The sequence below is a fragment of the Ruditapes philippinarum genome, unplaced genomic scaffold (genome assembly GCF_026571515.1).
Source record: "Ruditapes philippinarum isolate M1 unplaced genomic scaffold, ASM2657151v2 ctg4873_1_1_1_1, whole genome shotgun sequence".
NCBI classification, from domain to species: domain Eukaryota; kingdom Metazoa; phylum Mollusca; class Bivalvia; order Venerida; family Veneridae; genus Ruditapes; species Ruditapes philippinarum.
In genome coordinates, this window is record NW_026858676.1 from 7,621 (window position 1) to 73,145 (window position 65,525).

At 31.3% G+C, this 65,525-nt stretch overlaps 4 protein-coding genes across 5 annotated transcripts; all 4 read left to right on the forward strand.

Moving 5' to 3' along the window:
• The first annotated feature begins 4,893 nt into the window (after positions 1-4,893).
• Positions 4,894-27,162, forward strand: LOC132753918 (atrial natriuretic peptide receptor 1-like). Of its 2 annotated transcripts, XM_060744469.1 has the most exons (21): positions 4,894-5,002; positions 5,567-5,731; positions 6,244-6,344; positions 7,123-7,258; positions 10,950-11,058; positions 12,831-12,952; positions 13,644-13,725; positions 15,311-15,416; positions 16,751-16,825; positions 18,372-18,572; positions 19,035-19,211; positions 19,788-19,953; positions 21,197-21,346; positions 22,313-22,487; positions 22,838-22,978; positions 23,503-23,626; positions 24,088-24,156; positions 24,899-25,073; positions 25,682-25,780; positions 26,153-26,244; positions 26,583-27,162. In XM_060744469.1, exons 1-21 carry the CDS (start codon positions 4,897-4,899, stop codon positions 26,745-26,747), a joined length of 2,736 nt encoding a protein of 911 aa, XP_060600452.1. In that variant the 5' UTR covers positions 4,894-4,896; the 3' UTR covers positions 26,748-27,162. The 2 variants fall into 2 exon arrangements, with proteins under 2 accessions (XP_060600452.1, XP_060600453.1); XM_060744470.1 differs by lacking the exon at positions 16,751-16,825.
• Positions 27,163-32,757: 5,595 nt separating this feature from the next.
• On the forward strand, positions 32,758-39,282 carry LOC132753919 (uncharacterized). Its single transcript, XM_060744472.1, has 7 exons — positions 32,758-33,226; positions 33,546-33,660; positions 34,475-34,596; positions 34,985-35,068; positions 36,427-36,681; positions 37,664-37,745; positions 38,339-39,282. The coding sequence occupies exons 1-7, from the start codon at positions 33,148-33,150 to the stop codon at positions 39,099-39,101; spliced, it is 1,500 nt and encodes a 499-aa protein (XP_060600455.1). The 5' UTR covers positions 32,758-33,147; the 3' UTR covers positions 39,102-39,282.
• A 1,405-nt stretch (positions 39,283-40,687) lies between these two features.
• LOC132753920 (procathepsin L-like) lies at positions 40,688-48,150 on the forward strand. The gene is made up of 8 exons (XM_060744473.1): positions 40,688-40,854; positions 41,126-41,231; positions 41,553-41,717; positions 42,138-42,261; positions 43,036-43,136; positions 43,464-43,624; positions 46,011-46,118; positions 47,248-48,150. The coding sequence occupies exons 1-8, from the start codon at positions 40,718-40,720 to the stop codon at positions 47,345-47,347; spliced, it is 1,002 nt and encodes a 333-aa protein (XP_060600456.1). The 5' UTR covers positions 40,688-40,717; the 3' UTR covers positions 47,348-48,150.
• Positions 48,151-49,435: 1,285 nt separating this feature from the next.
• LOC132753921 (uncharacterized) lies at positions 49,436-54,338 on the forward strand. Its single transcript, XM_060744474.1, has 5 exons — positions 49,436-49,711; positions 50,383-50,598; positions 51,302-51,400; positions 51,646-51,724; positions 52,972-54,338. Exons 1-5 carry the CDS (start codon positions 49,633-49,635, stop codon positions 54,329-54,331), a joined length of 1,833 nt encoding a protein of 610 aa, XP_060600457.1. The 5' UTR covers positions 49,436-49,632; the 3' UTR covers positions 54,332-54,338.
• Positions 54,339-65,525: the final 11,187 nt, after the last annotated feature.

Consider the following 65,525-nt stretch of genomic DNA (forward strand, 5'->3'; position numbering starts at 1 on the left):
AACCAGAACACGAAAGATAAAACAAAAATTTGTACTAAGAACTGAATAAAAAAATCGATTTCAATACCAATTTGAGCCAAAATCCGTTGCAAAAACTGTCAATTTAGGGCCATATTGCACAATGAAAATGATACCAAATGTATTCTGGACATGATTGGGTATGGAATTATCTAAAAATAATGCACACACTGTTATTAATCCAGACCTGCTTCAAATGGTACTCAAATCTCGGAAATGAATATCTCCGGTCCCTTCATGTTAAACAAACCCTCTGTGGGAGTTTCTTTCGAGACAAAAGGATTAGTCTATAAAGGATACCTTACATATATTAGTGGAAAATCAAATTTATGGAAAATAAAAAGAAATAGTAACAGCACTATTTCTATAGAATAAATTGTGTTGTGTGACTACATTAATTTTCCATTGTTTTACATTTCAGGGTCAAGTTAAGTTTCGGACCTTGCCAATTTACGGAAAGAAAATATCACATTTGATTTTTGCAGTAGCCCGACACACAAATGTCGATATTGGTACTAGGCCTGTTTTGAACTGGTTCTTTGAGATTAGCAGTAAATCCGACGCTTTTCATAGGTAGGTCAATTTTATTATCCTAAACTGTACAAGTTTAGTTTTATCTAATTTCAAAGTCATCACACGCGCGCTTTAATAAAAAAGATACCTTTTATATTGAATTAAAAGAACAAGGAAGGTAAGCCGAAATATAAGTGGCTAGCCTTTGCCAGCCATAATAGAGCAAAGGACATCTGCATATCCATGTAGCCTTACCAGGCTTTATGATGGTTGTAGCTTTTTTTTCATTTTTGATACTGAAATCCCTTGAACTTTGAATGGATTGTACTCAGTTTAAAGCTGGAAAAATCCCCCATTAAACAAAAACCAAAATCAGCAGGTTAAGGGCTAAACTGGTTGAGTTTTGTCTTTAATATTTTTATTCAATTTGAACGTCTATTAATAGTACTTTGGTACCTTCACCGTGAAACGTTTTCCTTCCTTTTTCTCTACCATTGGACATAAGACTTCTTTCACTCAAATAAATGGTATAGACATAAGACTACATATTTTTAACCCACTGGTTTAGACATAAGACTACTTTTACTCAACCATTGGTTTGGACATAAGACTACTTTCACTTCAACCATTGGTTTGGACATAAGACTACATTTACTTAACCATTGTTTAGACATAAGACTACATTTACTTAACCACTTGGTTTTAGACAAAATACTTTTTTTTCAACCACTTGTTTGGACATGAGACAAATTTTCGCAACCATTGGTTCAGACATAAGAACTAACTTTAATAGTAATGATTATGTATCTTGGAGATAAAAGGTTATATAAGGTTATATTTAATATGCACCCAATTTTCCAAGATGTGCATAGCGCCTAAATAATTACAGGGATGATACAAAAGGTTAAAGAGGGATTGCCAACGGGCGAAATACATCAAAGGAAAATTAGTTTGTTTTTGCCATCTTTCTTAAACATTTTTTGTTTTGATCCCTTGCACATTCGTTTAATTTTGGTGTTGATTAATGTTATCATCAAGATGAAGGAAAAGGTCAGAGTGATTTACAAGCCGATTACAAAAAAAATTAGTAAATGTCTTGAGTATATCCCTCTTTAAAAGATCTTAAAAGTTTAAAAGAAGAAAAAAATTACCCTTTTTAAAGGATTTACTGTTCAAAAAACCTATGTTTAAAATGAAAGTCCCGGGGGAAAGAAAGAAAAGGATTTACTTTGGAAATTTAAAAACCCTTTTATGTTTAATCGGCCCCAAAATTGCCCAAAGCAAAATCAGGGGAGGTTAAAAAAATTTCTTTTTTTTTCATCATTTTAAAACCCCGTGGTTTTGAAAAAAAAATTTCATTTTTGATTTAAAAATAAAAAACCAATTAATTTTTTGAGACCTAAAATTTTTGCAATTTCTTTCCCATTTTAAAGAAAAGGTTTTTTTAAATATATCTTTCAAATTTACTAAAAATTTATATAAAAAACATTTTGACCGGGAAAAATTTTTGATTAATTCGCTGTAAAACCCCCTATTGATTCAAGTAAAAGCTTTTTCACACACTTTTTTACCGTATGGTATTTTTGTCAAATATCACTCACCATCATAATCAGTTAAACTCTTTGATAAAATATATTTTCTAGGAGGTCTGGTTAATAGCAAAAAAATCAGGTTTCATGTTGAAGTACGATAACGCATAAAAATAGGAGAAAAAAACAAGCATATTACTTGTTTCATTGTTCTTTTGAATAAAACATCTTTTGAATGACTTTAAAGTGATAACTGAAGATAAGGATTAACTTGACACTTAAAATCATCGTGATAATCATGAAGAAGTCACGTTTAGTTATGATAAAAAAGTAATAGGCTTTCATCTTTCATCCTTAACCCTTTTGGGTGCAAATCGTTTATTTCTGTTAACGCTGTACGATAAAAAAATGAAATAATATAAATAGGTCATACAACAACAAGCATTATAAATGAATATATAAAAATGCATGTTAGAAAGTCGGTGAGGAAAAAATTAGTTATCTGATATAATTGTTCCTGTTCAAGTTATTCTAGGGCAGTTTTTAGAGTTTTTTATGATTTATAATCTTTGATGATAGACATGTAAAAAGTGACATTGTTTTTTTAATGGCTCATTGTAAAAAATATCTTATTTATATTTTTGACATTGATTCTGATTTTCAAATATATGTAAGGCGGTAAAGTTTTCATTACGTTCTATTTTTAATTCCCTTAACATAATAAAACATAATTATATATGATTGTATTTTTTTTCTCCTTTCATTAGGCTTTTTTACGTTAAATTGTCATCTTTATAGTCCATATTTATTCTCGTATAAGTTATAGGTACTTAAATTATCATGTGTATATGATTAAATTCAATATTGTGATAAAGAGATATTTGATCTGTGTATTAATTTTAGGAAAGCACAACTTAAGATTTAATACAAAATAAAAAAAATCATACTTTCTTTTACCATATGTTAGATTCTTAAAACAAAATAATGGTTACATTACAACGTGTAGTTTTTCTTTAAGTAAAATGATTTTTTATTTCCACATATTGTTTACGTAAATCAAATTTACATTAACATTAACTCGGATTATTAACCTAAATAACGACCTCTTGTTAATTCTAAATATAAATCACCCTTGTATTTACATATTGCTGCTAACGATAGTTTTGTTTTGTTTACATAAACAACTAAACTTTACCATATTACAATGCGTATAACATACTTGGAAATAAATCGTATGAAATAAATATACATGATTATACTGCTTAGGTAGGTCAAAATCTTATCTATCTTAACATGCATATAAACATATGTATAAATTGTTTATTAAGGACCCGGATGTGATTCATTATGTAGCCCAGCAGGACTTCTTGCCGGAAAGTGGAACAAGCCAATGATTAGCTACAGTCTGCTCGTCACGTGGTTTTAATGACAGGGGAAAAATACCCAAAACCTTTTTCAAGGAACAGGGCCCTTTTTGTGGAAATTTGGGCCCAAATTCAATCGATATTATAAAAAATTAACCCTTTGGGATAGAAATAGTCCTTGTAGAAGGCCCCCGGAGGAAGAATTTGGGGGGAAACTTGGGTTTTGGGGAATTTTTAGGGTAAAAAAATTATTTATAAGCCGAAAATAAATCAATTTATTTACTTGCATTTCTCGCAAATTCAGCAATCAATTATTTCCTCATTGCATGTTTAACATTCTGATAAATTGAAATAAAAAAAAACGTTAAAATTTCCTCAAGATTTTTAAATACACTACATGCACGTATATCAATTTATAAAACCTGTAGGCACTGATTACATTTAAGCCACTATGCGCTGTGTAGGTGTAACACACTTTAGAATGACCTTTTGCTGATTCAAGCACATTATTCTTTGTGACTGCTGCTTGAAATTTCCATTCTTGTTTAATGCCGGATTAATTTTCTTTCAGCAATATGTTACACATATCGAGTTAAAATATCTTTCTATTTTTGTCCTCTGTAAATATAACTGTCGACTAAATGATATATATGCTTCATTAAATATAAGATCTGACATATTTTGAAATACTAACAGAAATATATGTTCTTATCTCTTTTTTAAAAGCAATTACTGCATCGCAATGAAAAGTAAGGTACCTTTTGTACTCTAATGAATTTTTTTTTCTCGTAGGCACCAAGATTATAAATATTACTGAATTGCTTTTTTTTCTTATTTCTATTCGCAGACATCGAGACCACAGTGCTAAAATAGCATTGTCTTATATTCGTTCCATAAAACTCTATTTTGAGATAAGATAGACGAAACGGTTTCCTTTTCTCAAATTTAAAGTTGTGCTTGGTTATCACTTTTTTCTGGTCAATGGTTGAAATTTTTCCATTAATAAAAATAAAACCAGTAATTCTCATATTTTTGAATTGTTGCACATTTGGTTCACTCTAGCGAAACCTTCCTTGTTAATTATATAAAGTTGAGCTTACGAACTGATTACGAACTTTTTTTATAGATTTTTTGTTTAAGTATAGAATTGCCTCTGCTGGATTTGAAAACTTAGCTGCGTTTGATTGATTTTTTAAAAATGATTTTTAAAATATTGTTTAGGAATTAATTTAAAAAAAACAACGTTTTTGAATCTTTGCCATTATAAGTGTGATTTATGTTTCATTTAATTTTAATATTAGCGTGCAAGTATCAATATAATTTATATATTAAATTTAATTTCAGTTATTCGTGAAATAATACTATGTCGTGCTGATATTAGTAAATATTATGCAATAGATGCTAGTTTAAATTGGAGTTGTTTCAATATATTTAATGTGTTTTAATTAGAATTCAATTTTATCTTCCAGGTAATGTTTGAGATGAATAAAATTCGGACTGAAATCATGAGTATACCTTCTGATGCAACTCACAGTATACTTGAAAAACATTTACTACACGCGGCAACTGAGGCTAGAAGTAAGTATGTGAACCGTTAGGAAATATGTGCTACACAACAAAATACGGACATGATGTCCTGCACAGACTCAGTCAAACCGAGTCTGCAATTTAAAAGTAGTTTTGTTGTGATAAATGCTTCCGAGGGATCACCTTTCTATTTTTATTCTATTTGTGAATCAAAAAATTATTGCACGTACATAGCATATTTTATATGCTAAACATAGATTTAATTTCAACAGGGTGAAATTCAATATTAACCATTTCCATCCTTTAAAAAAGTTTCTCATAGGCCAGTTACAGGACTATCATTTACTTCTGTTGCTTTTATGCAAATTAGTATAGTTATACTGATTTAGTATTTTGTATACAGTCGGTATATAGTCAAAATACTAAATGTAATTTGTTAACGTTTTACTACATGTATGACAAATTATGTCACCTTTTCCTTTAGCACTTCTGTCTCCGGAAAAATAACATCTTACAATTTCTAAAACCGTTATTTAAACGTTATAAAATACATGTTTGCCCTTTCTAATGCTTTTTTAATGAAATAACGTATATTTGTTGGGTTTTTTTTTTCAGTTTTCATAATATGTGCTTACGGACTAGATGTACTGTACATTCTTTGCGCAGCCGACTCGGCAAATATGTTGAAAGGCGACCATGCATTTATAACTGTTGACTTTGCATATATGACTCAAACTAAACCTGAAGGGCGGCCGTGTAACCTGGACCACCTGTTAGAAGGTTTAATTATGTGAAATTTTTCTTTAAATCGTCCTATTTTTTTCTATCAGGCCGTAAGCAGATGGCAAAATAGCAGTAACAATTTCTTGTGACATCGTCTATACATGTCTGTAAATTCAATTTTTATGACGAATGTGCATGTTTTTTTTTAGAGCAAACAACCTTATTCAATTAATCAAAATACGCTACAGTGAATATTATTGGCAAACTGAGTCAAATTATCAAAATTAACGGCATATATTCTACGCGGCTCCTAATTTTTCATTTGTAGAATCATGATATTAGCATAAGTATATTTAAAATGTTTTGAAATTATTGTATAAAACATAAAGAAAATGAAATAATGTCTTTATATTCATTTAAAATAGAACATTTTTGTCGATAAACGTTGATAAAAAATAATTAGCAAGTTCAGATTTTATAGTATTATATACAAACATATCAATAATGGAGACTATTTCATCAACACAGAAACTGCTATTTCTGGAGTTTTAATATCGTGTTACTTTTAGGCATACTTGATGTGACTGTGCAACTTGATGAGGCATACAAAGGATATCAAGATTTTGTTCGGGAACTTATTGAGCGGATGGACGGGCAACGTGGAGCTGAGGTAAAAATGTTTCATACGTAAACGCTTTAAACGTCTAAAATGTACTTTATGTAGATTCTACCGTACCGGAGAAAGGTACAGTCTGCGTCCGTTGAACTTTGTCAAGAACTAGACTGTATCTTTCTAATTGTTATAAGTAAGCTGATCAGAAATGATTTACATGTGTATGCTTGCTTACTCAACGTCATCTCATGAATTATTGTTAATATGATTGCGATACTATGACGTCAAATTGACTTTAATTAGAAGTAACCTTGACCGTGCTCAGCTTAATAACTCGCAAAGTCCCCATTACTTTGATTATAAGAATTTATCAATCCATCTTAAAATGTTCTTTCTTGCCCATTAGGAATATCATTACCGTTAATTGTTTCTCCTCAAACAAATCGTTTTAGTCATTAAATCATTTGACATATCCTCGTGATAATGAGCAGTCATTGTACAAAGTTGTTCTTGGAGTAAAACATCTAGTGTTTAAGCTTTAATTATGGGCTGAGCTGTTTAGACATGATCAACTCCATGGTTGTAAGGCACAAAATACGACGATATAAATAAAAGCCTTCCACAAAATGTGAAAGTAGTCAATAAAGACTTGAAAACAATCACAGGTCTGACAAAGCTTTTTAGATGGACTGCACAACTACGCGCTACTCCTTAACTCTTCAAGTCTTTGTCGAAGTCCAGATAAACAGTTAAGATATCTTATTTTTTATCTTTAATGCAGACAGGTAAGCATTAACATTTTAGGGATTTTAAAAACTCTCAAAACATATTTCAGATTGGTATTCATTACGGAATGATATACGATGCAGTATACCTGTATGCTCTGGGTATGGACGCTGTTATAGGCCAGGGAGGAGATCCATCAGATGGCAAACTTGTCATAAGTCAACTTCTTCATCATTCATTCCAAGGTATAAAACTTCAAAATTAATTATTCAAATTTATAACAAAGTATTATTAATAACATATATAATTTGTTAAATGAAAAATGACATTTTTACTTATTTAAGTCACATTCTTTACCCGGAGTTTTCGACAATGTGAAGTTTTGAGCAGCAGGAACAGCCGATGGACAAAATTCAATTTATGCATTAGTAAATACATAATACAAGAGAACCATTTTCTAAATATCGACAAGCAAATAATAACATTAGGATGAATAACATTACAGGTCAATATGCCATTGAGAGATACAAAGATATTCTAAAGCCAGATGTACTTTTTCCAGCCGATCATTTTATTTTGCCTGTATGATTTAAATTTTGTCAAATGAATTTTCCAAACTAGCTCTGATAGGATCATTCGTCTTCTTGTGAAACTGTATAAATTAAGCAATCTGAAAGGTACTTTCAGAAGGAACTTCCTGTCATGACTCACTATAAAAACCGAAAGTAGTTTGTTGTTCCTTATTTATGTAGTTGAATGTTTTCGTGCCAATGTATCGTTTTTTTGCATTCAAATTTAGCCAGTTGCATTCCCACTATACCGATTCTAATTTGAGCCGCGTCAAGACAAAACCAACATAATGGGTTTGTGACCAGCATGGATCCAGACCATCCTGCGCATCCGCGCAGTCTGATCAGGATCCATGCTGTTCGCTATCAGTTTCTCTACTTGTTATAGGGTTTGTAAGCGAACAGCATGGATCATGATCAGACTGCGCGGATGCGCAGGCTGGTCTGGATCCATGCTGGTCGCAAACGCACCATGTTGGTTTTGTCATGACGAGGTTCGTTTCTATTTGCGGCGTAAATATTTTGTTCGTTTCGTTAACTGCAACTTTAACGATTCAATGTAGTGGGAATTGCAATAGCAGATGAATTATATTTTGTTGGCATGTTTGCAAATCAATTATTTGAATCATATTTGATCATAATAATATGTAGAGAAGCAAGGATTATTGCTAAGATTTGTGTTAATTTCAATCATTTATTGTTACGACAAATATATTACACTAGAAAATGGCTTGCACAAATTACAAACTTGTAAAAAATGGTTATTAAAGAGCCAGGTAGGCGTCAAAAATTTGCAATCACATCTGCTGCACATACCCTTGAGTATATCTGAAATGTTTCATTAGAAAATCAAACAGTTTCACATTACACTCAAAATGAAAGTTAATGCAACTGATATTTTCAAAATGATGCATTAAAAGATGTGAAATACGTGATCGCAAAACTTTACTAAAACTGCATGATTAAATGCAAATCATTCTGCAGAATCCCTTTGAAATAGATTGTAGACATTTTTTGTGTTTTTTTTCATAATAATTATATTATTTCTTTTGATGAAATTAAATGTCATGTCTTGGTATAAACATGCAAGTGATTTACAACTTTTTCACCATATAATCAGAGGTTCAACAATATTCAAATTCAAAAGGGCGTCGTAAAATTTTATCACATCATTAGTATTGGCTTTCGCCTTAAAAACAAACAGAATGAACTCAATCTTATTTTCATTTATGTGTATAAAATTTACTGGTCTAATCTCCAAATTCCTACTCTGTTTAAATAAAGGATGAGAATAGTTATATATAATTTAAATGGAGAGTAAATGCCTCAGGTTATGATAAATGTCATTACCTGTAAACTTAACAATTTATTTCTCCTCATTTGAACAATTTTCAAATTTCCATTAAAGTAACATTATGTCCATCCAAATATAAATAATATAAATAGTGACAGCACGGGTAAAAGTATAAATGAGTTTACATTTTGCAATAATTGTGTTAAATTTTATATTTTACTATACAGAAAATATCAACATTTCGTGTTGCCCACGTACATTAAAATATGGTTCAGGTTGTATAGGTATAACGTTCAATTTTTAAAAAGAGTGGGGCAGTTTTTTTATATTTTAGGCAGATTTATATTTTATCCTAAACATTTTCTAATACAAACTATTGGTCAGTCACAATTATAACAGGCAATCTTTTGAAAAATACAGTCGATTCAGCCCAATTTTACAATAACAAAATGAGCATAATGTCACTTTAAGAAAATATCTGGCAGTGTTGCTAATGATCGGCAATAACACTTGCGCAAAATGCATTGCAAAGCAATTAAAATATTTTTAAAAATCACTGCTAACAGTAGTGTCGATCTTAATGTGCTAAATAAATCCATGGGGAAATTTATTCCTGGAACAGCGCAGTCATAAAATGAAATTTAATGTGTCCTAAAATGATTAAATTTATATTAGAATATTGCACGTGTATTTATGTTCTATGTTTGGAAATATTTTTAAAAACTATTGTGGCACGATATGACGTGCAATAATATTTTATTGTTTCTGCATCAAACGAATGTTACCATGGTTATACTTTATGTCTATAATTATGAAGGTGATTATAGATAGAATAGTAATCTTTATTTACATCTCATCACTGCACAAACATTAAATACACAGCGTTTATACCATAGAGTAACAAAATTAACCAAACAGAAATTAATGACAATAAGCATACAACATTAAAACTGGGAAATCAAATTAAAAATAACTATAATGATGATTTTTTTCGGTTAAAAATAAAACTAATGTAAAGAATAAGCAGTAGTATTTCATACAGATTTAAAAGATATAAATGTATACAACAATAAGAAGTTATTTACACAATAAAAACCGGCGTATTTGTAAGATATTAAAACAGCTTTTGGTACACATACGAATCATGTCTTGGTTTGAAAAAGAAACAAATATTATTTAAAAAATATATGGTGAAGAAATACCGCCTTCTGTCATTGTAAAGAGAACAATATAGGATAACATGTAATTCATCTTCTATAACATTAGTATTACAAAAAGGACAAGTCCTGGCTTGCTCTGGTAAACCTGCAAATCTCAAAGTTTCAATCCGTATGGAAACAATGCCAATACGAAATTTACAAAAGGCAGATCTATGACTTGGTGGTAACACAAGTTTACAATATTTTTCTAATTCATACTCAGTTTTAAATTTACTATACACTCACTATAGATCACATCTTTGGAGATGAAAAATAAAAAAATACTGTAAAATAGTGGCGTTTTGTATTAATGACTGTAAGAATTAAATACAACAAACGTCATGAAACTGACTGTACATCAATATTAAAGGGACCTTATGCCCATACAAGGGCACATAGTGAGTGAACAGATGAAAGTCAAAATAATCTTACATTTTGCCATAATTCCTTTCTATAAACTTTAAATGAATTAAATATAACGTTTTTGGTAAAACGAAATTTCTGTAAAAATCCATGAGAATTTACCAAAATGTTCAATTCATAAAAAGAGTTGGACAGTCTGTTTATATATTATATATTTTATCCTTAATATTTTCCAAAATGACCTGTTGGTCAATCACCATTACAACAATCAATTATTTGAAATATATAGTCAATTCATTTCAACTTGACAATGAAAAAAAATGAACATTATGTCACTTTAAACATTTATAGCATTAAGTGTATCAATGTCTTCTGTGAAATACTGGACCTTTTTATGGTGTTGACTTGGAAATAAGCTGATAAGGCTTTCGAAATTTAAATCTGACAAGACCATGACATTGTCTATAGAAGACAAGATTGATTTCAAACATGTTCACTATTGTTTTATCAGGTATCACTGGGAAAATTCAGATTGATTCCAATGGAACTAGACGGACAAACTTCACATTACATAATATATTTTATGACACATATACAACCGTTGCCGAGGGCAATACAAGGTATGTTAAAACGTGTGATATTACATTTAATTAATGAAAGGTGTTTTGAATACACATTTTCAATTTGTTTGCGAATGTTTATAAAATCAAAATTTTACCATTTTTGTATTTAAATGTCGAATTCTTTAGCCGGTGCTAGGGAGCGTGGACAGTAACTTGCAATTTCCAGCATCGTCCATGAACAGGCTAAAAAACCGAGCCTGCAACATTTACAGTTTTGTCATTTTGATGTTTATTAAAGGGATTCCGTTTTTCTTTATTTTTATAATTAATGTACCATAAATATAAAATATTGAAAATAGTATGCAAAAAAATATTTTAATATTGTTTACATCTGACAAGATCAAAATAATCATTGTATTTTTCTATATAATATCATTTGCTTTATTTGCTTTATTTTATATAAACCAGACTGAATACACGTAATCATTTCCCAGAGATGTGTATATATCTTAATTATTTTTGACAAATAATAAATAAATAATCCTGGAATAATATCTATGTCTTTTCCCTCAGACCTCTTTAGTTGAAATCTATCCAACGTATTTCCAGACGGCTATTCGTCACAAAATGCCTGCCGTATGCAAATATGTTTGAATGACAACAACAATTTTCATGATAAATATAAAGTTGTATATTTTTTCAGTCTGGGGCTGTAATTTGAATTTTGCGTGAGTGACGCAAATAGATGTATCTTTATTAGCATTTTACAGAAGTTCTTTAAGTTAATTGGTGTCTGAAAAGTATTACACTTTAATCAATCACTTGATGTTTATATTCATAAAAGTTAAGGCCTTTGAATAGTCTTTATGATGGAATTTTCTTGTTTTGTTCCTATGAGGCCTGTATTCTAAAAAATACTTTCTTTTATCATGGTACTGTATTGGACATAGAAATGTTAATAGACAATAAAAGAATGAGATAATTGAATTGAAAATCAATCATCCTTTGCTTCGGATAATACATTTAATTCTTGATATAACGGTTGAATAAATTACACACGGGGCTTCCGTGGCCGATTAGTTAAGGTCGTTGACTTCAAACCTCTTGCCTCTCATCGCTGTGGATTCAGATCCCGACAGGGACTTTGGATTTTTTCATGTGAGGAAGCTATCCAGCTAGCTTACGGAACGTCGGTGGTTCTACTCTGGTGCCCGTTTGTGCCTGAAATAAGGCACGGAAGGGCATCTGAGGTCTTCCTCCACCAGTTAGGCTGGAACGTCGTCACATCACCTAGAATGTGTCGATGTGACGTAAAACCCAATCAAAGGGACTCCACTGAAGTTTAAAAGCCTAAAAACATAACATTTGAATTTTTTACATAAATGAGCTGCTGCACTTTTAACAGAATATATATATATATGTAGTTAAGAAATATACTTTGAAATAAATAGTAAATTGTATTTTTATGCTGTTCTTAGCCAAATTTGAGTGAAAAGCGTTTAAACGCTTTTCATTTTGGGTCATTTTTTACAATTTGAATAATAATTCTGGAAAAACGAAATGCGCGAATGATCTGCAATTTTGCACAAAGATTAGAGATCTAAACCTACATCAAATGGAACATTTATCTGCACAAAATATTTTCAGTCCCATCATGTCAAGACACCTCTGTGGAGTCCCTTTAAACTAACAAACAAACAAATGACACACACAAATAATGTTAATGGCATTGTTACCGTAGTTGTCGTTTCATAAAAACAAAACTAACCTATGAAGTTTTTTTCTGGGTTATGAATTATATAATTCAAATGCTGAATATTATTTTATAGCCTTGGTGGCCTGGAGTTTTTACAAGACGCCATTATACATTGGCCAGGCGGCGCAACAACTGCTCCTCTTGGCAGACCTGCGTGTGGATGGAACAGTGAATATTGTAACAAGACAGACGATTGTAAGATGATATTACGCTTCAATCTTGTAATATAAAAAAAATACATTTATATTTAAATGAATGTATTTGCCATATATGAATGCGGCCAAAGGCATTTCTCAAGCCGACTGCCAATAAATTATAGAACTAACAGTCATTTTAGAGGAAATTCTGGATAAAAATAACTAGGCATTGCGTCATTAAAATGAATTATGTCATATAATATAGTTCTAATAAGGAAAATTTACTATCCCTTATGATGTTACATTAAATAATTTATACCACGCATTCGTTTATGTTTATCATAATTACAGAAAAAACATGTTTGTAAAACAATAGTAAAACCACATACAAAAGGTTTAAGGCTATGAATTGCAAAATATACTATAAAATAATCATTATTTACTATAAAAATTCTTTAGCTGTATAGTTACTTTTTCATATTTTTGATATCATTTTTGAGCACTCCATATGACTAGAAAAAGAAATCAGAAGAAAGTTTCGTAACAAAATTAAAGTACTACTTTAGCAGTTTTAGCTGGTAAAGTGATGAGGCACGAGCCATCTGTTAGATACAAAAAAATGGCAAGCAGCCAAAAGCCATATTCCTTTAAAATTATTGCTGAGCATACCATTTATTACAAGAATGTCATATTTATCTTATATTTGTCTGTGCTCGATTATAATTAACTTAGGATCATATTTTTTGCAGACATTCCAGTGTTTGCTGCCGTTGGCATGCTTGTTTTGATCATTGTTTCAATAACCTCTGGTATGGCAATATTTCTGTATAGGTAAGTATTTACTGCGACTAGTTATATGGTTTAAAAAGACATGGGTATCTTTCATATAATCAAACGTTATTTGAAAGTAACAAGGGAATATTTAAAGCAGCACGCCCCAAGATTTATGATATTTTTTGGACAATGTTTACCAATTTATTTAGGGGAAACCTTTGTTATGTGTATAAACATTATGATTTCAGACAGCAAAACAAAACATAACATATAATTAACCGAAAAGGGCAATACAAGCCTATACTCCATCAGTAGATGTATGCTATCTTTTGTTTAAATCCAGTCATATATTCTAGTAAATATGTTAATTGCATCGTTAATTATGATTTTCATACATTTGTTAAACGACATATAAAAATATATTAATTTGAAGATCTTGTTTTAAGGAATGCGTTCACCCATTTTACGACGGGCAGCATTAAGTTAAACCAAGTTCCAGTTAAAAATTTGCTATTTCAATATTTCGACACAGAATAATTCAAAGTCTTTGCCGTATACGTAGACGAATCTTTTGTTTTTTATTTGTCTCTGCTGATATATATACAAATGTATATACTTAAACCACGATTTTAAGTACATGTAGATATATCACCACATAAAGTGTTTCTTTAGATATTGTAATCATGTTGAAATCAGTGTATTAGAATGGTTTATACTTAAACAGTTAGACAGAGAAAGTTCTATTAGAACATAAGAAAAGAACGGTTATTCTCGTATGTAATGCAAAATGAAGATAAATTTTGATAAAATGTAACTGTTCAAGTAATAGAATTTATAATAGAAAACAAAAACAATGTAATTAGAAAAGAGCAAGTCTAGACTACATTTCCGATGCATCATGACTAGAGCATTCTGAGTTGGTGTATTTTGATATACGTTATTCTTAAAGGCACATTATGTTATTTGCTATTCTTTTTAATTCTTTAATAATGTCAAACATGTGTTTAATAGTGTTATTAGAGTGTTAGAGTAATTATATTCAGGACACGTTCGATGTTTAACAACTGCAGAAAGTAGCACTGAACGTGCTATGATGTGTCGTAAAGTAAGCTAATGGTAAACAAAGTAGTATTTTGACTTCCATACAGAATACTAATTCACTAAAATCATACCGATTACTAACAGAGCTAAAGTTACAAAGATAGTCATTGTATATGGCAGATGACAAGTCCTTTGAAAACACTTACAAGATGCAAATAAAAATGTTTTGAGAAATAAAATTTGTATCATTTCTGAGGCATAATTGGGCTTTAAAATACAACATGGACTGTTCATTATTCAAAAATTGATCGGGATGTAAATGTTACCAAAAATAAAATCAATTGTAACCGATGTACAAAGTTGTGACGTAAAATTCAAACATATATAAAGTACAAGGCAACAAATTAGTTACATACCTTTTACGTGGGAGAGTACATTTTTAAAAACATCAAAAGCCAAGTACATTTGTTCCTTGCATAATTTACGATGTCTGTTACGTCAGTATATTGCCCGCGTTTTAGGACTTGTACGGAAATTCTTTGATTGTACGGAAATTCTTTGATCAAATGAATGTAAATTTTCATTAAGTATATAATGACAGGAAAAGAAAGTACCAAGAAAGGATGGAAAGCATGTCTTGGAAGATCTCATATGATGACATTGACTTTAAAATTGGTTCGTATGGAGGAAGCATTTACGGAAGTAGGGTAAGGGCACTCTTGTAACCTTTCATGTCTGTTGTCAAACAAATATCGTGATTTTTGTTAATAGTTTTGCTTTTTATATCTTTATTTTAAGTGAAATTTGTTAGCTCTTTGATCTTATTAGTATCGTACTTAGTTACTTATCTGTGTAGTAATCATATATTTAAGCAGGTTGACAATTTACAGACTTTTTTGATCATAGCGGGAAAAACCACTAATGCTCCCAATCAATGTTTAAGCAAATCCAATGTTTCTATGATACATTTGCTATATATAGTGCTTTTTAATTAGTATATGTGATGCTTAAAACAGATGTCTGCATTTTTGCTAATATAATTATGTTTGTTTTGACGGTTACTTTCAAAAGAACAATTAAATGTATGATTAAGGTGATGCTTTATCATACTTTATACTATTAACTATATTTATCACACACCCGTGCCGATTTTGCGACTCCGTAAATATGATATTGCACGGCCGTGCATATATTTTGACGTGACGTCATTATCGTTATACAAACGTAGTGTAAAGACGCGCTAAATGTTAGCGTTATACTATAGGCGCGTCAATGAAAAAAATGACTCTTATTTCACTTTAAACGGTCTTTATTTTGGGTATGTGATAAATAGAATATTAAATTTGTGTAAGTTCATTACTGAATTTATTGAACTCGTTGAATAAAATAATATTATGCTCGCCAGAGGCTCGCATAATATAATTTTATTCAACTCGTGCAATAAATTCATTATTGAACTTACATTCATTCAATATCCTCTATGAACAACATTGTTAAAATTGTTAAAAATTTTCTAACTCTCAAAACCCCTCCGTTTTCCTACCATTTTTATTTAAGCTGAATTAAAAAAATATCAAGTTTGTGTTTTCAATATATCCAGCTTTCTATGATATTGCTCTTCGTAGCACAATTGTTGCATGATAAAATACGGTTGTATGCCATTTTTATCGGGATGTAAGTCAAACCAACCTGCAATGGTCATATGACGTCTTTCAGCGTTACTAGTGGAGGGCGACTGCATGTCATTTGCATTATTTCATTATTTTAGCTACATGAGTATTACCACTGACTTTCTATGAGCTCGCTGGGTATGAAAGAACCTAAAGTTCTTGGCCGGGGAAAAACTCTTACATACATCCATTGCTTGCCATCGTGACAGCCATTACAAAACTGATAAATCTTTTGTATATATAAAGTCAACTGTTACTCTTTAATTTTTATGTTGTATCTACATTGTATTATGTGGCATGCAAATTTGGCTTTGAATTATAAAAAAATGATATATGTTTTAATTATTTTATATTTTTTATTTATTTCTCAGTTACATATAGGTGGAGCAGTATCAAAATTTCGGGAAAGCTCGCCTCCATGTATTACTCAGCGATTTGAATATCCTGTAAGAATTATTAATAACACTAGCACGAGAAATGAAATAAAAGATTCACATGTTTAGTTTGTTAAATAATTTATCAAAATGTATGTCATATATTTGACAATTTGTTCAACAAACACACTCTCTTTACTTTTTTGTTTTGCAGTTTCATTTATAATCTAGTATTATTTTAACGAAATGCAAATGTCCAAAATTTCAAACAAGCAAATCATTTGTTTTCTTTATTTTGTTGATTTTTTTTTAAATGTATTGTACAAGTATGTAATTGTCATTGTTTTAGTTAAATATATTAGTTTAATATTGTTTGTCATGTGCTGATGAAGTCATGTTACATCTCTGAATAAACTCTCAATGGAACTCCAGTAAAGCACGGAAAGTAAATACCTGCAAAGGATAATTAAGGTGTACATTCAGAATTATACTGAATATCGGCAGTTAGTGCAATTCTTAGCCTGATTTGATTGAAAAGCGTTGCAATGCTTAGAAATTGCTTGGAAAAACAGGATGTTTGAATGTTCTGAAAAGTTGCACGCAATTTTATGGTTCAGACCTACATCAAATGTGTTAAAACACTCATAAAAAATATATCCAGTCCCATCATGTCGAAAAACTTCAGTGGAGTCCCTATAACTTGTTAAAGCTATGTATGGACTTGCCCAGTTGACAATTTGTGACTGTACTTCATCATGTTCTGGGAGAAATAAGGATAAAAATTTAGACTGGCCTGGCCTGGCTTTATATATCGATGGCAAAGGCTAAACACTTTTGGTTCAAGCAAGAAAATGGTTAAAATGTGATCATTGAGATATCAAAATGTAATTTTTATAATAATTGTTATAATAATAAATACTTTAAAATTAATTCGAAACATTTTATCAGTAAAGATTAAAACGAAACCTTATCATGTCTTAGTTATTTAATTTATACGATGGAAATCTTGTTTAAATCAGTGTTGTCAGCTGTATGTAGTTTTGTGTTGTATTTGCTGTAAATAAACAGTTTGTGGTACATCTTACAAACAATTTATTTATAGAATATTATTAAAACTTATAGAATCATTAATTTTTTAAGAGAATGCAAGTATTGGTAACATGGCTCTTTAGCACCGCTTGTGAACTGTATCGTAACAAGTCCAGATAGTTGTTACATTATACATAACGGCGAAAAGAACTGGGTGTGAGGAGTTAAGATTATGACTTATAATGTTTAAGATGCCACATTTCAGTCATCTATAGAACTCGGAACGAATGTTTTACTTATGGTAACATATAGAAGATTTGTTAAATAAAATAGTTGGAAACGTTCAAGAAAGCCTTACACGACTAATCTGAAGATGGTTCAAGCTCGTTTTAATTTGCCTTGTGCATGGAGTCAGGACGCAAGCTACTATCCAAGCCCCATAGCACATTCTTATACAGAACTCAACATTAATTTTCTGAGGAAACATATCGCTTGAACTATCAAATAAGAAAAATATTTAATAATAGTACATACAACATTTATGTAAACTTTGCTTATAAATCATTAATTAATTTTCGTTATCTTTTAGGGAACCTTCTTGTCGAAGAGATCCAGATCTCAGGAAACAGTCAGTGGAAACCTTAGAAACTGCAGTGTAGATTCAAATATGTCAGGGGCTGCTCAATTATTTACCAAAATTGGCAGTTGTCGTGGCAAATTGCTCGCAATAAAATTTGTTAGCAAACCATACGTTGCTGTAACAAAAGCGCTCATTAAAGAAATAAACGAGGTAATAAAATATTTTAACTTATGCAAATGCCATGATGTATAATCATGAAGAAAATTTAGATAAGATTCAGCGAAATTTAAGTATAATTCTATATATACTTTTAAAACAAGGATAACAAAAGTACATCAGCACAGTCGTAATATTAGCAAATATGTGATATATATAAATTGCAATTAAACTAATAAGATATCGAGTCGATGTAAAATAAGATCTCATGTTTAATAAGAGGCACTATTAATATGTTTTATTTCTATCTCTTTTTTCAATTTCACTAAGATTGTATAACTATTTTAATCTTGACGACGTCAAAATGTTCATTCACGTGATTGTATTTTAAAATGTATTACTAATACATTTCAAAATTGTATTTTAACACATATTTAAAAAATTTGACCAAAGTAATATATCATTCTATAAGGTTGTGATTACATCAGTCAAAATGAAATTATGTTGTATTTTCAGATACGTAATTTAAGTCATAGGAATATAAACCCGATGATCGGGGCGTGTATTGACCCAATGAAAGCATGTGTGTTATCAATATATTGTCCTAAAGGGAGTCTACAAGATGTTCTAGAAAATGATAATATAAAGCTGGACCAAATATTCAAAGTATCATTCGCATCTGATATTGCAACGGTAAGTATAAGATAAACTGCTTGCTCAAATATTGCAACGGTAAGAATTAGATAAAATACTTGACTTTATATGTCTTTTTAAATTTCTAGTTTGGACATGTCAGCCTCTTATTACGACATACAATGTCCTGATATGGATTTCCCCCTCGTTATTAGCAGTTAGAAATCCTAATGAAATCTCCTACTACACATTTTTAAATTCTTATTGAGAGTAACGAAGTTCAAATAAGGGTTTCTAATTTCTCCTTTTCTCCTTATTAGTAGTCACAAAGTACTAATTAGGCCATGGTAACTTCTAAATAAGACGGCAGAGAAAGTGAAAGCGATAGAAATATCATATTCAGATGCTCGTTCATTGGTAACTGATTTCTAGGGTTTCATATTGTGACAACAGGGAACGTATTTTATGTTTAACTATGATACAAAAGGGAAGAAACATCAAAACACTCGACAGTCTGAAACCTAAAAAAAGGTTTATCGAGGATTCGAACATTCAAAGCGATTGCAATGCCATCCTACTTACAACTAGGCTATTGGGTAATGGTAATTAAAAAAATATTATGTTCTTTGATTTCAGGGTATGAATTATTTACATTCAACTAGTGTTAGAAGTCACGGTCATCTTAAATCATCTAATGTATTTATTGACCAACACTGGACATGTAAGGTTGGTGATATAAGTATGCCTGTGTTTAGAGAGGGAGAAAGAACCACTTCAGATTCTGCCATCAGACAATGTTATCGTAAGTACAATAGTTATAACAATAAAAGTTTCTGTGTAAGTACTTTAAATTAATACGAGTATGTCATGTACATTTGTCTAACATGTATTTATTTATATTAATAATAATAATATTATTATTATTATTATTAATAATAATTATTATTATAATGATAATAATAATAATTTATTTATTAATTTATATCAATTTAAGTATTCATGTATTTTATTTTTATTTATTTATCCTATTTCGAGTGAATCACTAGTTATTATTGCCAAGGGAGATAACTAGATTCAATTTGATATTTACCTCCCTTTAATTATAAAAAAAAGTCATGATTCATATTTCCTGGGACCAAATGTGTTGTTAGATATTTTTTATTTCTTTTTAAATGTTTTTGTTTTGAGTCAAATTTCAAGAACAAGTTCAGTGAATCAAAAATCAAATCAATGTCAAATTAGTGACACTATTTTGACATTCGTTTGTCATAATATGACATGAGAAATCGAATTTACGTTACCTCAGATTTATTAATATATCTCTCTCCATTTTCCCCGATTTTATTTTGACTCAAAACACGATTATATCCGGTGTACGGTCATATACCGTGATCAGGAAATCTTTAAAAAGTTATGAAAGAAAATACTACTTAGACTAGCTTTTTTGGTATAACCAACGTTTCTTCATTATTACAAAATGCCGAGTAGTAAAGATACTGTGGTATAGCAAAACGGTTATAAATGAATCCGACATGCTTTTAGCTCTTTATAAGGTTTGGAAGTATATGTTGCCGAAGTTCTCTTACAAAATGAAGAAGTTTCATGAGGTAAAATATGTTCAGACTAAACGTTAAGATAAGTTCCGAATTATTGGTAGACTATATCTGTATCAAATACAGTAGGCTTTAACTCAATACAGGAATGGAGCAGTACCTCTAGACGCTTGCAAAAATCAAGATCATAAAAAAGACAAATATCGTTTCTTTTCGCCGATTTTTACATTTTTCTTCATTCATTATCATACATAAATCGCTGTGAAAAGATGAATTAGACCTTTTAAAGTTCATTCCGTTAGGAAAAAAGGGCAAGGTTTTTAACATTTTATCATTCAAGCGCCTATTCCGGAATATACCGGAATACGCTGTATTTAGTGTGGTCCTCCAATCCTTTTTTTCAGACTCACTCAATTAACAACATGCTGTATCATTGTTTGAAATAAACTGTTTAAATTTAAACTAATCATTGGGTTGCATGTGTTATTTTAGAGCAATTATGGACAGCACCAGAAATATTACGAGATTCAGGTAGCATTGCACGAGGGACACAGAAAGGGGATGTTTATTCATATGGTATAATTCTACAGGAGATAATGTTACGGACGGGCCCTTATAGCTATAACAACATGGACCCTGAAGGTACGCACCTGTTGCTTCTGAAATGCCGAAATTAGCTAACATAGGGTTATAAAAACTTTCTTTTTGTAGCTTTTGTACACCTATATTGGCAGTAAACATAATGTTTAGAAAAAATGACCATGTTACACAAACGATTGAACTTTTTTTACATTTTGAACAACAACTTCTCAACAGTGATCTGCACTTATTACTTCCGTATAAATATGCAAGACTAAAACAGCGTTTATGTAAAGATTTGCATATTATTCAGCCTTTCCGTACACATATTTAAGACTAAAAAGACATTTATTTTAAGGTTTGCATATTACTCAGACGTTCCGTAAAAATGCAAGACTAAAAAGGCATTATTTAAAGATTTACACATTATTCAGATATTTCGCACAGATATTTGAATATTATTCACACAACTAAATATCGCACAATATTGATATAGTATCTATGCTAATAATGTGATCATTGAATCATACACATTTCATGCTTCTCATTTATTTAAACAGCATGTTCCAAGTTAATTCTGCTTCTTGCTATTTTTTCCGCTTTGTTAGTTTTTGTCTTATTCAGTCCTCGCATATCGTACAAAATTTTATCAAACATGTAATCTTAATCAAAATGATCAGGTAAACTTGTCAGTAGTATAACAAAACATCTATCAGAGTGTGTAAGTGGCATCGTATATCATTAACCATTACCACGCAAAATGGACTTACTTTATTTCTATCTGGACAAAACCATTTATCATTTTTAGGGAGAATTTCAAAATATGTACGGATCGAATAGCAAACAGTGCAAACACTGATCAGACAGGATAAGATGTGCTTGCTGATCTCGGTCTTAGCTGGTCGCAAGTGTAGAATAGTGTTGCCCTTAGCAGTCTTAGGGGTTCATAGACAAATTAAAACATATTGTGATTTTTACCCGTAAAATGCTCACATGGTAATTCAACAATGTTATTCAAATTTCTTGCAGATATTATAACAAGAATTATTGAAAAAGAAACGCCACCTTTTAGACCTATTGTCCCTCCAGTAGAGAGTATCTCAGAAATTGATGACGTCATGAGAATGGCCTGGGAGGAAGTGCCTTTATTTCGCCCGACGTTTTCAACTATTTTAGAATCGCTCAAAAAATTCAACAACGGAAGGTATACATTTTAGTTTTACATAATTGTTTTTTTTTTCTTTTTAAAACTAGATCATTACATTGGAATAATATGCTTATTGTCAAATTAATATTAAAAAGAAATTGCTTTGGTGACACTTTTATATTATTGCTCAGATTGGAGCAAATATTTGTATCTATTGTAAAAGAAGGAAACGAATGGTTATTGACAAAACAAACGGCTTAAGCTAAAGAAAATCCCGCATATTGAATATAAAACAAGTTCAGGCATTTTGTATTCAATTACTAAATAGTTATATCTATGTCATGTGACATCTTGGTTACAAGCTTTGCTGAAAATAATGATTACTGTACTAAATGTTTACTTGTTAGGACAACAAATTTAGTTGATCAAATGGTACATATGATGGAGAAGTATGCAGACCATCTTGAAGAACTGGTTCATGAACGGACGGAACTACTCGAACTTGAACAAAAACGGACAGAAGATCTGTTATGCAGAATGTTACCTCGGTATTGTTACCTTCTGAATTCATTTACTTTGTTTGATTGATAATTTTATTATTATTATTATTATTATTATTATTATTATTATTATTATTATTATTATTATTATTATTATTATTACTATTATTATTATTATTAAATAAGTCAAAGGTATTTATCATGGTACTGTATAGTAGAAAAACAACCCCAGTCATTCAAAATGAAGATTAGAATCTGCGGTTATACAAATTGTTTGATACACCTCCTTAACTTTAATTTTAGCATTCTTGACCTTTACCCTTCTGCAACCAGAAATGATTCATTTACCGTTTAGCCAGACCAGGTTAACCAAATTAATTGATAATGGATCGTTCTGAAAAAGAACACTGGACCGGTCCGTTTAAGAATTTAGTCGTGTTGTGAGGTAACTGGCCAATCAATTCGTACATGGAATTTACGAGCAGAACTATCTTGTCTGTCTTCTTTTTTATTAGTTTGTGTTTGTATGCTTAAAGTATATACCTTTTAAAGCATGATTTATTCATTCTCAGATCCATAGCAAATGATTTAAAAGTGGGAAAAATAATAGCACCAGAATGGTACGAAAGCGTGACAGTGTTTTTCTCTGATATTGTCGGCTTCACGGCTCTTTCATCACAAAGTACACCCATGGAGGTAAAAACGCAGACGACAAATAGCAGACGACATTTGTCTGCTGTTTCACAAAGTTTCAGTTTATTCTATGTCGTCATTTTCATATCATTTTCTCAAATTATGGCATTCTGCAATTTACGCAAAGTTAGAAGAAAACTGTTTGTTACAATATTTCTAATTTTCTTATTATTGAAATAGTTGCTATAGTTACATGATGACTTTGCAGTTTAATAAAAGATACTTCATATCACGTGATTTAATTGCATTCGAGATGTAATGACGTGTATTCGATATGAACATTTTTATTGCAATTTTATGAGAGAAAAATCCATATAAGATCAAACGAAATTTAACATTTACAATCTTAAATAAATATTGCCATTTGGAAACGATGAACATTTAATAAACATTTTATCAGGTGATGTTAATTACCTACACCTGACATAATTTATACATTTTATGCTTTTTATATTCTATTTCAGGTTGTCAATTTTCTAAATGATTTGTATACTTGTTTTGATACGGTCATAGAAGACTTTGATGTTTACAAGGTAGCTATATCTTTTAACGAGTTATACAGAAACATTAATTTTCTTATTGGTTGTTAAGAAAGCAAGAATTTTTAGAATTGCATCCTTGCAATAATATATCCATAGATTCTCTTACACTGGTACTAGTGTCCGTCTCACTTTTAATATCAGTTTGTATCTGTTTTTGTTTGGTTGGGTTTTAGGTCACACCAACTAGGTATATGTCATATGGTGACTTTCCAACATTACAGGTGAAAGAAGACCTCGAGTTTCCTTTGTGCATTATTTCAGGCACAAACGGGTACTTAAGTAAAACCACCGACATTCCATTAGCTAGTTAGCTTTCTCTTATGAAGAATCCGATGACGCTTACGCGACTCGAACCTATAGGCAAATGGTTTGAAGTCAACGACCTTAACCACTCGGCTATGGACGTCCCTTAATATGTTAAAACTCAAACTTTAATATCCTTCTAAATAAATAAATAAATGACACATTTAGATACGTTACAAAATATTGCAAAAAAACTAAGCAATAGATTGTCGCGGAAACCGGTTAGTTTGAAAACATCTTTGTAAAATTATATAATAACACATCTGATATCATTCTAGTCAACCATGATTATTTGCATAGAATAAGTACTTCTAAAAGAAATGAGATTAAGACTATTCCGTCGCCTTTGAACAAAATGGTGTCATAACTATATCAAAGCACTTTTATTTCTGAAACTATAATTATTTGAATTTATCTTTATTTTGATCAGGTAGAGACTATTGGTGATGCATACATGGTAGTTAGTGGTCTTCCAGAAAGAAACGGTAATAAGCATGCAGGTGAAATAGCAACAATGGCTTTAGATTTACTAAGCTCCGTAACAACGTTCAAGATCCGACATCGACCGAATCAGCAACTTCAAATGCGCATTGGCATGCATAGTGGTAAATTGTCCCTGACACGGCTTTGTTTTGAGTTTCATATTGTAATAAACAAATTATGTTTGTAGAGTATGCATTATGAATCATAATAACTGTTTCATGAAGAAATATAGAAAATAGTTTGAAAGTGCATACACATTAAACGTGCTTTTATAATTAAATTAATTAAAACAGATTGTATTAAAGAGTAAACTACTGATTATTTTATATATTTTAGCTTATACAAATATATTTGAAAGTCAATGGACTTCGGCAACAATTTGTATTTTACATAATGCTTATACATGTACAGGCAAATTGTTTCTTTTAAAACCAAAAAAAAAAAAAAAAGAAATGGACGAAGTTCTTAAAACTTGAGACATGAGTTGAAGAAATCCGGCCTTTACTCTGTCCGACAAAGCATGCTTAATTGCAATCAAAGTTTCCACCCTAATATTCTGGTCAAATATTTCATAACGATGTTTTGTTTTAATTCTGAATTAAAACAAAACATCGTTTTGAATTATTTGATCAGAATAATAAGGTGAACACTTTGATTGCAATAAAGCATGTTTTGTTGAATAGAGTAATTTTTAAATGTGTTACTTTATATACTGATATTTTATATTCAGGGCCAGTTTGTGCAGGGGTTGTTGGCTTAAAAATGCCACGGTATTGTCTTTTTGGTGACACGGTAAATTATGCTTCAAGAATGGAATCTACCGGGCTAGGTATGGTATTGCCAAATGTTTTTTGGCGTATGAAACATCTCATAAATTATTTGATATATAATGTTTACAAATATTAAGCAATTGATAGATAACATATGGTTAAGGACCCTGTGGTAATTTTAAATGTTTTATATAAAAAGAAAGTAGAAAATAGCAACAAAAATGCATTGCTTTTATTTCTAGAAGTGTTCACTGTTTTGTATATTAAAATGCTATTGTACTTTATTCAAATGCTATTCGTTAATTTATACATTTATAAATTTATGCATAACTGTAAACGCTAAATAATCTGTTAATACTAAATAATCATGTGAATTAGAAATCGAGAATAAATATGAGGTTTTCAAAGTCTAATTTGATTTGTTTTTTAAGCATTACGAATCCATGTAAGTCCTGAGTGCAAGGCCTTATTGGAAGAGCTGGACGGGTTCCATTTTGAATGCCGCGGATTAGTTGATATGAAGGTTAGATATTTATTCAATTGTCGTCTGGTCATACAACACGAAAACAACAAAACTTATCAAATGAAAACACTTAAAAAAGCTATTTAAATATGTAAGTGATTGATATGGATTCGATTATTTTCATTGATTAATAAAATGTTTTCAAATGTGTAAAGGAGAGATATGCAACCAACTTATACTTAAATGACAATTTTTTATGGTGGCTGATTTGGGCGAAAACACGAATGTTACAAATCAGCAACCATACATATTACAAGAATTGTTTAAATGAATATCTTTTATTGAATGCATGATATTAGTCTGTCGTAAAAACAACATTTTGTTTCTGTGTTCTTCAGGGAAAAGGACAGATCAAAACATATTTTCTGTTGGGAAGACAGGGATTTAGCAAACCTCTTCCAGACTTGAAACTCGCTATAAATGTTGAAAAACACCAGTTTAAACTTATAGATCCTAAACCACGTACAGAAATATCTATCCCGAATGGAATAAAGAAATTTTGAAACTGTGAATAAAATTTCGCTATGGTCCGAGACACTATAGTGGTGTGCGTCGACTTTTACCACATTCAGATATAAAAAACCAATTCCAAATAGACACCCAGAACGGTTGTCACGGGTGAGGTGCATGGAATAAACAGATACATTTCAAAACCATCATTTGTCTACAAATATTAAATGTAACAAGAGCATATTTGTAGCAGGAAAAACAAACTCTTATATCGGCTTATATGACCGTGTAAAGGTTGTTTTGTATGCGTAACAATGTCTGCCGACTAGTGGTTCCTTTTTGTTTTTTTTATGAAAAAATGAGTAATTTGTAACCGTTACATTCAAACTTTTTGAATGTGTATTTATAGATAACAATATTCGAATCACTTTTATCTTTTGGGTCTGAGAGTTGCCAGTAAAAAAGTAAGGATTTACAATACAAAAATTTCTTACTGCTTCTAAATTAATCGTTCTTCATTTAACATATAATCTCTTAAAGCAGATACAACATCAGTGGAAAATTTTCCAAAAATAGAAACAAGAATAACAATCAATTTATCTATCATAATTGAGCCGCGTCACGACAAAACCATCATAGTGCGTTTGCGACCAGCATGGATCCAGACCAGCGTGCGCATCCGCGCAGTCTGATCAGGCTCCATGCTGTTCGCTTACAACCCCTATAGCAAGTAGAGAAACTGATAGCGAACAGCATGGATCCTGATCAGACTGCGCGGACGCGCAGGCTGGTCTGGATCCATGCTGGTCGCAAACGCACTATGATGGTTTTTGTCGTGTCGCGGCTCATATATTTATTGAAAGAATCAGCCAGTGTGATTCTTGAATTTCCAGCCTGTTCTTTTGGATAGCATATGGTACTTATTCCTTAAATGTTAAAGTGACATAATTATTTCTACATAACTATATTAAGTATTGGAAGGAATGCTTTGGAAAGTCACATTTCAGCGGAGTTTATTTATGCAGTTGAAATATGCTATGAAAAATCACAATAATTATTTTTAGCATCATTATCAATGACTTACATGAACACATCTGCGGATGTTTCAAAATTCAAAATTGTACCAGTTCATGTTAAATGTTGAATTCTGCTTAAGCCGGTGCTAGGGGGCATGGACAGTAGTTTGCACTTGACAGTACCGTCCATGAACAGGCTCAATCAAACTGAGCCTGTAACATTTTCAATTTTGCCGTGTTGGGCTTTCTTTAGGGATTCTTATTTTCTTTATTTAAATGTGGATTAAACTGCAGTGGGTACATTTTCAATTAGTTTTTCAAATATAAATAAAAACAGTAGAACTGTATTGATAAAATAGTGCCTGAAAACAAGTGTTGATTAGGTTCAAGGTGATTAAGTATGAATGATGAATAATAATATTCTGTTCAAGAACAATTTGAGCCGCGTCACGACAAAACCAACATAATTGGTTTGCGAGCAGCATGGATCCAGACCAGCCTGCGCATCCGCGCAGTCTGATCAGGATCTATGCTGTTCGCTTACCAACCCTTTTACAAGTACAGAAACTAATAGCGAACAGCATGGATCCTGATCAGACTGCGCGCAGTCTGATCAGGATCCATGCTGTTCGCTTACCAACCCTATTACAAGTACAGAAACTAATAGCGAACAGCATGGATCCTGATCAGACTGCGCGGATGCGCAGGCTGGTCTGGATCCATGCTGGTCGCAAACGCACTATGTTGGTTTTGTCGTGACGCGGCTCATTTATTATCTGCTATATGAATACATGTAACATCTGCGTGGCTTGTTGTTATGTCTGATACATAGTTTATAGTATTTAAGACCTTCCATTATAGACCAATTCACTTTAAAATATAGTCTAGAAATGTGAGTAGTATCAAAAATAGCTGTATTCTCCCTTTAATGTGAAAATTATATGTAAAGTTAAAAATGAAATACAAAATACGGGTAAAATAAATATGATTTTAAAATGTGTGTTTATGTTTATGTCAGAAACAGGTTGGTGATGTTATTATATTGTCTTTCAGTAACTCAGCAATATTTCATTTTATATTTTTAATGTTACCTGTTGTTGCTAAAATGACCTTTTTCCATTATCAAAATAAATTGTTTAGCTTTTCGATGCTGTGTTTGTGTTTAAGTTTATTTATCGTTAACGAGAATATTAAATGAACATATAAAATTTTTGCATATCATCACCGAAATTCTGATATGTTAGATTGTATAGCGAAGACCTAAGTTGCACCACAGTGCATTATTATCAGACACGAGCGGGCCTATGAATAGAACCACACGTCTTCGGTAAGCTTGCTGGATATCTTCCTCACATGAAAGAATCCAAAGATACTGGCGTGTTTCGAATCCACGGTGGTGGGGGAAGCAAATGGTTTGATATTTACTACCCAAACCACTTGGACATGGATTCACAGAAAACAATTTAACATTAACATGTGGACATTGCAAAATGTTTAAAAAATAAAATGAAGGGCTATAAAAGCAATGTTCCATTTATATACAGACTGATAAGCTTTTGGTGGATTTACTAACACTTTCAATGCTTTTCAGCTTTACTGATGGAAAAAGTCCACTCCCCACTCCCGTGCATTATTTAAGTTACAAGTAAGCGGGTAACTGAGTAGAACACTGATGTTTCCAAGCTAGTTGAATAGCTGTATCATATTCTTTATTGCTCGAGGAACTAATAAACATTTTACCTGAAGCTAAACTGAACTCATCTACAAACGGAACATGCAAGAGCCCAGGACAACATACACGTGCAGTCTTACATAGCCAGGACACAATAGTAAATATCTTCATTGGCTGTTCCAACTTTATAATAAGTATTCAATTACACTGTTTGACACGACTACGTGAAATCTATTGATCACTTAACGGAAACATCTTCTTAAAACAATTGTCAAGACGTGGTATGCTCGTGTTCAGAAGAGATCATAATGTAAATATAATAACTGTAAACAGGATATAAGGTTTTGCTACTTGAAAACATAATTATCATAACCATTTATCTGCTTAATTTGTTTAATGGACTTTCTCTGCTTTGAATTGAAAAAGTTCATACAATGTGTTATGTATTTCGATATAAAAACCAACAGTATATTCCCCGGTCAAAATAACGAAGGTGCTGGCTGATTTGACCCTACAAGATTGTGGCAAAGACTAACAGGATTGGGTATCGCTGCTTAAAATGAGTAACGATATTATCATGACATCGTAGTCGGGTCGTATCAGATAAAAAAATCTTTCTTTGTAAGTTGATATCAACTATACCATACTTCAGTTTCATATTTGTTGATAATGGTATACGACCGTAGTGACTATATCTTGACAAGAACAAACTTAACATATCAATATGAGTATCTATACATAATGCACCTGCCTTCGAATATGTCACAATATAATATAGGACAATTGGATCAAAAACCAACACAAATTTAAGTATCAAAACATGTTTCGCTTTATTCAGCTTCTTCAGTTGATACAATATTATAGAAAAAAATTAGCAATTGCAAGTCCCCGAAACTACAGTTAATCAGACAACAGAAGATTGTTTTCAATTTGTATCACGATACTGTATCATTAGGCCAATAATCACACACAGTTCATCGATATAAAAAATATTGGACAATCTCAAAAGGTAATTCACATCTGGTTTCAACAGGTGAATGGTTAAATATTAAATATTTACAGATTGTCTAACTATATACGTCTGATGTTTTTCACCTGTTCAGAAATATAAAATATTTTTCACTGGTTAAGTCAGCGACCCAAGGACGGCGATGAACAAGTGGCTATAATGTTGTCCTCTCTGTCAAGGGATTATAGGTTTGAGCCTAACGGAGGTCACAACCGTGTTTCCTTATATGACTATACTACCTCTTAGCTTTAAAGAGGCGGATTCGAAAGTTGTTAAAAAATAAAGCTACAAGTTTTACTCAAGAGCAAGCTTAAAATATAAAGTTTAAACTCATTTAATTTGGAAAATATTTTTCTTCACTTTCCTAAAACAATTATGTTTAAAACGAGGCAGGACATATAACTGAAACGATAATTGCCTTCAGCTTAAGGATAAATGAAAAAATCATTGTACTGTACTTACAACCTGATTTTTTGTCCTTTTTCATATCGTATGACATTAACTAACATGACCTCAAGTTTGTTTGTCAAGTGGCCCACTTCATTTGTCTTCCTGTGTCGCCTTTAACACCATAAGTGTGCTTGTTTCAAGTCATCTTATCATTGAACAACCATCTTCCGTATTTATGATACAGAAAATCTAATTACACCACGTAACACTAAAGTCATTTAGTGCCGAAACTATTGTTTCATATCAGATGAAAAAGGATATTGTGACCCAAGAAACAGTTTCAGTTGTGAGGTCTAAGAATGATATTTATTTGAAAGATGATTGAATAATAGCTTAGATAAAACTGAACCTTGCGACGATTAAAGCAATCCGTTATAAACGTATAGACATAGTTGAAAATCTTGATTTTATAATAGCATACAACTTTGTTTAACAAGATAATATATACTGTATGGTTTAAACTACTTTTAAGCTACAAAACGATTATGTATGTTTGGATTGAAGAATACTTTTTCGTTCTGCTGTTAAATAAGCATAATAGCAAGAACATACATTTACTAAAGAACGAACTTTATATATGTATATTTGCCAAAGTATAGAAAATGTTATTAGACAAGAAATATTCATTTTTCTTCCTACCACACATACACAATTAACATATTCACGATGTAGTGTTTTAAATTTTCAAGATTAAGAATTATCAGTTGAACGACGAATATATTAAACAACTTTCACCATGTTTAAATTCTAACAAAATAAACTTTCTATTTAAATCTTATTAAGTCTTAACAGGCAATCATTTTCAAAATAATTACCCTACAATATTTCCAAACAGTTGAAATATGTTATGCATGCACTCAAGGAATAATTCAGTTTTTTTTATGTTTAAACACAATGTTTTTAATCGTCCAAGAAAGGCATCTTACAAGAAAGACATGAACCAGCGACGCCACAGTAAAAAAAATTTGAAACTGTAATGCGCAACAAAGTCTTGAAGTTTTTACTGTTGAAGTTGAAAGGCCGCAACAAACATTTGAAGTTTGTTTGATGCCACAAAAAAGATTTGAAGTTGCGATGCAACAATAAACATTTGGAACTACAATGCAATCACAAATATTGGTGGCTCAACAAAGATTTGAAATTGCAATCCAAAAGCAAAGATTTTAAGCTGCAATGCCAACACAAAGACTTGTAGCTGCAATTAACAAAAAAATCTAAAAGCTGCGTTACCACCACAGAAAAGGCTTGAAATGGCGATGCCGCAACAAAGATTTGAAGCTGCAGTCCAGAACAAGTTCTTGAAGTTGTGATGCCACCACAACAAATTCTTGAAGCTGCGGTGCCACCACCAAAAAGGCTTGAGGAATGATGCTTCAACACAGACTTGAAGTGCGATGTCACAACAAAGACTTAAAGTTGTAATTCAGAACAACAAATACTTGAAGCTGCGGTGCCACGACAAAAAAGAAATGAAGTTGCGATGCAAAAAACAAAGGTGTGAAACTGTCATGTCACAAAAAAGACTTGAGCTGAGGTACTACAACAACGTCTTGAAGTTGCAATGCAACAAAAAGACTTGAACTTGCGATGCCACCACGACAGATACTTGAAGGTGCGATGTCACCACAACAAAGACTTAAAGCTTCAATGCCACCACGAAAAAAAAACTTGAAGCTACAATGCAACAACAAACACTTGAACCTAAGATGCTCCCACAACAAAGACTTTAAGTTTCGATGCCACAACAACAAAGCTTTGAGGTTGGGAAGCCACCACAACAAAGACTAGAGGTTTGGATGCCACAAAAAACGGTCCCGTGAACGTGATACAAAGTTCTCCTTTTTGAACTGATCTTACTAGCTACTGTGACACTTAACAGTATGCTGATTAAATGTAATGGAATGCAATCTACGATTGGTAGCAGCTTTTTACTTAAGAGCAGACGACAATGTGTCTGAATATTCCGTACTGAGATTGTTCAGTTTGTGGTGAAACATGTCTGTAGAGGTGACACTCAACGGAGCTGCAACAATAGAAAAAAAACAGGATACATGCGGGCGTCATTATATTGTTTATTTCGCGACGTTGCACTTACGAGACAATTGTCAAGTACTTGAACGCCGGTAGTAACTTGTTTCTATAACAAATGTGTTCAAATTAATTATTGTTAAGGATTTGATAATAACAGTTTCCCCCCGTTTTGCATAATTAAGGACATTGTCAATGTGAAGAACAGATGTAAATAGTTAAATTATTTTCTTTTGAGAAAGTCGGGTTTTATTGATGTTATATGATTTGTCAGAAAAATGGATTTATTTTTACGCTCAACGATTTTTACAATGCTTTGTCTTCTGCTTGGAATAAAGGAATATCACACTTACGAAGGTAGGTTATAAGCAATTAATTAAAAAGAAAGAGAAAAGATTTTTTTTTTACAAATTTTTACTTTAATGGACTAACGAAGAATTTTTCTTGCGAGGTTTTAATAAATTCGAAAGATTTTATAATGAACGCGCAACTAACTTTCCTTACGAAACTTGTTGCTACAATAACTTTTCATAAATGAATGTGCGGCGTATTTAGTAAAATATGAATGCAATGAAAAAAAACTTTCAAATGTCACTTTTAAAATTATATGCCATATCAAAAAATAGTTAAAACAAAAATTTATGAGTTAAAATATTTTCTAACTTATTTCATAAAGCACCCTGTAAGAACTTCGAAGTTATCATGTGTGGTGACGAAGACAATGAGTGGGATATATGTACACCAAAAACACCTGTTGTTAGCAGAATATTAACTGCCCAGCTTGATACAAGGTAATTTCTGTTTCCCCTAATACAATTTAATTATACTTCGCCAATTCTTGATTCTGACCGTTCTATTTGTGTCGATCTGTTTTTAACAATTTAATTATTAGTATTTTAGTTCATATGTAACGCATGGAACTTAAAATCTAAAAAAGTGAAAAAACAAGATGATTTAACTGAAGCACAGTTAATTGCAGTAGACATTAAACATATCAATGTTTTGGCAAAACGTTGACATTATACACGTCAGGGGTTGGTTTTCTGAGAATAAAAAGTAAAAAATGTCTTGTACATAAAATCACAAATAACATGTTTACAAACTATTATCTGATCATAAGTAAAATTATTTTTATTACTTAACCGGGTTTTTACACTGACTTATCATCAAAAATAACGTTTTTGTTATACTGAAAAATCTAAAATACATAAAAGGTACCGAGTGTTTAATATGTATCACAGTAAAAATTACATTGAAGGTCATTTATGCCCAATGCATTTAATTATATTGTATATATATTGTCCTGTTATACTCACGGGCTAAGTACCTGTCTTACCTTTTGCTTCCGTTGCGTTTTGGTAATAAGTAAAGTTATATTGACGCAGTATTTTGTATGGGAGTCAAAATACCCACTTTGTTAACATCTTGCTAACTCTATGTCAAGTAATTTCACATTCAGTGCTATTTTTTTTAATACTCAATTTACATGCTCTTAAATAGATATAAAAATACTAAAAACTCATTTTCGCCATTTTTAAAGAAGAAAGCAATTATTTGTTCCTAAGGCATAAAGTACCATTAAAGGTGTGCGTTGTATTTTTACAGATATAGAAACCGTTACTGTCGCAGGTATGGAACGCCGGAAAACTTCGGGTTATCCTCTTCAGGTCGGTCTATGTGGACGGTTGGTTGGTGTTATGGAACATTCTTTCTATGCCTAGAAATAGGTATGAACATTATTAATGTCTTATATTTGTCTTTATTGTGATTTATATTTACAATATACAAAGCAAAAAAGGTATTAATATATATTTTAATTTCAATATGATTATAAAATTTGTTTTAAATCTTCTTCTGCAAATAATATTTCTGTTCGTAAGCGCAAATAACAAATGATTGCTTTTGTTTTTCCAGTTACAAACACAGTATTGAAAAAAAAATGTTCCCATTCCATAAATTGAATACGTTTCTCTCATATTGCTTTTTTAATTACTTTATATAAGTAAGTTGAAACCAAGTTTTTAACAATATTTCAAAAAATTGTACATGTATATATATTAGCCAACCAATAATGTTTTGTATACCAAAGATTCATTTATCTTACTACCATTTCAGATCATTCTCATGAAAGTACGGAAGATAAAGGTAACGGATTGGGAGCGTACTCTCCCGGCCCGGAAGAATTTTATGAAGATAACGGTAATTTAAAAGTAGTTTATACAAAATACAGTATTTATTCTTGTTTTTGTTGTTGGTGATGATGGTGATGATGATAATGATAATGATGGTGGTGGTGGTGGTGGTGGTGGTGGTGATGATGATGATGATGGCGATGATGATAATGATGGTGGTGATCGTGGTGGTCGTGGTGGTCATGGTGATTATGATGATGACGATGATGCTGATGGTGCAGTTGTTTTTTGTTGCTCTTGCTGTTGTTCTTTTGTTGTTGTTGTTGTTGTTGTTGTTGTTGTTATTGTTATTGTTGTTGTTGTTGTCAGAATAGCAAAGTCATATAGTTAGCATATCAAACGGTATATTTTCGCACATATTTTTGGAAAGTTGCCGAATTATGATGATAAATAAACACGTGCATATCATGACTTGATTAATATTGTTGGAAAATAGATGGCAACAATATAAGGTTAACGACACTACAAGTACCTATGAGTAATGACAAAGATTTCGCACTTTTTTGTATTATTTTTGATGACATCTCCTTGACAAAAATAACAAAATCTAGCTCATCCGGAAAGGCTGTGGTCTTTTATATGAGATAAGATGTCTTTGTGTCTGGAAATGAAAGTGATACAAATAGATGTTTTGTTCTGTTGTGAGATATAAATAGTAACAAGAAACAAGTAATAGACATGCGAAAAAAAGTTAAATGCGCAGTAACAATGCTGTTTCGAAGAATACCATATTATTTAGTGATCAGATAATAGTCATTGTTAGTATTAATGTCTATTGTAAGATAAATTGGGAAAAAGTAGACATCGAAAAAAATAACCAGGGAATCGACTGGCTAAAAAAAAGTACAAAATAACAATGCCGTTTAAAGAACATCATATTACTTTGTGATCAGATAAGAATCAATCTTAGAATTGAGATATATTACATGTATGTGAGACACATTAAACAAATAAAAAAATAGAAAGACTGTTTAAAATAACAAAGTAATCAGCCTGTAAAATATTTTAAATACACAATAACAATGCTGTTTTGAAGAATTTCATATTGTTAAATGATCAGATAAGAGTCAAATTTAGAAATGATGTATATTTTGTGATATATTCCAAAAAAAGTTACATCGAAAAAGATAGATTGTTTAAACAACCCAAGCAATCTACTTCTAAAAAATAGTAAATTCACAATATCAATGCAGTTTCAAAGAAAATCATATTATTCAGTGACCAGATAAAAGTCTTTGTATTGGTATATTTAATGACACATATTCTGGAGAAAAAAAAATGTCAGTAACGATAATTGTCAAGTTAGAAATTTCAAAAACTGTTGAATACACTTTTTTACTCAAAACACTTTTGTCACTGTTTTAGAAACAACAACATCGCCAGGCTATAACTCGGTATATTCCAGCCCCAGATATATAGATACGACAGACAATGCCAATGTTACAGAGCAAGACTTTGAAGAAGAAGGGGATTCCAATCGAGAAACAGGTTCATTAGAAACTGATGAATATATTCCAAATGAGGAATATTTTGAGAGCGACATGTTTCAAGCAGAGATACCCACACCTGCTATGAGTCATCCGGAATTCGTTTATTATGGACCAGATCCTCGAATGAAATGTAAGAACCTTGCAAATGTGTCAAGAATAATCATAGTTTTCATACCATTTACACTTATCTTTAAACTATTTTGTCGAAATATTCTAAACTACATAAAACTGACATTCCACTTGCATGTTTAGCTGAAAATGCTAGTTATTTTTTAAAAAATATTTTCTGGTAGTCTATAGCCATAGTGATTGAACAGTAAATGATGAATACGAATGTTTTTAGAACAAAAAATAAATAAAAAAAGATACACCAAAAACATAAATGAGTGTTCGACTATTCGAGTCTTTTTTATCTATTGAACAGTATCGATAAGGTTTGAAGAATATATATGTAGACATTTTTTGTCAGTCATGTGATTTATTCCTTTTTCATACAAAGTAGACTATAAGATTGAAAAATGTACTGTAATTTTGCCTGTTTTTGCTTTATACCTGTACACTCGCCATTTATGCATGAATGGCCATGCCACCAGTCATTTCTTTTTTTCAAATTTAAATGCTAGTAGTGAATTCATAAACAATAATTTATTATCTAATGAAAGAATATTTGAAGAAAAGAAACGAATAAGAATTAATGAATTCATTATGATTGTTATTAATACCAAATAAAAAAACAACAGGCATTCGATTGTGTCTATAAAAAGTATAATATATTAAAGTCTGATGCCGGGTGAAAACAATAACGCCTTATACACACTTTTGAATTATTTTCCTCTTTCCTTTACTGCTAAGTAATTTTCAAGCACATCGGAAAAAAGTCCTTTTATTTGTTCATCTTTTTCATAATCAAGTACCATTAAAACGGTTGACATTTATTTCCCTGTTATTCCTTTAAGTAAAAGTACATGTTTTAATGATGCATTTAATATTTGATAATACCAAACATGCAAACAGCTTGATTTGCGTAGTTAAATTCTGATCACTGATCCAAGACTGTTTGATTTTCCTTCTCTCTGTGCCTTTCGTATGAAATTATATATTTTTCATTTCAGTTTGGTTGATATTTGGAATAGTCGGTGGTGGAGTAGTAGTGGTGATTCTTATCTCTGCCATTGCTTATTTAACAATACAATGGTAAGTCACGTGATTATCAAAGACTTTTATCTTGTTATGAGTATGACAATATTCATTAGATATAAACATTTTCGAAATCTTACCCTAAAAGTAGCATTATGCTGAATATATGAAAAAAAGACAATGAAATAATTTTCTACTTACGTAGACTGTAGTTCTTACAATGAAATATGTTTTACGCATACAATTTTACAAATACAATAACAGTTGCACATAAGTAAAGTCTGTTCGAGTATCAGTTTTAAAGAAATCTAGAGAATTTTCATAATGTCGTGTCATAACAAGTATTATTCACTCCAAATAAGCATAGTTATATAAACACAGCAATAACAAACATAAAGATAGAGGATTATCTAAAATAATGAATATCGGGAACAGTATGTATAAAAAATATACATATATATGTATTAAATACTCAAGAAGCTTGACCGGCTTTAAAAGACACATTTTTCCAGATAAGACGAATATTGACGTACTAAGAGCCTACAAAATTACGAGTCCATGCAAAAACATCTATTTAACAATGCATACATTTAGCATAATACAGGTGTATATACAAAGAATCAAATTGAAATATTACTTTTTCTTTTCAGTTGCAATGATTCAAATACTGAAGAGGTATCTAATTCCAAGTCAAAAACCAAATCCAACAGGAGGTATTTCCGACCAAAAAAATGGTCAACTTCGGCCCTTGTAACGTCAGAACATGAATCGGATGTCTACGATTTCATTCCAGCTGCAAAACTGAAAGCGTCAGCCTCTTTAAAGATAGAACACGAAACATGTGAAAAAGAATTGTATAAGCAAACATATAAATCAACGAATGATAAAAACATTGTAAAAAGCAAATCTGATAAAGATACCATGAAACATAAAGCTACAACTTCGCAAAACAGTAATTCTTTGAACAGAAATGATTACTTTATCCTGATGCCACACAACCTGGTCACTGAAAATGATGTCGAAGTTGTTTATACACCACTAACAGAGAACATATATGATCATTTAGTTCATACACCAACAGGAGCAATACCAGACGCATCAACATACCATTGTTTAAATTTTCAAAGAGAGAAACCTCTTGAAGAAGGTGACACTAAATCGTGCAATGAACAGGATATAACTCTCAGTGAGTCTAAAAATATTGATGAAAACGACAACAACAGTAAATCGGAACACAGCAAACACGACAACAGTGTGTCAAGTAAAAAAGAAATCTGTATCAAATTAGAAAAAGTTCTAGATTGCCAAATTGACAATTTATCTGACACAGACAAAACAACAGCAAAATCAAATCTTGACAATAATAATATTGAGAAAACAGATAGGGCAAAAGTACTTCACACTGAAATATAAACTTGATATAAAATGTGACTTTAACGCTATTGTGTGAAAGGAGTAAATGTCATTGTGAAGAAGTTTAAAATCATTTAATGTTACAATACGTTCCTTTTTTTTTAGGTACTTTTTAACATTTTAATTTGCTTGTGTTTTTTATTATTTGTACTTGGAGTTGAAAATATACGAGTGAACATTATAGCATTCGTTTATATTTTTCTTTTCTTATATCAAATCAAGAAAGGTGCAACACGAAGTGACGAATTGAATTGCAGGCACTTTGTTTGGCACCAACAAGCGTTCTCAGGGGCTACTTCCTGTTTATGTTGTCCCAGATTACGGTTAATTTAGGCTCCCATTGACAAAAGTAGGGTAATCTACTTTTGACTCAAAATTCAAATTTATTGCTATCTAGGAAATTCTGACTGATATTTATATAAGAGAATGCACAAACTATTTTTGGGAAGCTGTATTCCCTATTATTGGTCAAGAAAATGTTGTCCCTTCTTTAAAAAATGCCAGTTTTTATTGACACTATATATTAATGCTGTGTTTACCTATGATGTGTAGAGCAAATTTTTTACTCAAGATATGTTTACATATAAAAAGAGGCTGTATAGTAATTATCAGTGTTTTTTTTTAAATATCAAATGTGGGCATAATACACGGTATCGTTAAATGTTCTTTTAAATATATTATCAATTCAAATATTTATAAGGAAAAATAACTCGATATGATCATAACAGGAGTTCAAACCATTGTTAATTGTTTAAATTTTGCCTTATTGCAGGAGATAAGCTGAAGTGAATATTGTACATTTAGATCTCTTTGTGTTGACCTTGTTCGAATAGTCTGTTAACTATATTTAGATACAATTCATAGATATAAAAGGCAAAAAATGGTGAGTAATAACTTGTTTTACCGATTATCCACATTTCTTTATTGTTTTAACATAACGAACATAGTGACTTTGGCAATTAAAATATATTGGTTTAATTGGTGATAAAAATGTAGAGGTTGATCAACATACATTTTATTCTGGAACGGGGGAAACCCACTAAAGCATTGAAAAAGAAAACAAATAATTGAAAATCTCAGACTTATTTTTATCACAAGTCTATTCTTAATGAGAGATTATGAAAAGATGCCCTGTAGCACCGGCTTATACGTTTTATTTTTCAGACATGGACCAATATATCAAAAATTAAATTGATAAATGGTTTAAATACGACATTTCACTTATTAAAGTTACATGACGTATACTCGTTCATATTTAGAAGATGCGCCATTCTGTAATAGCAATATATAGTGAAATCATATAGAATCTATAATTAACATGCTTGTGCATTTAATTTTGAGATATCTTAGGGGCAATAAAAAAAAATCGCAGACTTGTATCATGCAGTCTATAAATGAGTGATCTTTAAAAGAGCAACTCTTACATTGGTCATATGTATTCAAATTCGTAGGCATAGTTGAAAAAATAAGTGACAAGATAACCGTTCATAAAATGTCAACTATTGAAACACAATGCTGTGATATTTCCGCCTACACTCCAATATCCATTTCATTCCCGAACTTGGATTATTCTCATGGCAATTTTGATGAACCTATGTGTCATATATTTTTAACAGATGACTCAGTTCTTCTTATTTTCGTGTTTAATTGCGCAAAGCGTGGGATTGTTTTTCGATGCTGAACTTGATAAGGGATGGAGTGTATATAAAGTTAGATATGGTAGACAATATGATGCAGTGGACAACATTCAAAGGTGAAACTCCATTTAGAAACTGAGTGAAATTGATGAATAAAATGACATAGATTTGTAAATGGTAATTCGCTTAAGCAATATCTTTTTCGATCCTAAAGATAAACAAGTACCATTCTTACTCATTATGGTTAATTTGCTTAGACCTATTATCAGTAGTACAAATCTAATGTTCTTTTAACTATCATTGTAACAACATGAAAGCCCTTTAATTCTTAATTGATAAATGTTAAATAGTTTAATATATCTAATAATTAGTAGGTTTTATTACTAGGCGTGTTATGTGGGAAAGAACCATACATTATATTCAAGCTCACAATCTGGAATATTCACATGGGTTGCACACATACACTCTTGGTCCTAATCAATTTAGTGACATGGTAAGAAAATCTAAATCATCATTCTGTAAGTAAATTTCCTAATGTAATTATGCGAGATGGTTAAATTTAGATGCACTATATTCAGTTATTTCATTTTGATTATAATGTGTAATATCATATTTTTGTAATTCTTCTGAATACAAGCCCTGAAGGCGAACAATGTTGCAAACTGATATGTGTCGTAGATAACAAAATATTTATCTATACAAGTTGTTCAATGAAAGATTAAAAACACATTCATTCTTCAAAATAAGGAGAAACAAAATCCCTAAACTTATTATTTTAATTGTTTCAATGTGCTATTCTTTTCTAATTCCCAAGGCTCCTGAAGAATTTTCATCTCTTGTAAATGGATTTAACGAGTCTATCGAACTAGATCGGAACGTTTGTAGTGTGTATGCACCACCGAAGGATATCACTTTAGACAAACTAAATAAAACAGTTGATTGGAGAACACATGGTTATGTCACCAATATAAAGGACCAGGTTTGTCTGAAGTCTTGTATCCTAGAAAATTCCCTGAAAGATATAATGTTTTATTTCAATATGGTCGCACCTGTAATGGTACACGGATGTGAGCTCTGGGTCTTTATAATCATAAAACGTCAAAGTTTGAGTGTCATTTAAAGTCCTACAATGTGTTTGATTAAGGTTTCATCCAAATAGAGAAAAACGGAATTCCTGAAGAAACCCAAAAGGGCAATACTGAAAGTTTTGCAGGCACGGTTTGATTTTGCTTGTCATCGTTTACATGTGTTTTCAAGTTTCATAATTGTTACATTTTAATAAACAATTATTACCGACAATGTACTACTATTTGATAATGTTCACAACTAATGTGATATAATTCATTCTAAACATTGATTGTTATGAATATAAATGTACGCTGGGATGAAATGATTCTAGGGTATGTGCCGATCTTGTTATGCGTTCTCTGCAACTGGAGCATTAGAAGGACAACAATACAAGACAATTAGACAGCTTGTTTCAATCTCTGACAAGAACATAATTGACTGCTCCTATAATCAAGGTATGTCTGTACTAAAATCACTACCCATTCCTTAATCGAAACTGCGGCATTTCAATAATGTTTTCGGTGGACATTTATTCGTGTGACGAATGTCAAACTGTTATCATGGTTGATGTTATTGTTTTCTGAAAGCTTGTTCCATGAGAACTTCAACAGAGATCCTTAAATTCTGGAGGTGTCTCACTAGTGCCTTCCTTACATATTCTCATTGCACACAAAGAATGTTTTACACAAAACGTCATTTCAGTCCAAATATTAGTTTTATGAAATTCTAGAATAATCATATTCAATTACATTAAAATCTTATCCTAACTGTCTCTCCACTATTCTTCGCTAGCGTAACCGAGCGAAATCGATGATCTGATTTTAACGAGATTCGATCATATTGAAAATGTACTAAGTATTACACAAAGATGGCTTCTAAATATAGTCGTTAGGTTTTTTACATGACGGGACTGGAAATACTTTTTTTTCGTGATTTGTGTACCGTTTGCAATAAGTCTGGACAATAACTTGTATGCAAAATTCCAGATCATTATACCAGAATAATTATTTAATGGTAAATAATACATGTAACCCATTTATGACAAAAGTAAGAATTTCAATTTAATTCGGAGTATATATATTTCATATATGAGTTATCTTTTCATATCTTTCAGTTTTTTGTGCCCCATTTTGTTTATGTAAGAACTTCAAATCCTATGTTTTGGGGCTTTTTCTCATCAGTCGAGTTCCTTTAATTGTAAAGTTTCAATTCTATCATTCAATTTGAAGGTAATAAAGGATGTGATGGAGGTACTTTTAACAATGCTTTCAAGTATGTCATGGAAAATGGAGGTTTGGTAGCAGAAAAATCGTACCCATATTTACCACGTGTAGGTTTCAGTATCAGTATATAATAGAAGTAGATTTAATAGAAAATATATTAAACACATTGTAGCATATTTTTGTCATTACGGTTGTGTTTTTTTTCCATTCCTTTTCGTGCTTTTCCTTCTATTGTTTGTTTTATTTGATCAATTTTATGAGGGGAATGCTGAAAATGAAATCAGACATGAGATATAGATATAGAAAGTATTTTACTTTTAATTGATAATTGAGACATAAACACAAGTATGTGTGTCGAAAATTCTAAATTACCGAACTTTATTGTTTTGCATTAATGGGATTCTTTATTAACGATGTGATTTTTCTTTCAACAGGTCGATAAATGTAGTTTTGAAAATAAATATGTAATCGCAAATATGACTTCATGCCGAAGCATTCTTCCGAGTTCAGAGAGAGACCTTCTGATTGCTGTTGCTCTTGAGGGACCGGTCTCCGTGGCAATAGATGCAAGTCAAAAAAGTTTTCAAAGCTACAGGTATATTAAGTTAAAATACCTAGTATGTACATGTATTTGTTCTTGTGGATGTGCAAACTACTGACATGTATTCCACATGGAACAAATACATACTCAGTGAAAGAAGTATGGTATTATAATATATAAACAAGAAAAGCATTGATGCAAAGCATCAAAGGGCGTCCAAGCAAGAAATGCAGCAAGTGAAGATGAACTAGTAAGACATATGATGACAAGATATTCTTATAAACTTTTCAATGGTTTTTACCAGAATTGTATATCAATTATGAATGAGCGGACGAAAGACATTGTTCATTATGAACTTTGATTGGCATGCTAGAGATTAGAATATTACTTGTTATTTCTTTATGACCGTGGTTATTAATAGCAACGGATTTTGTGTGTTTGCGTTTGTTTACCCTCGCCACTGGAAAGAGACCATATGGGCGAGCAACGGATATACATGTATACAATCATTTATAATCCATTGGTAACGCATGATCAACACCACACTTGTGTAATTGTCCCTTATTATGTTATCGCTATTAGCGAAGACCCCCTCTTAAGGTATCTATTCACACTTAGTAAAAATATGACACTGGTTATATTACCATGTTGATCATGTTGAGCATAATTGTTTATTATACAATAATTGTAATATCTATTAATTTTGATAAAAAAATACAGATTTTATGAACATTGTTTTGTTTTCTTTTTTGTGTTTTATGTGCTATTTTATGTTTACTTACTTTTTTTAAAATTTAAATTGTAAAATAAATTTTAAGAATTCAATTGTCATATTGACCGACGATTATAAGTCAAAAATTAACTGGAAAAAGTCAGTAAGTAATGGTTAATCTTTCAATATATAATATTGTTTATTCTTATATTCTTAAACCATGTACATTTGTATTTTTCTTTATCATTTTTTAAATTATCAATCAATTGAATAATTCATAAAATCTAATTTGTAACTTTGAATAATTCCTCGGCATCTTTACTAACCACGAATAACAAATTAAATAAAATGTTTCAAAGTTGATAGTGTCGTTTTAATACCATAAAAATGTACCTTTTTTCTCAATTATTGTACATATTTATTGTAGATAAAATGAAACATGCTATTGTTGTTGTTCTTGTTGGGTTTTTTTTCGAATTGTATGTTTATGTATAATAATAATCAATAAATTTGAGAGTTGATCTGTGTTAACCAAATTAACTGACAAACATTCATTTTGGAAAAAAAAGCTTATTTATCTGTAAAATATTTGTTCTGTTCTGTAACGATATCAAACATCTACTCCAAAACCGGGAGAGACCGGGTACTATTCGCCGGTCACTAGTAAATCCCGGGAATTACCGATAGGAGCACATCCCTCTATAAATAGATTTTCGGAATATTTAGGTCATCAACTCATCATTGGGATAAATGTACAACAATAACATACCATAATAATCCACTGTGTAAATAAAAAAAACCGAAGAGCGCGATTTATTGACGGAAAAGGTTATTATTTCATTTGAAAATGTTTGCAAGTTCGCTATTCATTGTACCACGGAATTAATTAATAATCAAGCACCTTCATACCGATCGGAATGATCGGCTTTTATTATAACCGACTAAAAGGCTCGAGAAGTTGCTGTCGCCCTTTCACAAAATCTGATTTCATTCCATAAAGGGGCGCCGCGCTTCGGCGCGGATGCCAAAAAAACTAATCATGACAGCAAATGTGTGATATATCGTGAGGGCGGTATTTATTCGGCAGATTTAAGATCCCAAAGCATGCTATCCTTAATCTGTAGATTATCTTCCATTAAATATATGAAGCAATTAAAATTTAGAGTCCGGAACCTGAGTTATTGACTTACTTAAAAGCCATCGTAACTTATGTGAAATAAAACAGATTGAAACGTTTTAAAATAATATATTTAATATATTGATTATCTATGTAAGGTATAATCTATACTAAAAAAAGAATTTTCGGAGAGAAGACAAAAGGGCAAAAATTTGCTTAAACACAATAAAACACCGTTTTGCTTCCATGTTTTCGACTTGTCGTCCCGTGCAAAAAGAATTGTCTTTTAATACTCGACACCTTAGACTTTTCGGTGTGTCTATCCTCAATCTGTCACACAATCTTGAACGCAAACCACAATCATATCATCAATTGACAGTATAAAAGTATTTGAAAAAAGAAATCACTAATACTTATCTATACGAATACTGTTTGCCAACTAAAGCTGAACTTTAGGAAAAACATTAGAATTATACGTACTAAACGAGGTTACTGTATAAAAAATTTAAAATCGTATCTTGTTTCTTTTTCATTTTATATATACTCGTATATGGCTCTATAATTGACTGGTTTTTACTGATTATTTCATTATTTTGGTGAAAAAAAAACAGGTCTGGAGTATATGATGATCCAACATGTACAAATAAACTAAATCATGCTGTATTAATAGTCGGATATGGTACTGAAAACGGACAAGATTACTGGCTTGTCAAAAACAGGTAGATGTTATTTCAATGCAATCAGTCTCATTCAAATAAACATAATGTTTCATTTTCTGAAAAGCATAGACTGCCTGACTGCATTTCCTAATGGATAAGATGTTGGTTCCCGGCAATGAACGCTTATTTGAAATCTATATTCTCTATTGAAATGAAGATAAGCCTTTATTTGAACAAAAATTTCGAGTGCACTTTCCGGATACTGGTGTGACGAAACGTTATAAAGAGTTCATCTGTAGTCGGGACCTAAACTACGAGACATGTTTAGTTTAATCCTATTTATTTAAGCTCGAGTGCGAAACAAGTACTTGCAACTAATTTTAATCACATTCGAGTCTGCCTCTTGGAACTAACTAGTATTGGTGTCATACGAGGAAACATGATAGTGACCCGAGTAGGGCTCGGACCCTTGATCCCTGTTTTGAGAGGCAATCATATGAACTATACTCCTTATTCATCTCTACATTCACAATTTACAATTTATAAAATTGTTGTTTTTTAAAAATACGATGCTCAAATTTGATATTTGAAAATACTGGGAAGAATTTTACAGTCTTTTTGAAATGTTAAATAAACTTCTTTCGAGGACATTTGAGCCGTGTCACGACAAAACCAACATAGTGGGTTTGCAAACAGCATGGATCCAGACCAGCCTGCGCATCCGCGCAGTCTGATCAGGATCCATGCTGTTCGCTATAAGTTTCTCTACTTGTAATAGGGTTTGTAAGCGAACAGCATGGATCCTGATCAGACTGCGCGGATGCGCAGGCTGGTCTGGATCCATGCTGGTCGCAAACCCACTATGTTGGTTTTGTCGTGACAACCATTATGTTGGTTTTGTCATGACGCGGCACATTTTACGTTTGATACTCTAAACAAACACTATAGGTATTAAAACAGTATGAATACATAGTGTTATTTAAAAAGCTGGGGGTTTTTCAAGGAAGGAACGAATAAACTTGACCACTAATAGGGAATACAGCTTCCCAAACAAAATTCATTCTGGCATATTCAGTTAAGAATTTCTACAATAAAAGTAGTTTACACAAAAAATGAGCAAAGTATAGTTTTAATTATTTTGTCTGTCCGTAGATGTACCGATTTCTTTCTTTTTCTTTCATTGTGATAGTTGGGGAGCACAATGGGGCGAGAACGGATATATCCGGATAGCCAGAAACAAGAACAACATGTGTGGAATCGCCAATAAAGCAAGCTTTCCTGTGATGTAGTTTTTCTTATGACACTCAAAACTATATCTAAAAGAGAACAGTTGAACTGAGACTCTATTTATTTGAACACTTTTATGTGTAATCCTTGATCTGTAATTATATATTTTGTCTAAAATTGATACATTTTGTTTCTATGCCTGTCTGTGTGTGTATTCAATTAGGTGACAAGTTATCTTATTGCAAAATGATGAAATATTAGTAAATGAAAGAAAGTACCTTACGTATAACTTGTAAACCTATTAGCAAAAAATTTAATTTCATTTTATACATCTCCGTAAATGAATGTTAACTGATAAAATTTGATAAAAGTAAAATATTGAATGTTGGAAAATATGTGGCGGCCGTATTTCACTCTCCCCGTATTTCAATCTCCCCTTGCCACGTGGTAGTGATCTTATGCATGATGATGAAGCACAGCGACTAAATGAATGACGAATGATTCTAAAAACGACAAGTAACTGAAAAATAAGATTTAGCCCACGTTCCTATAAGATAATATCATTTATGTGTAATGTTTCGATCCATTGATACACTTTTGACCAGGTAGATATTTTCAAAAATGTCCTCCAGGCCATTTTGATATGACTGATGCGTGATACTTGTCCAAGTATCATTGTAAACAGTACCCGGATGACATTAATCTGTAAACAATGAATATCTATCTGAAATTTGCATAATAAGGTGGGTTCTGTTACCAATCATTATGAATGGGATTGAGACAACAAGTTGAGATTGTTTGGTGATGTATATCTCTTTAAGAAAACGTAATTCAACAGAAACAAACACAATAAAGCGTTTCTTGATTAATGACTTAAAGAAGCACGCCTCCAGATTCATGTTAATTTTTATATAAATTTTGGAAATGTATTTAAAAAGTAAAATATTGTGAGGTGAACAAATAAAGTAATTAACATATTGCAATCGGCACATACAATCCAAGAAAATTACCAAAATGTGGTCCATATATGCATAAACAGTCCTTACTGCTTTAGTAACGAGGTAGAAATAAGGTGATAAAATACTGCAAAATCAGTCTTTATCCGCATATAACATGTAAAATATAACTTGGATCTTCAATATTTTTACATTTCTTATATATAAAATTTTAGTGCATTTTTCTCCATTTTGATTTTCTTGACATATTTTGGCTCATCTGGAGGCGTGCAGCTTTAAACATGGTTTATCACTTTAACGAATATGTAGACACGTCGATTTAAACAAAGTGAATACAAATCAAAGACAAAAAAAAACGCAAGAAAAAATAAAACAATTAATTTTCAAGAAAATGTATAATATTCTATTACACTACCCTGTGTAAAGCAAGAGAACAAGTTGTGTCGTACATGAGTAGATGTATCAAAACTTAATATCTAAAAGTGGATTGGTCTACAATGGACACATTTTCCATAAGTATTTCAAATATTGATAAAATAATAGAAAGGTATCTTTTTGATGTTAATTAAAATGTCGCCTGAATAAAAAAATGATAAAGTATTAAGTGATTTAGTATGAACATTTATATGATGAATAATACTATTTTGTTCTAGAGCATTTAATAATCTGAAATATAAAGATAATTATGTAATGTCAGATCGTGTATCTCGCCCTTTCGGTTTGTTGTTCTGTTTGATACATAATATTTTTAAAGCATTTATTCATTGTATTTTAGACTTTCTATTATAGATTAATTAATTCACTTGAATATGTATTACAAAAGTTAATGAAATATTATTTTAAAACAAAAATGACCAATATCTGTTAACAGAGCGTACTTAAATTAAGCAATATTATACCATATTTGGAATACAATTTCTTTGATAAACACATCATTAAACCTTAAACCTTTGATCAAATGACAATGATTTGATTCAAGTAAGCTGTTAAGAATTTGTTACATGTTGACAGAATTTTAATTTCTTACATAAAATACCGGTTAATATCAAAAACAAAGATACCATCATCTGTTTAGTCGAGTGCATAATTTGTTGTTGACCAGAGGTCATTTGTTCGATATTATCTTAATGACTTCAATGACCCTCCCGACAATAAAACAATACAATACATGAAAAAAAGCCTTTGGCGGAAAGATACACATGCGCAAAGAATTCCAGCACGCCTTGATATTTGCGCCAGTAACAAATTTGCGATATCTGTTCATAGAAAAAGATTAAAATAAATGTTTATTGAGAAAAATGATTTGATTCGTGAATAAGATACTACTATTAATATTTTTCTTCCTCTGAAATTTCGTAAGAAATGTTAAACTGGATATATTAGATGTAAAAATGAAGGGAACTTTATTTTACGGACTATTTTTCGGATTTATTTGTGCGTGTGTATGTTTTACAGAGGAAGATATTCAAGGTATGAAATTAAATCAAAATTTAAAAGAAATCTTATAAAACTTAAACATGTTTTAAACACCATCAAGAACTGGCCCCATGTTCACAAAGATTTAAGGATCAGGATCAAATTAACATTAAAATAGTCTCCATTGGTTATAATCATAGATTAAATATTTGAATTTAACTTGATGAAACTGGACTTAAAATACACTTCTTCAATATTCATTACATATATAGAATTTGAAAGCTAGATTTTAAGTTATGTAGAACAGTGTATTTTATCTTTTCCAAATGAAAATTGGTAGACAATGAAATCATGGAAATCTTAAGTTATAATATCATTTTTGTTATAATTGTGAGAAATTGTTCATAAATAGCAATATACAAGTTGTGACAGACTTTGTCAATCTCAAAATTTTCAATTTGTATTTAGGAATAGAACCAGGCTGATTCAAGTAGATTTCTGTTAGAATCAAACATTTATTTCTGTATACGTTTCTAACTGAATGTTGAATGACTGTTTGCGTATATTTTTTGTCATTAAAATTGTTATGACGATGCACGTTATGTTTCAAATAGTGCAATTTTATCTGACATTGTTACACGTGTTTCTGTTAAATTTTCTTTAAAAAATGAATTTATATGACTTGAAATGAACTCATAATCGAAATGTATTTCCTTGATATTTAGCTTGTCAGGATGACACTTTCGGCGTTATCGTCTGCAGCAGCGTTAATTTCTACAGGGAATGTTTAGTGTCCGGAGCTAATCAGGTTCATGCAATCAAACTCAACAAGAACTTTACACGTGCAAAGTGCGAGTTTAAGAAAACGTTTGGATATCGTGGCAACGCAATTTGGGTTTCCGGCGGTTGCAGCGGAGAATTCTACTTATGTTACGAAGGAGGTATATACAGGGATCCTATATCATATACTTACATAAACTTTTATTTCATTATGTCATTTAATTAAAAAATATATATATCAAAAGAGTAATTTATTTTATTATTCAAAATTAATATACATGTATAGATCTCACAAATAATTTACTTTAATACTTTTGCAAACTATCATTTAGATCATAAAAATGCACTGGTAGCTAAATCCGAAAATGAAATGTGTACTTTTGGCAACTTAAAACACGAATGATTTACAGAGTCGTCGGTCTTAACGATTATTTTGTCTGTTCATATTTAAAGGGGTATAATCATATCTAAATGTTATGTTACCCATGTACGAGTAATAATTAAGGGACGTCTGCGGCCGAGTGGTTAAGGTCGTTGATCTCAAGCGAATTTCATCTCACCGCTGTAGGTTGGAGCCGTGCGTACATGTGAGAAAGCTAGCCAGCTAATTTACGGAACATTTGTGCCTGAAATAATGTACAGAGGTCTGAGGTCTTCATCCACCAGTTATGTCGCCTTATGACTTGTGTGCGAAGTAAAACCCCAATAAAGAATCTACCCGTATAATAATGTCGAATAACAACTTTGGGATATGATTTTATGTCAACATTAAAAACCTCATGCACTTGTATCAGAAAAAAATAAAGTGAAAAAGTGAAAGAGAACACATTATTTCTAATCTTAACATACTGTTCATATTTCCAGCTCCGATGCCAAGTGGTAGACCCGTGACGTCAGTTCCTGTCAAAACGACAAAACGTGATGTTGCAGTAGTTAGTGCATCGTCTATAAATGACAACAACAGTAAGTGATCTTTTACATCTTTCACGTCATCTGTAAAATTATTTCATCTAATTTTATCAAATAATACTGTTACCTATTTTTTATTTTTAGCAATCGATGTCTTAGCTGTCATTCAAAATTTATCTTTTTGTAATTATGTCACGACATTCAATAACAGAAATTTCATTTATCAATGTTTATGCTTTCATATATTGCAACATAAATAGAAGCATCCGAAAATATCACTATCCGTTTTTGTATTACAGTTTGGATTTACGTAATAGTCGCATCTGGAGTTGTCCTTGTTGGTATTGGTCTTATCGTCGGATGTGTTGTGAAAAGACGGTATGTTATAGGTATCATCATACTTTCTACATCGTTTATTTTATAAGGCAGTTATGGCGTTCCATAATATATCTTTCAAATACAGATTATTTACATATTCATATTTCATTATCAAAATAGGTGCATTTTGGTCAGATTTCAAAATCGGTCAGATCACCTCTTGCCAATCCTATTATCTAAAACTATCCAACTCCTATGCGTATTCTCGTCCTCTGTCGATAGGTCATATACGAGCATATATAAAAGGGATTAAAGAATAAATAGATATTGTCAATGCAAGAAAATTTAATATTTTATATTGAATAATCGAAAAAGTAAAACACAAACGACTTCACCATATAGATTCAAGTATTTAAGGCATAGTGCGATGGCCTAGTGGTTATTCTGCCTGACTCAACCAAGAATAATGGGTTCGAACCCTTATGTGGAAACGACTATGTTTTCATCAAATGCCACCAGTATTGGTTAGTTACTTGACTCATACACGAGAATTGTTAAAATATAAAGCTAAACAAGCTTAGATAAATAATATTTGAACTAATTATTCAAGACAATCATTATTAGAATAATTATCGGAATACAATATAGAGAGAAATATTAAGAGGATATTTTTTCGTTTGCGTGAAATATGGTATATATTTTCACGAAACATGATAAAATGCCACATATTTTCACGAGCCGGTACGGCGAGTGAAAATATGTGGCATTTTATCATGTTGAGTGAAAATATATACCATATTTCACGAAAAACGAAAAAATAGCATTTTTATTTAATTTCATTATCAAAGAAAATGGTAACGAATCCCTTTGCTTGCTACCAACTGCAATTGTACAGCGCGCAGTAATTTATGCGTAAGCACGCGCTGTTTGGCGCTACATTGTGACGTTATGTAAACAACTCTTTTAACGTCTGTACAGCGTTAATTACTGAATTAAAGATATTGGTGTTTGGATTAATTTTCTTAGTTAGACCATTTTCTATCATGCTAGATAGTTTTCAAAACAAAATTCAAGAAAAAGTTGTTTTGTATTTATCAGATTTTTCAAACAAAACTGCGAAAGAAGTCCCTTTAAATGAATATGAGTTTTGACTCCGCCCACTTTCATATTTATATTTCATATTCATTTTTAAAAAATATGAAATATATTTGACTGATATAGCACCATATTTCATGGGTAAAATTGAATAAAATGCCGTTGTAGATTATTTGATTTGGTGACGTCATTTTATTATATTTTAATTACAGCCAACAGGACGACAAATCCAGACAGCTTGCTGAGAAACGGCAGATCAGAATAGAACTAAAGGAGCATCGCGAAAATATGGAAGAAAACGGCGTTACCATGGTCCCCATTGCAAATAGGTCACTCTCTTTAGAAAGTATAAATTATGGCGATTCTTTTAATTACGGTTATGGAAATGAGAAAGAAGGCTCCGTCTGCTCAAGTCGTAGTTCTAATTCCGGTATGACGTTAATGTCTGCGCGCACAACCGGATATTTAATGAAAACGAGGCCGGCTATACATGGTAGCATGAGACGAATGCAAGGCGGAATACTTAAGAAAGGAATAAGTACCCCTGACATCAGTGTTCTTGGTAAAATGTATTCCGATGCCAGTATCAACTCACATCACCACAGAGCATCTCTGCGTAGGCAAAGCAAGAACTCTTTGGTAAGAGGTAGTCAAAGCAGTTTAGAAAGTGTAAGGGAGGTATGTAATAAATACAAAGTTTTCGAAATCCCTCTAGAAACGAAAATACAGCAACAGTACAGACGACCTTCAAAATATAACACAGTCAGTTTCGGTGTCGGAAGCAGTCAGAGAATTAACGATAGTAGAATATATTCACTTCCGGAAAACATTCCTAAAAATAGCGCTGTAGGATTCACCAGAAGTGCGCATGAACAAGCATACAGATATAGCATGAGGAGCTTGCCAGGAAGTACCAGAAACAGCAGACGAACAAGTAGTCGAAGGGTAACGAGAGCAATCGTTCATTCAAGGTCACCTAGTGACACGCCTGCTTGTACACAGAAATTCTCTGACACTGCAAGTGACGTCAGTGATATCAAAGTACATCAAAAATCGAAATCAAACCACAGTTTCGAGCAGTCGCTCAAAAATAACACAGCTTATGAAATACCACGTGATACACAATATCATGACCCTACTTCTTTAATTGTGAGATCAAAGTCTCCACAGCCGAAGCAAACATTTAATTTTAGAAATGAAAGATCAGAGAGTCCTGTTTCTGTAATCTCAAAAGCAGAAAGTATTTATGAAATTGTAGATAAACTCAAAGTAAATAAGCCCAAAACTCTTCCTAAGCCTAAACTATTACCGAAGCCAAACACTGCAAATGCAATTTATGCAACTGTTAACAAAAGCTATTTCAAGGCCGCGTCAAGAGCTGGAAAGAAAGATAACGTCATATGTTCTACTTTTGACGTCATGTCAATGGAAGATGATGAAGACGATGCAATATCCGCAGAAAGAGAAAGTCAATACGCAAGACCTGAAGCGTTCAAACCAACATCGACATTTACAGTCAATGTGCCAACGATCTCACTTCCTGGTGTTTCAACTGGTGACACTAAAATTTAATTCTTTATTGTTCATTCACACATATGACAGCGTTGGCATGCAGACGAGAAATTTTATTGTTGATGAAAAAAGAAACCCTAAGTTGACTTACGGATCCAACCACTTGCCGTTTTATATTTTTGTTTGCTGCTATGTTTCTTGTTAAATTATACGTTCTTAATGTACATAATCGTATGATCAAATGCCATATGACAATAAAATATCTACTTATATAGCGTTCAATCTTTCCATGCATGTGACGAATTCATAATTACTGTAATATTTAGCAGTGTACAAAGTAAAGCATAATCCCGGATTGGATTTACTATGTAATTGATTATATTATAGCAAGTATAAAAAAGTAATGTATTGCCCTCTTATCATGTTGAGTGAAAATATATACCATATAACCGTTTTATTTAATTTCATTGTAAAAAATGGTAACGAACCCCCTTGCTTGCTACGCAACTGCAATTGTACAGCGCGCAGTAATATTATTATAAAAATTTATAGATGCGTCTTGTTTTGCACGCGATATTTGGCGCTACATTGTGACGTCATTTAAACAACTCTTTTAAACGTCTGTACAGCGTTAATGACTGAATTTAAGATATTGGTGTTCGGATTTATTTTCTTAGTAAGACCATTATCTATCATTCTAGATAGTTTTCAAAACAAAATTCAACAAAAAGTTGTTTGATTTTGGAGTGGTTTTGACTTAGGACAATCTTAAGATACCTTTAAAACACTCCTAGACTTAGGACTGTTTTTGGTCATAACTTTAGGAGTCATAAGTTAGGACCTTTTTTAAGACTTTCTTTGAAACGCAAAATTGTCACAATTTTTAACTTAAGACAAATTTAAGACTTAGGACTCTCCATGAAACGCAGCCCAGGGCTATCCTATCTTTTGACGCTTATCTGAGGTGAAATTCACAGATTTAACGAGCATTACACGTCTTATTTTCTTTGTTGCATATACCCATTGTTTTGGAAATTATAGATCAATATATATTATAGTGATTATAGAATATTATAGTATTACAAATCTAACATTAGTCCTTCTTTCAGACACCTATAGATTTAATTATTTTGATAGAAACAGTTACAATAAAAAGAGTATTTTCAATTAGGATTATTAATTATGAAAACAGTCATTGATCTCTTTGACACTCACGTTTGTTTATTTATTTATTTATTTATTTATTTATTTATTTATTTATTTATTTTGTTGTTGTTTTTTTTTGCGAGTTTGGTTATAAAAAAATTTATAAAAAACGTTTGACCAAGAGTAATTATGAAATAATATGTATTTACTGTATACATTAAAATTTTTTAAAGTACTAAAGGGAGACAATAGAGTGGGAGTGACATTGTACTAGCAAACTGGGTAATACCCCCTTGTATTCCAATTTCTTCTATTTATTATAATGCAACAGATGAAACTTGTCCTGCGAAACCTGTTATCGAAGACAATCAAAGTATACAATTAATCATATAACTATTCCATAACTGTTCTAAAAATAAAAATACTAGAAAAACAGTAAAAATAAAACAAACAAAAAATAAAAAGTACAAACAAGTTTTTGTTTATCATCTGTTTTTATCAACTCCTATCTAAATATGTATCATATCAACAAACAAAAATGGCATCTGGGTATTAATGAAACTGTAAAAGAGAGTATTTTACCAGTATTCATTAGTGTTCTTCATAATCTTAACTTCTAATAAATCTTACATGAATCTCAAGACAATCCTGTCGTTACAAGTTTGACTCTTTTAATTAAGTTCATACATATTTATATGCCAAGCAAAGTTAAGAGCAAGCACAGGTTTATATAACAATAAAGAAACTTCCGGTTCTCTTAGTTAAACAATCGGGCAATTAACATTAAATTACGTATATCAGCGTTGGTCATCAACAGACGAAATATTTTTGATAAAGTTATTTCACCTGATCATAATAACATTATGTTTGTCACAACTTCATTATTTAGACAACTTCAATATTTAGACAACTTCAATATTTGGGTTAATACTTCGCAAACAAACAACATGTACCAAAAAACATGATTGTCAATAGGTCCCTTTTATTCTTATATAATTCTTACAAGGTGACTAATACTTACGATAAGAAATAATACTGTGGCTTCATCTTTATTTGAAGTTCAAGCTGTTTTAACTTTCACTTCCTTCGCTACTTTTTTTATTACATGTGTACCTTTTACTTCCTTGTAGTAAAAAAGGTATCGTGAGTGGTAAAAGGTTGTCATATTTGCAAGTATTCTGTGTAAATTGTCATCGGCAGAGAACCTGCATCAATAATAATAATTGAACAATGCTTTCTTATTGAAAAAGGTCCAAAGGCATCCAAGAATTTTCCTCCTTTTGTCTTTTTCTTGAAAGAATCCGAGAAATAAGAAACTTCCAGTTTGGTCCATCCATGAATAGCGCTCCCTGCATTGTTATGTTGAAACACGGACTTTTAAGTTGAAAGAATAAAAGAGTATCTCTTCTTCGGGCAAAAATTAGTTGAAATAATCCGAAAATTCTTTTTCATCCAAAAAAGGATCCATGTGTCGACTACTTCCGGTTTTGTTGAAAGCGACCTAACTATTAAAGAGAGCAACTCCATGACAGTACAATAATTCAGACAGTCATCAATTGCTCCCTTCAGCATTCGGTCATATTTAGATTTAACCGGAAGTCACGTGATGATGAATGGGTGATTACTTATTTTCTACGATTCCACCACGATCTGTCGTTAATAAGCCAAGTTCCACCATCCACAGTTCGATCTAAGAGCCTCCGTGGCAAACCGGATATAACACCATGTTCATGGTCATCTGTGGGTTCCAATTCAAAGTGATTTTTAAGATAATTCGCAGTAGCTATTATGCCAGAATGTGGATTTCAAAATGACAGCTGATTCATAATAAAAAAATGAATTAACTTTTATGTGGTTGGTATTTTGAAAAAAAATAAAATTACTTAAAAAAATATAATAATGAAAGTTATTTTTAAAAATACTATGAACCAAGCATTTAAATTATTTGCAGCGACTTTTTTACTCATATTAGAATAAAGCAAGGACAATGGAAAGCGGCGGAAAACATAGAAAATTAGAGAAGCAGTCCATTTTAAATTAAAAACTACAAAGAATGTCCCTCTAAAAATTGAATGGGTCTTTTAAAAAAACCTGTTTTGTAGAGGTGGAAATGAACTTATTTTAGTAATGGAGTAAAATATATACTTTTTAACTAGTAATTTGATACTGATTTAAAAAAAAAAAGCTTTTAATTTTTCTCTATCATCATCACAATCATCATCATCATCATATCACCATAATCATCATCATCATCATCATATCATCATCATATCATCATCATCATTATCAACAACAAAAAAAATTATCATCATTTTTACCATCAAACATTTTATATTTCTTTTTTTGTTTTTTGTTTTTTTTTTTTTTTTTTTTTGTTTTACATTCAGCTGATAAATGTAACTCGACACCAAAATAAACTTGTTAAGATGCTAGTAAATAAAGTTTACGATTAGAGTTTTCAACCGATTTTCTTTTTATTCACTTACACAAAGCAAATAAATTTAAATCATTATCTTGCTTTTGTTGAAATCTGACAAAGTTTTTTAAGTGCGGAAAAAAAGTTGTTCATTTTTTTTTCAAAATATGGTTTATGAACAGTATATTTAGCAGGCAAATAAGCATTTAAATAAGCATTCCGTTTACAAAACAACAACAAAACATTAAACATATATATAGATCAATATATCGCAGAAAAATCATTGGTGATGAATTAAGAATAATTTTACATATTTCCTAACTTTAAATCGAGAAAATACTTTGCCATCTCACTATATTATACATGAAAGTTCTCATTTAGCGGGTCGTTAACTTTAGCTAGAGAAACAATTGAGTATTGTTTTGTTTGCCTACACCAGACAAGTTTGGCATCTCGTGTTATCTCGCATAATCTCGCTAAATTATTTCATATTCAATGAAATATGAATCAAATCTATTCTTCTATTCTACACATTGTACCTGTTACGTTTGAGGAACGGGAAACTACGGGTTATAAACTATTTGAAGCACTTGATTACAAATTTATGGCGTTCTTCAGATATTTATGACCACGAAAATGTTCGGAAGACAAACTTCACAATTCGCATAAAATATCGCTCAAACAATGCCCATCTTCGTATGAATGTTTGAAAATAATTTCACAGGTGTTATATTGATTTTAAAATATAAATATACAACTGTATTAAAAAAAGTAATCACAGCTGATTTGTATTTCGTGTGGCGTGACGAAAAACATGAAAACACGACATTATCACCGTTTATTGCGTTTTTGCATAATGACACAACTCGGCTAATTCGAATGAAGGATATTGTAATTCGAAATAAGCGTATTCTAGAATCAAATGAAATTGATACCATACATGTATGTTTCTAGAAATGAATCAACCTTAAAATATTTTCCTATACTAGTATATTATAGCTTATTATAAAGTTATAAAGGAAAAACAAACAAACAGCGGTGTGCAATATATTGCAATATATTGAATAACGCAATATTTTATCTGGCAATGTTATATCGCAATATGCTTTCAGACATCGCGACATGTCTTAGCTATAAAATTTTAATAAAAACCTAAAATTCTATTGAAGATAGAAGTGTTATAAACTTGTGCCTTATGCATAGGTCGACTTCAGATGGCATTTGTTGTTTAAAATCCCTCATTAACAATGCTACTTTTAACACAGCGCGGGGTATTCTATTAAAGGACCTCTCATGTACGATTTATTTGGACATAATACTAAACGATAAACTGTTCTTTAAAGATTCTGAAGGTATTGCCCTTGATTGCCAATCATCTTAGGAGTTGGACCATCATCTTAGATACTGATAGATTACAAAGAGTTTACTCATCATTTTGAAGAAACAATTAGTTGGATTTTAACATGTTTATCAAATATAAGAAAAAAATACAGAATGTATTTACAAACATTTACTAATATTATTCCTTTTACTCTCTTCTTATTATCATTATCATGCAAAGTCGAATTTCGATTAAAGTTAAAATATAGGAGGTTAATTTGTTACAAGCAATGAAGATATCATACAATATACCTTTGATATTAAAATTTACTGTGAATAAATTTTGAAACATAAACGTAAACAAGAAATAAATAAAATTTAAATAATTAACTTTGATGTGTCTTTTAATTTCTATAAACATAGAATGCAACTAGAAAATTACTTACGTTTTCCTCCTTCCTTCTACATAAATATCCAAAAACTGTGCGTTTCAACCATTCCCAAAGGGGGCGTAAATTTTCATCAGCTCCATAATTGTCAAATTTGTCGTCTGCTTTCACTTCCCAAGCTAACCATACCAGCTCCCGCCAGATTTGCGCACTTTATACCCAACTATTTCATGGTTCTGAATGTATTGCGATCAAATTAAAACTTTCTTTTATGCATATCAGTGAAGCAGACGATCAAAATCAGCTTCAAACATGTAAACCTCGGTTTCCCAATCATGATTTTGCACACTAATTTCACCGTGCATAATTTCTGAATCTTTATCAATTTCGTTAATAAGGGTAAGATAATTCAGGGTCTGTTCTCGTGAAATACAAGCTCAGTCTAATCAAGTTTGAAATAGGACCGCCAATATATCTTCGTATAGACTTGCTGCGGGCACGTGACCAGAAATATATGATAATTAGATGTTGCTTATTCATAACCACTTGTTTTGTTTATATCTAAGTAAAAATATATTCATACTTATTAATAATCTACGGAGATAAAACACGTGTCTCTTCATTTCTTCTGACATGTCAAAGTTCGTCTGCTACATTACATAATTATGATAAACCTATCTGCTTCGGAATATTTCGGTCAATATTTCTGTTTGATTCCCATCCGTAAATTTCCAAAATGTAATTAAACTTGAATAATTTACAAATTATAAAATGTGTGCATTTTTAATATTCGCAAGAAATATTTTAAATATAATTTATAAATTGATTTAGTTTTTTATACTAACTATTTGTTGAAGTAGAGCTCTATACCTTTCGAACGCCAATGTAAGCAGTTTTTCAAGCTATAAAGTATCTCGTTTGGGTTCACATGAAATACCGGTATTGAAGATAAACGTTACCGCTGTAAACAGTTACCCTCGAGCTAGATATTCCGGTCTGTACCGGCAGCCGGTGTAAGATTCTTATAATATTAATTATATAACATGAAAAACAAGTTACGTTATATGAACACTATAACCTAAATCTATAGTTATTTTGCATGTTTTGACTTGACGAATGCCTTATAAAAGTTGTGTGCATCTAATGCATTTTTTCCCTATAAAACCCTAAAATTTCTTATAAATTTATAGTGAACAACCATCGTAATATTAAAATCCAGAAAATTTATAAAAGTGCCGCATAAATAAGATTTTTGACAATTATTTGCAAATAAAATTGCTGATTTAGTGTTATCGGATGCTACTAAAACTGTTTTTGATATTTGGTAACCATGAATAATGTATTAAATCATGAATAACAATTCATGATAAATAAGGACATAAACCGAAAACTCATAATTAATTAAATCACGGACCTTAATTACAATTACAGTCAGTGATTTAATTAATGAACTATTAATGCCATTACTTTAACGACTTAACACGTATGTATTTTCTAATTGTTAAAACTTTCAGAAAAATTAACGAAATTTAATAAAGAAAAAATTAATATTCATATCACTTTTGCATGAAAGAAGTTTATATTTAGAAGTATGAACAAATATAGCCGCTATAGCTAGTCTTTATACAAATGTTTCATGTTTGAAGTGCCTCCTGCGATACTTCACAAGATTTTGGCGGACACCCCGTCATAAACATAAAGCCGTGATAAACCTCCATAACCTATAAAAATCGTCCTCATTCATAAAATTCCGATTTTTTTTTATAGATTCCTCGATTAAATATCTTATTCTTTTTTTTCAATGAAAATTGAGTTATCACATAATTTGAATTTTAGGTTAAAACTGAGAAGATTGTTTGTTTGTTTGTTTCATTTTACGCCTTTTTCCAACAGTATTTCAGTCATATAGGCGGGTAGTTTCCTAACTATCGTTCCTGGACAGTTACACCAGTACTAGACTACCTTCCTCCGTGCTAAACTATCAAAGCATCTCCCGGGGATCGAACCCACGCCAGAGGTAAGTGGATTAGAAGCCTCGACCACGGAGGCGGTAAAAAAAAACTGAGAAGAGCGTCAGGGGAAAATAGATATTTTTTGGAAACACTTGTCGGGATATGCCGAATAACTACAAAGTGTATTTCAATAACCGTGCCTGTGAATTAAAAAAAACTTAAGAAAGGATAGAATACCTATAAACAACCACCTGAAGATTATTATTCAAATGATAGTTATTTTATATAGTATAGCATACATGTATAAGCCTTTATCACGAATGTAATGGCCATCTTTCAGTCTGGACAAGCCATTTGTCATTTTAGGCGAAAATCAAGGTAAGTGCTGGCTGTATAGCGAACAGTGCATACTATGATCAGACGTCATGGATGGATGGATGAACGGACACGGACGGATGGATGGATGGATGTATGTTCTAACAAGACTTTACTTATACATGTATATGTGAATAATATATTGTTCTCTCTATCGTTCTTTTTAGCCATATAAAGGAAAATAGCCACATAAATACCTTACAGAATGAATTGCATCAAATGAATGAATTACTTATTGTCCCTCTAGCCACATATGTATCTAAATGTAAACTCAGACGGACAGACGTATGGATGACACATTTTTTACATGTAATATCTTATTTTTTTATTCAATATTACTCAAACTATGTTTTCCTTTTCTCTGAAGTATACGAGTTTGTTGAGTCAGAGACAAAAAAAAAAAATGTGTTAGTTGCATTTGACAGTAAATCTATGTTATAACTCTTAAATGAACATAAAATATAATCTGATAGGGTCACATAGGTAGTATGAAATAATCTGTTAAAATACCATTGTTGTGAGAATGTGTTTTAATCTAGTTGTAAATACAAGATTTATTATACAAGATTTATATCATACCATTTTATTACAGTTTTCTGCCATTTTTGTACAAAATATATACTTTGTTTTAGTTAAGCATTATCATTAAATTTCCCCGAACATCATAAATTAAACTAAGTCTATCTTCTGACTAAACTATGATAAAATACCAAGTTTACCTTTGAAAAGTTGTTCAATGTTAGACGAAACAAGTGTTTTACTGTCTAATTTACATAAATTACATAGGTTTGTAAACTGAATTTCACATCAAATCAAAAAGGACGGATCGATATCAGTTAAGATGCAAATTAAATGGTTAAGAAAATAAAAGAATGATAACGCAGACGAGCCTAAACGTTAGATGTGAACGCCTTTTCACGAGCAGACAATCTATAAACTTGATAAAACCATTACGGTAATGAGAATGTTGTCTTTAATTGCTATATAATTGTGGATGTCACGAGATAGGACCTGCGCTTAATCAAAATTACCATACAATACAATATGGTTGAGATGGTTTTAGTTCGGTTAAAGTTAACCCTAGTAAGAATGGAAACATTCTAAAAATGTATCGAGAAAATATTATCCATTTCCAAGCGACGATTGCTTAGGTTGCACATCACTAAATGTAGAATATCTTTATCACGAAATCTTATAGGAAAGATGGTTGCATGAAATAAGACACACATATCTTTTGCTAAGCATTAAAGAATACTGTTGCTACATGTATAAATGTTAACTATTCAGTTTCATTATTTTTTTATTTCAAGTGTCATTTTACATTGTTTACAAATATTATCCAGAACATATTTTATACCCGTGTCGCTTTTCCGACGACTACGCAAAAACGATATTGCACGACAGTGCCACGTAATATGCAAATTAACCTTTTTAGATTTTATCATGCATTTGATTAAAAGCCTCACTATGGTTGTCTTACTTTTGTTTATGGTAGCCTAGCTAAACCGATATATTTGTTTTCTCTGTAGAGTCAGGGTATGTGATACAGTAAAACACCGCTTTCCGATCACCCCGATTTCGAGCCCAACCCGTTAATAAGAACGATTTATTTTTGGAAATTTTAATATTTCATTGTATATCGTTGAAAGGAAAGAAGTTGAAATCGTGAATTTGTGAAGTTGAAATCGGCAATTCATGAATTCGAAATTGTGAATTTGTGAAGTTGAAATCGGGAATCCATTAAGTTGAAATTGTGTGTTCGTGAAGTTGAAATCGGCTTTGGCTTGCCCGGCTATAGACTACACGTGTATATTTAAAAGAAAATTCAAATAAAAAACAATTAAAAAATATATAGAGTTCTATACCTATCAATGAAATTTTCAGTGTCAGTTCTAGATAGGCGCCGCCATTTACAATGTAACTCAATGATAAAAGGCGGTGTATTCCGATAACGTAACATATCTCAACTTTTCGGATTAATAATAATCGTCGAGTGTTCCGAGTGAAAACGGAAGTGGGTACATATAATACCGAATGACACCTTTAAAACGGAAAAATGAAAAGATTTTTTACCGACTTCCCCGTTCATAGGCTTTGCCTAATTTCATATTACATGTATACTATTACGGGTTGGAGGGTAGGGGAACATCTCTGTTCAGTGTTAGAGGCTGATTTCAGCTACATTTTCAAGGAGAATAATTTTGTTAAAGTCTTTTGTTCTATGTTTTGTAAATGCATATATTTATATATATTCGGGAAATAAATATGTTTAAAATAGGCTACATTTGATTTACTGTATATGTACTGGAAATAAAATGGTAACCAATGACTATCGGCCCTACCCACAGTTTTTACACTGTTCAGTGTAGAAATGTATATTCAGTTATTGTTGACCACTTATGGTACATGTTTGTAAGAATTTTTTTCGTTCATTTTTGTTTCACTTACCTTCAATATATATCACAAGTTCTTGTTTTCAAAATGTTATTTTATCAATGCAATTAATGTTTGTTTGCTTTTATTTCTTATGCTGAAATGCGGTCAAAAACAACTGCAAAAAAAGAATAAATAAAAAAAAAAGAATAATAAAATAAGGGAAACAACTACGTAGAGAGTATATGAATATAAACATTCAAGTTGTCTACCTTTGTCTTTTATATTTTGATAGTTCGCATACTTTTGAAAAATATATATCAATAATGAGTGAATTGTTGTAGAATAATGCACGGTTATGAGTTCAAATACGCAGGAATATTACAAAGCATTTGAACGATAAATCGTGTATTATTATATTACAACTTCAAACAAATGAATATCAATTTCCATCAGGGTCTTTCAAATATAAAATCTATTTGAAAGACCCTGCTGTTTCCATATAAAAATGTCCATAAAAAGAGAATTGATAAAAATATGTTGAACAACAATGAGTGTAGAAGTAGTTTTACTGACGTCATTTGGTTTATTAACGTCATATCTGACGTCATACGACGTGTAATCATTACTTTTTTATGTCAAGCATATGATAAAATAAAACATTGTGGCCGTTAAATGTCGCAACGCCGCTAAATGTCGCACTTGCCGCTAAATGTCGCACCATTGCCGCTAAATGTCGCAACCGCTGCTAAATGTCGCAAAATCATTTGCCGTTAAATGTCGCAATGTTAACGCTAAATGTCGCACGAATTTCCCTTACCGTTAAATGTCGCAACACTACCGTTAAATCCCATAGTTATTTTTATTGTAATTGCCATCTTTGTTTTACTTGTTTTCTTCTATGAACCTAAATATCGAGGTTTTGAGCTGCTATATAATGTAATCTTTAGGCTAGAAAGGGTCATTGATAATAAATTCTCAATAGAGCAGTATTTTTCTTTTGTTTCCCATTTTTATTGATAAAAATTTATGCAATAATTATGTAACTTGCCAGGATCAAGTATATTGTATTGATTAATAAATGTGTAAATTATGAAGCCATTTGTACGAGTAGATTTTAGGAAAAATCCAACATGCCATTTTATTATTTTGATCGTTCCATTTTTTATAACATGACACCAATTTTAGGCTGCCAGGCTTCTAGACTGTCAGCTTTAGGCTATTAGACTGCAAAGTTCAGTGCCCTTAAGATAAAGGCGTTTTTTCAATAATCATGCATTTGT

What these genes read in the sequence shown, in the direction of transcription:
- LOC132753918 (XM_060744469.1), top strand. Translation starts at nt 4,897, where the DNA reads ATGTTTGAGATGAATAAAATTCGGACTGAAATCATGAGTATACCTTCT. An exon ending in CACAAAGTACACCCATGGAG is followed by an intron (nt 23,627 to 24,087) that starts GTAAAAACGCAG and finishes ATTCTATTTCAG; the next exon opens with GTTGTCAATTTTCTAAATGA. An exon ending in AATGGAATCTACCGGGCTAG is followed by an intron (nt 25,781 to 26,152) that starts GTATGGTATTGC and finishes TTGTTTTTTAAG; the next exon opens with CATTACGAATCCATGTAAGT.
- LOC132753919 (XM_060744472.1), top strand. Translation starts at nt 33,148, where the DNA reads ATGGATTTATTTTTACGCTCAACGATTTTTACAATGCTTTGTCTTCTG. An exon ending in GGAATATCACACTTACGAAG is followed by an intron (nt 33,227 to 33,545) that starts GTAGGTTATAAG and finishes TATTTCATAAAG; the next exon opens with CACCCTGTAAGAACTTCGAA. An exon ending in CTTTCTATGCCTAGAAATAG is followed by an intron (nt 34,597 to 34,984) that starts GTATGAACATTA and finishes CTACCATTTCAG; the next exon opens with ATCATTCTCATGAAAGTACG.
- LOC132753920 (XM_060744473.1), top strand. Translation starts at nt 40,718, where the DNA reads ATGACTCAGTTCTTCTTATTTTCGTGTTTAATTGCGCAAAGCGTGGGA. An exon ending in GCAGTGGACAACATTCAAAG is followed by an intron (nt 40,855 to 41,125) that starts GTGAAACTCCAT and finishes TTTTATTACTAG; the next exon opens with GCGTGTTATGTGGGAAAGAA. An exon ending in TGACTGCTCCTATAATCAAG is followed by an intron (nt 42,262 to 43,035) that starts GTATGTCTGTAC and finishes TTCAATTTGAAG; the next exon opens with GTAATAAAGGATGTGATGGA.
- LOC132753921 (XM_060744474.1), top strand. Translation starts at nt 49,633, where the DNA reads ATGAAGGGAACTTTATTTTACGGACTATTTTTCGGATTTATTTGTGCG. An exon ending in TACAGAGGAAGATATTCAAG is followed by an intron (nt 49,712 to 50,382) that starts GTATGAAATTAA and finishes CTTGATATTTAG; the next exon opens with CTTGTCAGGATGACACTTTC. An exon ending in CTACTTATGTTACGAAGGAG is followed by an intron (nt 50,599 to 51,301) that starts GTATATACAGGG and finishes TCATATTTCCAG; the next exon opens with CTCCGATGCCAAGTGGTAGA.